The sequence below is a fragment of the Sapajus apella genome, unplaced genomic scaffold (genome assembly GCF_009761245.1).
Source record: "Sapajus apella isolate SASKATOON/1434 unplaced genomic scaffold, GSC_monkey_1.0 scaffold59, whole genome shotgun sequence".
NCBI classification, from domain to species: Eukaryota; Metazoa; Chordata; class Mammalia; order Primates; family Cebidae; genus Sapajus; species Sapajus apella.
Window position 1 is genome coordinate 13,879,656 of NW_022436999.1, and position 66,589 is coordinate 13,946,244.

A 66,589-nucleotide genomic window follows, 5' to 3' on the forward strand; every position below is an offset into this window, starting at 1 on the left:
AAAGAAAAAGAAAGAAAGAAAGAAAGAAAGAAAGAAAGAAAGAAAGAAAGAAAGAAAGAAAGAAAGAAAGAAAGAAAGAAAGAAAAGAAAGAAGAAAGAAAGAAAGAAAGAGAAAGAGAGAGAGAGAGGGAGGGAGGGAGGGAAGGAGGGAGGGAGGGAGGGAGGGAGGAAGGAAGGAAGGAAGGAAGGAAGGAAGGAAGGAAGGAAGGAAGGAAGGCACAAAAGAAGGAAAGAAAAAGAGAGAAGGAAGGAGGAAGGAGGGAGGGAAAGAAGTGGGAATTTCAACAGCAATTCTTAGAACCATTCCATGAAAAGGTTTCTCAGATAAATTATGCACAATTAGTTCCCTAAGTGTACATACACGGCACCTCTGTGAACTGTGCCTTTTCTACTTCTGTCCTACTTGCATGCATGCCTGCTAATGGAAATCAATATTGCAATTAAGTTGAGCAAGGGCACCTCCTCTCCAACCCTGTCAGCAATCATAGAACTTTGTTTATTTGCTAGTTTCTCTTCTTGATTTCTCTTTTGTATTCTTGTATAATGATGATTAAAGGGGCTTCTGCCTGCCCCTCTGAGGGTCACGCTTTACACTAGACTACCTTTCTTATAATTTATCCTTTAATATCCAGTTCACTCATTAACTTTTGCATCATGTTATTCGTCCAGCAGACAATATTTTGCTTGAACACTTCTGGTGATAGAAGAGCCCTAGTTCCTTATGGTGTCTTTGCATTATATTCTTAGAAAGGTTTCCATATGTTCAGCCATATTTAGACCTTCCTATATCTTACACATATTGATTCTGATTCCACTCTTCTTGTTTCATAGGTTTACTTGTTCTGGAACCAATAGCACAGCTTTGTCTTGATTATGGTTTTATATTTTCTTCCTTAGATTCAGCTATTTTGCACCTCAGAGGATTATAACCAAGAGTCACATGAATTGGCTGTTTGGTTTCTCCCTAATCCATGTCATTGGCAAGTTTGTTCAACCTAAATTCAACTTCTTTATTTCATCATGGATAAAAATGCTGATCAAAACAAGTCTGGGAGCTGAATTTGAGGTAGATTTGGAGTTGTTCAGCATTGCTGGAATCCAGTGAGAACGAATGTTCATTACATACAGATGCCTATTAATGATAGTTAAAGAAATATGCTAATCATAGTGGTATGGGGGGATCTAAGGGAATGATACTTTTGAATGGAAGACCCTGGAATAATGGAAAGAAATCCTTTTTTCCATGATTTCATAGGAGGTTAAGTGTAAATTATTCAAAATTGGCAGCAAAACAATTAGCTTCTAGAAGGCATTTGTTTGATGATTCTTAGAGCCATATTAACATAACTGAAACCTAGCACTTTCCAGAGTATACTTAATGGATTTCAATACAATTTCCTTGCAAAAAACAAAAACAAAAAAAAGGTTTTTTTGCATTGGGTTAGAACTCTGTTACCCAAGCTGAAGTGCAGTGGCACAATCTCAGCTCACTGCAGCCTCTGCCTTCCAGGCTCAAGCGATCCTCCCACCTCAGCCTCCCAAGTAGCTGGGACCACAGGTGCATGCCACCATGCCCAGCTAATTTTTTTGTATTTTGTATAGAGATGTGGTTTCACTATTTGCCCAGGCTGCTTTTGAACCCCTTTGCTCAAGCCATCCTCCTGCCGCGGCCCCCCACAATGCTGAGATTACAGGTGTGAGCCACTTCACCCAGCCAGTTTTTCACTATCTTTTCCACCACCCACTGAATGGAAATAAATCTGTAAACCTTTTTTCTATATCTTTACATATCGTGAATTCTTTCCATAATATTAAATGTTTTCTTTATAACACTTTTTTTAGTGATGGAGTCTTGCTGGGTTGCCCAGGCTGGAGAGCAGTGGTGCAACCATAGTTCACTGCAACCTCGAACTCCTGGATCAAGCAATCCTCCTGTCTCAGTCCCCGGAGTAGTCAGGACTACAGTATGTACCACCACACCCAGATATGACATTGTTTTATTAATGGCTTACTATGTCATCATTGTACATGATAATTATAATTCCTGTCTATTTGTTACTATTATTTATTTATTTACTGTGACATTGTAAACAATGATGTGACAAATTTTATAATACCTATATACAGGATGACCATACATTCCAGTCTGCTCAGGAAAGACCCAGTTTATAGCTATTGTCCTACTGTAAGTATTTAGAGAAAATCCTTTTCCCTGCAAAAGTGTCCTAGTTCAGTTAATATCTGCAGGGAAACACCACGTTAGCCTTTGAGGAGAGAGGTAAGTTGTTAGGATTAGGATTCTCTAGAGTGACAGGACTAATAGCACAGAATGTACATATAAAAGGGAGTTTATTAAGGGGTATTGACCCACATGATCATAAGGTGAAGTCCCACAATAGGCTGTCTAAAAGCTGAAAAACAAGGAAGCCAGTCCAAGTCCCAAAACCTCAAAAGTAGGGAAGCCAACAGTGCCGCCTTCAGTTTGTGGCCAAAGGCCTGAAGGCCCCTGGGAAATCACTGGTATAAGTCCAAGACTCCAAAAGCTGAAGAACTTGAAGTCTGATTGATGTTTCAGGGCGAAGCATCCAACACGGAGAAAGGATTTTCTCTAAATATTTAGATCTACAGAGTTGGGAACTAAGATATTCCTTTTCTCCATAACTGCCTCCCCGTAAACACACACAGAATATTTTGTGTACAAAACACATGTACACAAAATATTCAGTATACCGTGGTGTAACCAGAATAGGATAACTGTAGTGAACACTCCCATTTTAAACAGGGAATGTGATGGAGACGGCAGCAATCACATCACCGGTCATAGCAATTGTACCGGGAGCACTGTGAAGTGTTCATTCCCTAAGGTGAAGGAAGATTCTAGAGGAAGGCATGATTCTACTCCTGGAAGGGCTCATTTGACATTTCTTCTATATTCCCTGGCTCTACTGCCTAGAAACTTTTTCCGAGGGTTTTAGAATTGTTTCAGTAAAAGATATTTTTAAATTCTGAGCTTGTGGCTTCTTAGGTTATTCATTATCTCAAAAAGTTAATCAGATTCTGATGTACACTCTCCCTCAGTTCCATGTGCCAGTAACCACACCTAGATATCTGAAGAGACATAGGTTTTAGAGCCACTATATTACTTTTCATTTTTTCCCTCACACCTGTCTCTCTCAACTTAATTAGAACATCTTAAGACTCAATCTGATCTTTGCCTGAAATCACTTCATCTTACTGAGCATTTGTCATTCAAAGCCTTTTCTAATCCCTTCTCTTACAGTGTAGGCTTTAGAAACAGTCAGTTTTTCCAACCCTACAAGGCCTAAATTTTCTGGTCTCTCTATTTCATTCCAGTTCATTTCCGCTTATAAGGAGGCTAATGAATTATCGAGTTTGTGTCTTTCTTGTAATACCTTCTCAATCCACCAGTAGTTGCTAATACCTCACCTAGTAACAACTGCTTTTTAAATTTTGTATTCTTTTCTTCTGGCATTGCAGGCATATTGCACCTGTTCTCACTGTAAAAAAATGAATCACCATCTTCCTAGCCTCACTGTTTGCTGCTCAACTCCTTATTCAATGCCACATAAATTAGGTTTTTGTAAAGTCATTACTCCACTTTTGAACCAAGATTCCTATTGGTCAGGATAGTTAATGATTGTCATTACAGTACAAAATTCTAAAATCTCAGGTACTTAAAATAATTTAAGGATTATTTCTCAGTTAACCTAAGTCTGCCTCTCCCAGTCCAATGGCTCAAATGTTAATCTCCTTTGGCAATACCCTCACAGACACACCCAGGAACAATACTTCACACCTTCAATCCAATCAAGTTGACACTCGGTATTAACCATCACACAGGCTATGCAGGGATCTAAATAAGAAAATGCGTAACAATTTCAGAAGTGGCAAGAAGAAACAACAGGATGGAAAAAGATGTGAAGGATGTGACAGTGAACGTGGGTCACCCCCAAGGCTCCTTGTAGCAAGACAACACTGGAGATCCTCTTTTGCATGAAACTGATTTATGCTGCAAGGTCCTGAAGGAAGACAGATGTTTTTTGTGTTGTTTTGTTTTAGTGCAGTTCTCCAGTAAAAACAAAACCCAGGTGGTAAAGAAATTCAGTCTTCTCCTTTGGGTCAGTTTACTTCCACTGGGGCCATAATCTGCCTTTACATGCCCTGAACTAGATGGTTAGAGTATCCTCAAAAGGCTTTCTTGGCACTTCAACTCTGATATCCATCCATCCTTAGAACTATGGCTGCTGCTTCAAAACCTCATACCTTGCTTTCTCCAACCCCATAGAGAGTGATACTGGCTTGGGATAGTCTCAATTTTGTTATGTGTCCTGTACTAGGTGCTTGGAATGGCTAAGTGTCCCTCCAAGCAGACGGAACAGCCCCATGCCCTTCTGCCATATTAGTTAGAAATACGTTCAGCTGCCTGAATTAGAAAATCTGATGATAGGGCCTTTAACGAATAATGCTTTGTTTTTCTCTAAAACAAGAGCAGGGAGGTAGGCAACTATGATTAGTTTAGTGGGTCTACCACATTAGATCCGAGGTCTCTTTCATTTTTGTGGCCTTCCTCTCCTAGTCACATAGAGGTTGCTGCCACTCAAGCCATCATATCTGTGTCCTGTACAAGATGGGAAGACTATGGAATAGAAAGAGGTTCTTGGAGGACATTCTATTTTCCATAATCAGGAAAGCAAATATTTTCATAGATCATCTGTTCACTCCCCCTTCCCAGCAGACTTCCATGGGTGGCAAGTCGTCCCACAGAAGCAAGGGAAGCTGGAAAATTAGGAACCAAGTTTATCAGAGGTGTTTTTGCACAATCATGCTTTGGAATGGAATGGGTGTTGCTGCACCCCCAAAAAGTAGTGTGTCTCAAAACAAGAAACAATAAGAGACTAAACACTTGATGGGCAACCACCTATATTGGGCATTTCTTCTATTTATTTATTTATTTATTTTTTAACAAATCCTCCCTCATGTTTATTTGTACAAATAGCACAGGAGGACCCCAGCCCCATGCAGATGGCAGCCCCGCGGGGTCGCACCAGTCCTTCTGTCCTCATGTTGGCAGACAGAGATATCTACTCTGAAGCCTTTGTAGGGGCCTGGGCACCTTTGGGAGCCTGAGCTGGAACTGAAGCTGGAGCTGCAGCCTGGGCCTTGTTTTGATCCTTGGACTTGGCCTTGACTTTTGGCCGGCAGAGCCTGAGCCCCTTGGCAATGCGTGCACGAGCCCGCTTCCCAAGCTTGGGGTGGGCAATGTAAGCAAGTCGATCAAGCTTGCGGCTGACACCCCCCTTTGGGATCTTGGGCTTAACCTCCTTGGGCTTTACGAGAGCCTTGATGGCCTCGGCACGTGCACTCATGGCCTTGGCATTGTTGGCCTGGATCTTCTTTAGGCCCTTCTTGTTGTGCTTCTTGGCAAAGCGCATGTTCCTCAGGAACTTGGGGTCCACCCCCTTAAGAGATTCGTATCTTTGTGATCGGGGTTTCTTGATACCATTTCTGTGCCATTTTCGGGACTGGTTGTGTGTTGTGTGGTTCTTGGACTTGGCCATGTCTGCACCTAAGCCGTGGTTCCCGAAGCGCCTAGCTCTTCTATTTAATTTAATACATCAGACCTTACTCTGCTTTCCTTAGCTGTGTGGTTTCACCTCTTGCAATTTTACTTTGAGGTCCCTGCATGCTTTATGTTTGTGACCAGGCTCTAGGAGGATTCAGCCCACTGAGGCTGTACAACAGGATAGTACATAGCATGTGATATTTTTCAGGTCAAAAGAAGCTTTTTTTAAACTTTTATTTTTTCAGAGGTACAGTGAGTGTCACATAGGTAAACACATGTCATGGGGGTTCATTTTACAGATGATTTCATCACCCAGGTGTCAAGCCCAGGACCCAATAGTTATCTTTTCTGCTCCTCTCCTTCCTTCAACCGTGCTCCTCTTTGCTCCACTGTTCCTCTCCCTCCTTCTACTCTCCATCCTCAAGTAGACCTCAGTGTCTATTGTTTCCTTCTTTGTGTTCATAAGTTCTCATCATTTAGCTCCCACTTATAACTGTGAACATGTGGTATTTGGTTTTCTGTTCCTGCTTCGGTTTGCTGTGGATAATGGCCTCCAGCTCTGTCCGTGTTCCTGTAAAAGACATTACTTCTTTCTTTTTCATAGCTGCATAGTATTCCATGGTGTATATGTATCACATTTATCCAGTCTACCATTGATGAGCATTTAAGTTGATTCCATGTCTTTGCTATTGTGACTAGTGCTGCAGTGAACATTTGCCATAAAGATTGCATCTTTATGGTAAAATGATTTATATTCCTGTGGGTATATGCCCAGTAATGGGATTGATTGCTGGGTCAAATGGTAGTTCCGCTTTTAGCAATTTGGGGAATCACTATACTGCTTTCCACAATGGTTGAACTAATTTACACTCCCACTAATAGTAATAAGTGTTCTCTTTTCTCCACAACCTTACCAGTATCTGTTACTTTTATAATTTTTCGTAACAGCCATTCTTACAGGTGTGAGATGATATCTCATTGTGGTTTCTCTAATGATCAGTGATATTGAGCTCTTCTTCATATGCTTGTTGGCTGCATGTATGTCTTCTTTTTAAAGGTGTATGTTCATGTCCTTTGCCCACTTTTTAATGGGGTTGTATGTTTTTCTTTTGTAAATTTATTTAAGTTTCTTACAGATGCTGGATATTAGACCTTTGTCAGATACATAGTTTACAAATATTTTCTCCCATTTTGTAGGTTGTCTGTTTACTGTGTTGATACTTTCTTTTTCTGCACAGAAGCTCTTAAGTTTAATTAGATCCAGCTTGCCAATTTTTGCTTTTACTGCAATTGCTTTTAGCGTCTGTTATGAAATCTTGGTCTGTTCTTATGTCTAGCATGTTATTGCCTAGGTCGTCTTCCAGGGCTTTTTACAGTTTGGGGTTTTACAGTTAAGTCTTTAACTCATCTTGAGTTAATTTTTGTATAAGGTGTAAGGAAGAGGTCCAGCTTCAATCTTCTACATATGACTTGCCAGTTATCCCAGCACCATTTATTGAATAGGGAGGCTTTTCTGCATTACTTGTATTTGTCAGAAAAGAAACATTTTAAAAGTTCTGGTAACACTTCCCTATCCTATCCACAAAGCATAGCACCTGGGGTGATGTTGAGTCTGATTTTCTTGGATGTGTTCATATACACCAGATAATGGCCAGTTTTCCACAAGAATATAGATGGCTTCTTGAGACAATGCCTGTCACAGTGAGTAATTTACTTTTGCTTTTACTCTTGTTTTATCTGTTGTTTGCTCTCTTTCTCTCTCTGTCACACACACACACACACACACACACACACACACACACACACACACTGCTGTTTACAATTTAGCAATGCATTTTTTGTCCTTTCAAAAGCACTCATTGACAAAGCTGGGCTCCCTCGAATGTGACTAAGATGCTGTGCACTTAGTGGCACCACAGAACCCTAAGGCCTGGGCACCAGGGCTGCACCCGCCGAGCCTCCCACCTGTGAGACCTGTCCTCACCTGCTCTGTGGCTCAGTGGCCACCCCTCCTTCACCTGCCGGAGCAGGGCTCTTCAGCCGGAAAGGGCAGGGCAGGTCATTCAAGTCTTTCCCTGAGTTCCCAGAGCTGCAGTTGGGAATCTTTTGTTTATGTTTGTAAACTAACTGAATTTGACATGGAAGTCACCAAAGGGGAATACATTTGGAACATTGAAATGCCATTTTTACAGTCACATTTCTAATCATAGCTGCCTTTAAAACCCAAATAAAATTGTCGCCTTGAGTTCCCCTGTTTTCCAGCCTCAGTGTGGCTCTCTTTGCAATCCCACAGCATGATAAGAACAAGGTTTCATTTTTCTCCATGTTATCAGTTTGTTTACTGATGCTGGTAGTCAGGGACAATATCTCTTCATTTTAGTTTGAATTCATTTGTTCAAGAAATGTTTGAGTAGCTGCCTGGTTGCAGCAGGCACGTTGGGGTATAGCTTTATGCATAAACCCAGAATTCTCTACCTGGCTAGCCTGTGCCATGGCCCATGGGTTAGAGCTAGGTTTGGGAATAGCACAAGGCAAATGAAGCACCCAGAGTGTGCAATTTAAGGAGGCACTTCCTCTCACATGGTGCAAAGCTAGTGTCTCAACTTGCCTAACTCTACTCCCACCCTGACTAGTATAAAATTTTCCAAGAGAACAACAACGCTTCAAGTCACTCCAAGAAAAAAAAAATCTTCTCAGCAAATAAAATTTTTAAAATGTTACATAACTTATACTCCATGAAGAAACTTACTTGTCAAAACTATTTAAACTTTGAGAAGCCTAATAAGAAATCTGCTTAACTTTGCTTAAAAAAAGGGTAAAAAGGAATGAACAAAGTCTCCAAGAAATAGGGGACTATGTGAAAAGACCTAATCTACGTTTAATCGGTGTACCTGAATGTGACGGAGAGAATGAATCCAAGCTGGAAAATACTTTTCAGGATATTATCCAGGAAAACTTCCCCAACCTAGCAAGGCAGGCCAATGTTCAAGTCCAGGAAATACACAGAACACCACAAAGAAGAGCAACACCAAGGCACACAATAATCAGATTCACCAGGGTTGAAATGAAGGAGAAAATGCTAAGGGCAGCCAGAGAGAAAGGCCGAGTTACCCACAAAGGGAAGCCCATCAGAATCACAGCAGATCTCTCAGCAGAAACCCTACAAGCCGGAAGAGAGTGGGGGCCAATATTCAACATCCTTAAAGAAAAGAACTTTTAACCCAGAATTTCCTATCCAGCCAAACTAAGCTTCATAAGTGAAGGAAAAATAGAATCCTTTGCAAACAAGCAAGTACTCATAGATATCATCACTACCAGGCCTGCTTTATAAGAGCTCCTGAAAGAGGCACTAAACATAGAAAGGAACAACCAGTACCAGCCACTCCAAAAACATACCAAATGGTAAAGAGCATCAACACAATGAAGAAACTGCATCAACTAATGGGCAAAACAACCAGCTAGCATCAAAATGGCAGGACCAAATTCACACATAACAATATTAACCCTAAATGTAAATGGGCTAAACGCCCCAATCAAAAGACACAGACTGGCAAATTGGACAAAAAGCCAAAACCCATCGGTGTGCTGTATCCAGGAAACCCATCTCACATTCAAGGATACACAAAGGCTCAAAATAAAGGGATGGAGGAAGATTTACCAAGCAAATGGAGAGCAAAAAAAACCAGGAGTTGCAATTCTCATCTCTGATAAAATAGACTTTAAACCAACAAAGATCAAAAGAGACAAAGAAGGACATTACATAATGGTAAAAGAATCAATGCAACAAGAAGAGCTAACGATCCTAAATATATATGCACCCAATACAGGAGCACCCAGATACATAAGGCAAGTTCTTAATGACTTACAAAGAGACTTAGACTCCCACACAATAATAGTGGGAGACTTTAACACCCCATTGTCAATATTAGACAGATCAATGAGACAGAAAATTAACAAGGATATCCAGGACTTGAACTCAGACCTAGACCAACCAAACCTAATAGACATTTACAGAACTCTCCACCACAAATCCACAGAATATACATTCTTCTTAGCACCACATCACACCTACTCTAAAATTGACCACATAATTGGAAGTAAATCACTCCTGAGCAAATGCAAAAGAATGGAAATCCTCACTAACGGTCTCTCAGACCACAGTGCAATCAAGTTAGAACTCAGAATTGAGAAACTAACTCAGAACCGCACAGCTTCACGGAAACTGAACAACTGGCTCTTGAATGTTGACTGGATAAACAATGAAATGAAGGCAGAAATAAAGCAGTCTCTTCGAAATCAACGAGAACAAAAGACACAACATACCAGAATCTCTGGGACACATTTAAAGCACTGTCTAGAGGAAAATATATAGCAATAAATGCCCACATGAGAAGCAAGGAAAAATCTAAAATTGACACCCTATCATCAAAATTGAAAGAGCTAGAGGAGCAGGACCAAAAAAAAACTCAAAACCCGGGGATGCAAGGCTGGTTCAACATACGCAAGTCTATAAACGTAATTCACCACATAAACAGAACCAAAGACAAAAACCACGATTATCTCAATTGATGCAGAGAAGGCCTTTGACAAAATTCAACAGCACTTTATGCTAAAAACCCTCAATAAACTAGGTATTGACGGAACATATCTCAAAATAATAAAAGCTATTTATGACAAACCAACAGCCAATATCATACTGAATGGGCAAAAACTGGAAGCATTCCCTTTGAAATCTGGCACTAGACAAGGATGCCCTCTCTCATCACTGCTATTCAATATAGTACTGGAAGTCTAGCCAGAGCAATCAGGCAAGAAAAAGAAATAAAGGGTATTCAAATAGGAAAGGAGGAAGTCAAATTGTCTCTATTTGCAGACAACATGATTGTATATCTAGAAGACCCCATCGTCTCAGCCCAAAATCTCCTGAAACTGATAAGCAACTTCAGCAAAGTCTCAGGATACAAAATCAATGTGCAAAAATCACAAGCATTCCTATACACCAATAACAGACTTAAAGACAGCCAAGTCAAGAACGAACTGCCATTCACAATTGCTACAAAGAGAATAAAATACCTAGGAATACAACTAACAAGGAATGTAAAGGACCTCTTCAAGGAGAACTATAAGCCACTGCTCAACGAAATAAGAGAGGACACAAACAGATGGAGAAACATTCCATGTTCATGGTTAGGAAGAATCAATATCACGAAAATGGCCATACTGCCCAAAGTAATTTACAGATTCAACGCTATTCCCATCAAGCTACCAATGACCTTCTTCACAGAACTGGAAAAAACCACCTTAAACTTCATATGGAACCAAAAGAGAGCCCGCATAGCCATGTCAATTCTAAGCAAAAAGAACATAGCAAGAGGCATCACACTACCAGACTTCAAACTATACTACAAGGCTACAGTAATCAAAACAGCATGGTACTGGTACCAAAACAGAGATATAGACCAATGGAACAGAACAGAGGCCTCAAAGGCAACATAACATATCTACAACCATCCGATCTTTGACAAACCTGAAAAAAACAAGCAATGGGGAAAGGATTCCCTGTTTAATAAATGGTGTTGGGAAAACTGGCTAGCCATGTGCAGAAAGCAGAAACTGGACCCCTTCCTGATGCCTTACACTAAAATTAACTCCAGATGAATTAAAGACTTAAACATAAAACCTAACACCGTAAAAACCCTAGAAGAAAATCTAGGCAAAACCATTCAGGACATAGGCGTAGGCAAGGACTTCATGACAAAAACACCAAAAGCATTGGAAACAAAAGCCAAAATAGACAAGTGGGACCTAATCAAACTCCACAGCTTCTGCACGGCAAAAGAAATAGTAATTAGAGTGAATTGGCAACCAACAGAATGGGAAAAAATTTTTGCAGTCTACCCATCTGTTAAAGGGCTGATATCCAGAATTTACAAAGAACTAAAACAGATTTACAAGAAAAAAACAAACAAGCCCATTCAAAAGCGGGCGAAGGATATGAACAGACACTTTACAAAAGAAGACATACATGAGGCCAACAAACATATGAAAAAATGCTCATCATCACTGGTCATCAGAGAAATGCAAATCAAAACTACATTGAGATACCATCTCACGCCAGTTAGAATGACGATCATTAAAAAATCTGGAGACAACATATGCTGGAGAGGATGTGGAGAAATAGGAACACTTTTACACTGTTGGTGGGAGTGTAAATTAGTTCAACCATTGTGGAAGACAGTGGGGCGATTCCTCAAGGACCTAGACACAGAAATTCCATTTGACCCAGCAATCCCATTACTGGGTATATATCCAAAGGATTATAAATCATTCTACTATAAGGACACATGCACACGAATGTTCATTGCAGCACTGTTTACAATAGCAAAGACCTGGAACCAACCCAAATGCCCATCGATGATAGACTGGACAGGGAAAATGTGGTACATATGCACCATGGAATATTATGGAACCATAAAAAATGATGAGTTCGTGTCCTTTGTAGAGGCATGGATGAACCTGGAACCCATCATTCTCAGCAAACTGACACAAGAGCAAAAAATCAAACACCACATGTTCTCACTCATAGGCTGGTGTTGAACAATGAGAACGCATGGACAAAAGGAGGGGAGCACTACACACTGGGGTCAGTTGGGGGAAATGGGGGAGGGATGGGGGGGTGGGGAGCGGGGGAGAGATAGCATGGGGAGAAATGCCAGATATAGGTGAAGGGGAGGAAGGCAGCAAATCACACTGCCATGTGTGTACCTATGCAACAATCTTGCATGTTCTTCACATGTACCCCAAAACCTAAATGCAATTAAAAAAAGACTAGTCAAAAGAATAATAATAGCAATGTTGAAGAATTCACAATACCCAATTTCAAAACTACAGTAATTAAAATGGTGTACTGCTGATAAAAAAAAAATGCAGACACATAAATCAGAGACAGTCCAGATGTAGACCCAAAAATTTTAATATAATGAAATGGAGAAACGAGTTTTTTTTTTTTTTACAAATACTGCTGGAATAATTGTAAATCCATATATTTAAAAAGCTAATCTTGATCCATGTATCACACCATATAGAAAGTAATTTGACACTGTCTCATAAAGTTAGACATATACTTACAATACAACACAGCAACCTAGGTAATTACCCAAACAAATGGAAGATTGTGACAAACACAAAAGACTATATACTATATTATTTCACTAATACTAAATTCTGGAAAAGGTAAAACTATAGTGACTGAAACTAGATAGATGGTTGCCTAGAACTGGGAATTGGAGGAAGGCACTCACTGCAAAGGGCCATAAGGAACTTCTGGCAATGATCTATATCTTGATCATGGTCATGGATACATGACTATGTGTAAATTCCAAAGCTTACTAAACATTGCACTTAAAATAGGTAAATTTTATTGCATGTAAATTATTCCTCAATCTAACTAGGGAAAAGTGAATTGGCTAAATTATTCCTCAAACTTCCTTGAATTCAGTTTGACTTTTTTGAGTCATTTTTTGACTAAGAGTCATCCATGTCCACCCTTCTTCATACAGTACTGTTTCCTGTATCATCAACTGTTGTTCAGCCTTTATTAAGAGTGCACCACTATTTTCTCCAGAATTTTCTTCCATGCCTCTAACACCCATTCTACAAGTTTTGATGTTAATGTTCAAGCAATAATGATCATACTACTTTTGCTGCTTACCTGACAATAAGATGCCATCTGACTTCAGATATATTAAAATGTGAAAAAAATGTACATCTTAGAATGGAAATGTGATAGAAGGAAACAAGGTTTAAATACTGGTGAAATGAAATTTTTAATTATTATGTAATAATCTCTTTATCTTCAGCCATGCTTTTTGGTTGTCAGTGTTACCTGATATAAATATAACTAACATGGTATTCTTTTGATTTTGCTGGTATATCTTTTCCTCATCTTTTTACTTTGAGAGATCCACCTTGCCTTTACAATTAAAGGACTCTAGAGAGCTAGTGCTGGTGTTCAGCAGTGTCTATGATGTCTGGTGGAGGTAGATATTTGACAGAGCAGTAACAGTACCTTTAAGATAAGACTTGTTTGTAAGTAAACAAGATAAACCTCCAGGGATCCCAAGAAATACTTGAGGAACATTGCAGAAGTGGCTAATGTCCTCTGCAAGCACGTGGAGCAGAAGCCACTGACATCTGAGTATTAATGTAATAATGATTCCTGTCTCTGTCTTCAATTGACTTTATTTAGAATACATATACAACATATAAAAATGTACTTAAAAGCCAGGAAAAATTCTACTAACATGTTATCCTGGATTATCACAAATAATCAAAATTATTTACTAAAAGTAAAATGAGAGAAATATAAGATAATCTACCTAAAATATAATGGAAAGATTGGGCAACAGGCAGACTGGAAAAAAAGGCCTCTAAATTTGGCAAGAAAGAAATCACTGATGGGCTCAGGAAAGATATTTATAGTAAAGTACAAGAACTAGGAGCCACATTAAAGGGAAATGAGTGAAAATCAATTACTCTCAACAATATGTTTGAGGAATTTGGGGCCAAAGGGTAGTTTCATATTTCTTTTGAATCAGTCCATATCCAAAAATCTAGTTAGGCCTGCCTAACTAAACTGCCTCATGCTGATTTCTTTCTGTGTATCACTTTAAATCTTTACCTTGTCATCTCTTTTTATCAGATTGTGAAAACAATCTGATAAAAGGTCAACAGAGTCCTGTCACACAACATGGCCCAGATACTCACTTTGACACCCACTGACCATGTGGCTTAACTGCTCTGACCATACACTTTCCCTGTTCTGGCTCCTGTCACCTCTCCAGCAACCTCAACACCCCACTCTGAGTTCTTCCAGGAACATCATTCAGGCATTCACTCACTCATTCATTTTTTTCAATCACTGAATATAATTGAGCACCTGCTGTGAACTTGAGGTTGGAAAAACAGCAGTGAACACTTTATAAAGTTATCTCTGTTTCTCCTGGCAGCCTTGCTCAAGCAGTTCCTTCTGTCTGGAATGCACTTTTCTGTCTAACTCCCACCAATCCTCAGGTACCATATCTCCCAGAAAGGACACCTTCCCAACACTATCCCCCAGATGTGGCCAATAACTGAAGGCAGAGCTGTAGAAGTTTAACCACAGGCCTGTAAGCAAGAAAAACTGTTAGTGTAAGCTGCTGAGAGTTGGGGGGCTATTTGTTACACAGCATCATTGCAGCAAAAGCCGACCAATACAAACAGGCAACAACTTAGTGTGAATCAACATTGTTGATTCAGGACTAGGACATTGTGAATCAACACTTAGTGTTTTTAGCCACAGTGGGCCAATGCTAAGCAGACGTTCTCAGAAGAGACAATACCTGAGATTGAGGGAGACCTGGGTGTGAGTCCTTGCTTTGTCATGCAGGGATAGTAGAAAGCCTAGTGATTAAAAAACACATTCTCTGGAATCAAGTTGCTTGGGTGCAGTAACTTCACATGCCTCTGAGGATATGGTGAGAATCAAATGAAATAGTGTATTTTTTACAGAAGCACTTAGCACAGCCCCTGGCTCATAGATGGTGTTATTGGCTCCTCTTGGAGAGAGGTGACCTATTGGAGAGCTGTCTGCTTCTGGGCATAAGCCTGCAGGGAAGGTATGACCAGAGCAATCCACTCTTGCCAGTAGGACCCTTTGAACCTTTTTCCCCAAGGGTAGCAAGAGCCAGGCATGGAGAATCAGCAAAGCTCACCCAGTATCACCTTCTCCTCTATCTCCTAGCTGTCTGACTTGATCCAGGAGACTCATGAGGGCCCCCTTCTTGTGCAGAAGCTCCTGGTTGGAACCCATTTCTATAATGGCCCTATCTGCCAGCACCACGATCCAATCAGCCTGGGGCAGGATATGGAGTGTGTGGCTCACGAGAATCTGTGTCTGCGCAGGGAAGGGTCAGAAGTTAACACACATGTGGCCACGTTCCATGGCTCATGCCTGTAATCCCAGCACTTTGGGAGGCCAAGGCATGTGAGTCACTTGTGGCCAGGAGTTCAAGACCAGCCAGGCCACCATAGCTAAGCCCTGTCTCTACTAAAAATACTAAAATGAGCTTGGCATGGTGGCACACACCTGTAGTCACAGCTACTTGGGAAACTGAGGCATAAGAATCACTTGAGACTGGGAGGCGGAGGTTGCAGTGAGCTGAAATTGCACCACTGCATTCCATCCTAGGTAATGGAGCAAGACTATATCAAAAAGAAGAAAGGAAGGAAGGGAGGGAGAGAGGAGAGAGGGAGAGAGAGAAAGAGGGAGGGAGGGGAAAGGAAAGAGGAATGAAGGGAAGGGAAAGAAAGTAAGAAAAGAAAAGTTATACACGTGCTTGGCCAGCCTCCTGGAGCAGGAGGTAGGGGTGGGAGTATTGTCCCTGGACTCAGAGTCGGGAGAGCTCCCCTTCTTGTGCTCCTGTCATCTTTCTTGAAAACAGCATTTCCAAACAGAGAAACAGAGGGGACTCCTTCAGCCTATCTCAAGAAGACAAGGAGTCCATCTGACCCAGGCCAATCATCCAAGGCAGAGCTATAGTAGTTAAACCACAGACGCATAAGCAAGAAACAGCTGCTGTTGTAAGCTGATGGAATCTGAGGGGTTGTTTTTTATGTAGCATCATCACAGCAAAAACTGACCAACACAAAGAGGAAAACTGGACTGAATTGGAAGAGGGTGGTGACAGAAACTTGGGTTAGGACTGGATGCTAAGGCATCCACTGCCTTTGCCTTGTGCCCTCTGACACATGTTCCTAAACTTACTGTTCCCTGGAGTAGCCCACCAGGCCCGATGACATGGTTAAAGATGTGCTGGCGGATGTGGGTGTCCAAAGCCACCAGGGGATCATCCAGCAAGTACACAGCTGCCTTTCTGTACACAGCCCAGGCAAGGCTCAGCTGCTGCTTCTGGTCCCTGAGAGATTCATGCCCTGTGGCCACAAAAGGGACAGTGTCCTGAGTCTGCATCTACAGGGTGAAACTGGGGAGCCCAGGCAGGAGCAGGTTGGGGTACGTCTGCCCATCAGGGTGAGGTGTAGCTCCCCATGTCTGTCCCCTGGGCACATGCTCAGCTTCAAAGGCACTCAATCCCAAGCCAGCATCCCCTTCATCCTTACCAGCCTCACTTCTCCCCATCCCAGCATGCTTCCTGGAGGAGTTACCTGTGCTTCCCAAGCTACTCTGCCTCCTACTCACTCTCTGTATCCATTTGAGTCCAACTTCTGTTCCCTTTCTCCACTGAGACCACCTTTAATGAGGACACCATTCGTTTCCCTATTCCATGATCCAGTGGTAAATTTTCAGTCCTACTTATTTTTATTTTAAATTTTAATTGATTTATTTTAGTTTTTATTGATATGTAATAGTTGTACCTATTTGAGGGGCCTAGGTGATATTTTGAGACCTGTAGAGCAGTAGTCCCCAACCTTTTTGGCACCAGGGATCGGTTTGGTAGAAGACAACTTTTCCATGGATCTGGGGGCAGGGGGGTGCTTTCAGGATGAGTCAAGCACATTACATTTATTGTGCACTTTACTTCTATTATTATTACTAATTGAGATGGAATTTTGCTCTTGTCACCCAGGCTGGAGTGGAATGGCATGATCTTGGCTCACTGCAACGTCTGCCTGCTGGGTTCAAGCAATTCTCCTGCCTCAGCCTCCCAAGTAGCTGGGATTACAAGTGCCTGCCACCACACCTAGCTGATTTTTTGTATTTTTAGTAGAAATGGCATCTCACCATGTTGGCCAGGCTGGTCTTGAACCCCTGACCTCAGGTTATCTGCCTGCCTCACCCTCCCAAAATGCTGGGATGATAGGCATGAGCCATTGTGGCTGGCCTGCTTCTATTATTATTACATTATAAAATATGACGAAATACTTACACAACTCACCATAATGTAGAATCAGTGAGAGCCTCAGCTAGTTTTGCTGAAACTAGATGGTCCCTCTGGGGGCAATGGGAGACTGTGATAGATCATCAGGCATTAGATTTTTATAAGAAGCACACAGCTGCAGGGCATGGTAGCTCATGCCTGTAATCCCAGCACTTTGGGAGGCCAAAGCGGGTGGATCACGAGGTCAGGAGTTTGATACCAGCCTGGCCAACATGGTGAAACCCTGTCTCTACTAAAAAAATACAAAAATTAGCCATGCGTGGTGGTATGTATCTGTAATCCCAGCTACTCAGGAGACTGAGGCAGGAGAATGGCTTGAACCCGAAAAGCAGAGGTTGCAGTGAGCCACGCATGTGCCACTGTACTCCAGCCTGGCAAAGAGCGAGACTGCATCTCAAAATAAAAAGAAGAAGCATGCAGCCGAGATCCCTAGCATGTGCCCTTTACGGTAGGCTTTGAGCTCCTATGAGAATCTAACACTGCCACTGATCTAGAGGTGGAGCGTAAGTGGTGATGCAAACAATAAGGAGTGGCTGTAAACACAGATGAAGCCTCACACACCTGCCGCTGCTCACCTGCTGTGCTGCCTGTCCAGTTCCTAACCGGCCTCAGACTGGTACTAATTTGTGGCCAGAGGGTGTGGGGACCCCTGATGTAGACAGTATGTAATGATCATATCAGGGTAACTGAGATAGTCATCACCTCAAATATTTATCTTTTGTATTGAGTACACGATAATCCTTGCCCTCTAGCTATCTTGAAATTTACAAATAAATTCTCATTCACTATTATTTCCCTTGTGTACTATTGATTATTATCACTTATTCCTTCTATCTAGGCCTTCTTGTCTTTCATGCTTTCCTCTTTAAAATTATTTTTATTTATTTTTGAGACAGAGTCTCGCTCTTCCATCCATGCTAGAGTGCAGTGGCATGATCTCAACTCACTCCAACCTCCACCTCCTGGGTTCAATCGATTCTCCTGCCTCAGCCTCCCGTGTAGCTGGGATTACAGGTGTGCCACCATGCCTGGCTAATTTTTGTATTTTTAGTAGAGATGGAGTTTCACCATGTTGGCCAGGCTGGTCTTGAACTCCTGACTTCAAGCAATCTGCCCGCCTCGGTATCCCCAAGTGCTGGGACTACAGGCATGAGCCACTGCACCCAGCCATTCATTCATTCTTTTTCTTTCTCTGTAATCTAGACTCAGATGACACATTCATTCATTCTTACATTAATTCATTCCATTAAGAACTACTGCCTGGTTATCATATCCCCGTCAGGTTCTAGTCTTTGGGGAAACAGCAGTGAACGAAACAAGGTTTCTGCTATCTGAATGGATCCGTCACTCTAATGAGAGGGAGAGAGACAGGCAATCCACAAACAAACCAGTAACACAGACAGCACATTAGGTGGAAAGCGCTATGAAGAATAAATACTAAAGTAGGTGCAGCCAGGTGCGGTGGCTCACACCTGTAATCTCAGCACCTTGGGAGGCCAAGGTGAGTGCATCGCTTGAGATTAGGAATTTGAGATCAGCCTGACCAACACGGTGAAACCCCATTTTTACTAAAAGTACAAAAATGGTGGCACCTGCCTTTAATCCTAGCTACTCAGGAGGCTGAGGTGGGAGTATTGCTTGAACTTGAGAGGTGGAGGTTGCAGTGAGCCACAACTGCACAACCGCACTTCAGCCTGGGGAACACAGCAAGACTCTGTCTCAAGAAAAAAAAAGGAAAGGAAAGGAAAGGAAAGGAGAAGGAAAGGAAGGGGAGGGGAGGGGAGGGAAGGGGAAGGGAAAGGGAAAGGAAGGGAAGGGGAAAGGAAAGAGGAAAGGAAAGAAAGGAAAATGAAAGGAAAGGAAAAGCAGGTGTGGGTGTAAGGCGCACTAGCATAAGCAGGGTTGCGGTGGTGGTGGTGGATAAGGTAATCTGGGAAGGCTTCTCTGTGAATGTGATAGAAGTAAGGGATGAGTCCTGGGGACTCCTGGGGAGAGATTTCCCACAGTGGGAACAGCAGTTGTAAAGGCCCTGGGGACAGAGTGTGCTGCAGGGGATCAGGGAACATCACAGAGACTCTGGAGGCTGGAGTGAGGCCAGGAGATGACGATGGGAGATGGGGGTGATGGATACCAGAGCAAGGTGACAGGGACCTTGCCAGGGATCATCACGACTTGGGCTTTGACTCTGAGGGAAATGGGGAGATGACCTGAGGTCAGGAGTTTGACATGAGCGTGGCCAACATGGTGAAACACTGTTTCTACCAAAAATATAAAAATTAGCCAGGTGTGGTGGCATGTGCCTATAATCACAGCTACTCAGGAGGCTGAAGCAGGAGAATTTCTTGAATGTGGGAGGGGGAGGTTGCAGTGAGCCAAGATTGCACCACTGCACTCCAGCCTGTGCAACAGAATGAGACTCCATCTCAAACACACACACACACACACACACACACACACACACACACACACACACAAGTGGAAGACTGGATTTGGCCTGGGGGGTCACAGTTTGGCAGCTCCTGCCCAAGCCATAGCTCCAGATGCATGTATCCTGTGTCTTGGACATCTCTGTCCAGACCCTTTGGTGAGGCCCAGAGAGGGGAAGCAATTAGATCAACGTCACACAGCAAGGCATGGCAGAGTAAGACAGGAGTCCAGTCATCTCACTCTCAGCTGTCAGACAGACCCTCACAGCCAATCCCTACCACAACTCCTTGAGTCTCTCTTTGTATGCATTTCTATTTATTTATTAATAAATATTTATTGAGCACCCAGTATGTGCTTGACCATGAGCTGAGCCCTTCTTCTTCCCCACTTACCTGACCACTCCCTGAATTTCTCCATCATACTGCCCATGATGAGTCAGAGACCCAAATGACTCCCAACTGCAATGCCTCCCTGACCCAAAAGACCCTGAGACTCTTACCTTCTCCCTAATTGAAGTGTGGACTCCCCCAGGGAAGCTATCCACATCTGGCCCGTAGGGCACAGGTCTCTAGGACTCTCCCTAGCCAGGCTGGGTCCAACTCCTGCCTGAGGCACACTTTCTCCACCACAGAGGTGTTCTGCACCCAGGCCTCCTGGAGCATGTAGGCCACTGAACACTAAAACACAACTTACTTTGGTCACAGAAGGATGATGGGGATAGAGGTATGACAGGTTTTGAGGAGCAGTGGGAGCTGGGCTCTTGGTGGGTAGGGGTTGAGAGAATGAATGGAAGTGAGCTTGGCTGAGATGGGGCGGGGTGGAAAGGCAGCGAGGAAGGGGGACTTTCAGGATGATGGGGACATCCTAGCAGGCAAGCAGGGGGTAGACTCACTTTGATGCTCACGAACCCCTCCACCTTTGACAGCTCCCCAAAGCGGATGGACAGCAGGGAGGACTTCCCTGTCCCCACTGGACTGACTATAGCCAGGAAACAGCCCTGGGGCATGGTGAGGTTTATTCTTTGAATGCAAGAAAGGAGACATGACATCAGTTAGGGCCCAGCCCTCATCTTTGAGGAAGGGCGAACCCCACATGGAGCTGAGCTTTCCTGCTCCAGGAGTCTAAGAGCACCTGTAGGGCTGTTCCTTTCCCATTCCTTGCCTGGCTATTTGAGCAACCATCCTGTGCATATCTGTGCATGTGCACACACATACACACCCACAAAGTGTGCACACATGCATGCACATTTGCACACTCATACAAGCATGTTAGCACGCACAGCAACACACACAATGTAGGCACACATCCACGCACACAAGCGCATGCGCATACCCAAGCAATCCATGTTCACATGCATACATGTGTACACACACTCACACCATGCACACACATGCATGCACATCCACCCACGTGCACACAGAGTTGGCAGTAGCCTGAGGGTTTCAGCAACCTGGCCTCCTGCCTTGGTTCCTGCAATAAATAGGCCCTTTCCTCCCCTCCCTGCCCCTGCTCTTGGTCCTGCCCCACTCCTGTCCATGTCCCACAGCCCATCCTCCACCCCGTGACCAGAGGGATCTGTTAAAACCCAAGTCAGCAGTGGCTCACACCTGTAATCCCAGCACTTTGGGAGGCTGTGGTGGGTGGATCACCTGAGGTTGGGAGTCCAAGATCAACCTGACCAATATGGAGGAATTTCATCTCTACTAAAAATACAAAAATTAGCTGGGTGTGGTGGCAGATGCCTGTAGTCCCAGCTACTTGGCAGGCTGAGGCAGGAGAATTGCTTGAACTGGGAGGTGGAGGTTGCAGTGAGCTGAGATCACACCACTTCACTCCAGCCTGGCAACAGAGCGAGACTCCATCTCAAAAAACAAACAAAAAACCCAAGTCAGCTCTTAACACTTCCCAGCTAAACCCGTCAGCACTCTCATTTCACTCAGGGTCAAAGCTAAAGTCCTGATGATCATGAACAATGTCCCTGCTCCTTCCACTCTGTGCCTCAGCTGCTCTTTCTTGGCCACGCTGACCTCCTTGCTGTTTCTTGAACACAATAGGTCAGTGGTTCTCAACTGGGGATGACTGCATCCCCCAAGGGTCATTTGGCAACATCTAGAGATATTTTTGGATGTCACAACTGGTAGGGGGTGCTGCTGGCATCTAGTGGGTGGAGACTGGGGGTCCGCTAAACATCCCATAATGCACAGGACAGAACCCAACAATGAAGTTTCAACCCAAAATATCAACCATGCTGAGGTTGGAAAACCCAAGTCCAGGCATAGTCCTGACCCAGGACCTTTGCATATGCCATTCCCACTGACTAGAAGGCTCTTCTCCCAAGCCAGCCATGGTGGCTTATGCCTGTAATCCCAGCACTTTGGGAGATGAGGCAGGTGGATCACTTGAGGTTGGGAGTTGGAGACCAGCACAGCCAACATAGTGAAACCCCGTCTCTACTAAAAATACAAAAATGAGCTGGGTGTGGTGGGGCGCACCTGTAATCCCAGCTACTAGAGAGGCTGAGGCAGGATAATCGCTTAAACCCCGAAGGTGGAAGTTGCAGTGAGCCAAGATCGTGCCATTGCACCCCAGCCTGGGTGACAGAGCAAGACTCTGTTTCCAAAAAAAAAAAAACAAAACTGTTCTCCCAGACACCTGCATGGCTCACTGTCTTTCCTTATGATCTCAGCTTGAATGCCAAGCCTTCCCTCACTAGGCATGCCATTGTGCTCTGTCCCCCTGCCCCGGATTCCTGTTTGGGCCTCACCTCTATCAGCACATCACCCCAAGAGAGTAGGGCCCTTGTCTGTTTCTTTCACCTAATCCCCAGTACCTAGTACAGAGCATGGCCCATAGCTAGTGCTCCATCAATGAAGTGAGTGAATGACAACCAAAACAAATACTGCCCAGGATATACTCTCTCCCTTCTTATGGAGTTTCAGGGCTGACTGAGATTTTTTGGCCACAAAGACCAAGCCATGGAATTGGGGGCTGTAGATGATAATGATCTGGGACTGATATATGTGGCACAGAATTGAGCAAAGCCGATGAGGCTGAACTGTGGAAATGCTGTTGTCCCCATTTGCAGGAAGTGCAGGTCTATGCTGTCCAGGTCCCCACCTGCAGGAGGTATAGGAGCATCCTGGGAACCTTCCTGGCAGAGGCCCAGCCCAACCTAACCCACCCTCCCAGCCTAGGCTGGAAACCTGCACCACCCCTCAGGTGGAAGTTGGCTGGAGCCCCACGCAGCTTCTCCCTAAAAATATGAGGCTGGTTTCCATGGGTGTCATTCTGTACCCGTGGAGGCAGGGAGGGCTTTCCTGGAACCAGGCGGAGGTGGCACCGTGTATCGTGATGCAATCACTCCTGGTAGCTGCAGAGCACAAGAGGCCAGTTCCAGGAGACCCCTGACCTGGCCAGCCTCTGCATCGGGAAGGCCGGTGGCAGAAGCTGCAGCAGGAAACCCCTCCCACTGAACAAACCATCCTGCTACTCGCTGGCTTGTGTGTGACCCTGCAGAGGTCTTGTTCTTTCCATGTCCCATGGCTAAGAATCCAGGGGAAGGCAAACCATGGCCCAGAGACTAAATCCTGCCTACTTCCTACTCTTATCAGTAAAGTTTTATTGGAACACAGCCAAATCCATTTATTTCTATATTTCACGTTTTGAGCAGTTGTGACAGAAACTGTCTGGCCCACTAGACTAAAATATTCACAACTGGTCATTTATGAAAAAGTTAATGAACTTCTGATATAAATTATCATCTACCTCAGTCTTCCTGGAGAGTGAAGGGGGTGTTATTAATTTCACTGTGGCCAGGCGCAGTGTCTCATGCCTGTAATCCCAGCACTTTGGGAAGCAGAGGTGGGTGGATCACTTGAGGTCAGGAGTTTCAGACCAGCCTGGCCAACTTGGCAAAACCCCATCTCTACCAAAAAGTATGAAAAGCAGCCAGGTGTGGTGATGGGTGCCTGTAATCACAGCTACTCAAGAAGCTAAGGCAGGAGAATTGCTTGAACCTGGGAGGTTGCAGTGAGCCGAGATTGCACCATTCACTGCACTCCAGCCTGGAAGACAGAGCGAGACTCCATCTCAAATAATAGCAAATACTTATCAGAATATATATTATATATTTATTTTTAATTATATAACTACAATAATTATCATAACCATTATAATCAGTAATAAATATGTCACTGTGACAAGTGTAATTAGATTAGTGGTTCTTGATCCTTAACACAGTTAGAATCTCCTGAAAGATGTTCTAAAAATCAAAGCTCTCATGGCTCAGCCCAGATCCACTAAATCCATTCTGACAATCAGCTGCTGTGATGATTGATAGGCTCACTTTGCAGATGGAAACACAGAGGCTGAGAGAGATGATCTACTTGTCAGGATCAACCAGCTAGTCAGTGCTGGGGCTGGGATTTGGACCTCGGCAGTCCAATGCCATAGGCTAGGCTTTTTACCACTTGGTGAGTGTTTTTCAGGTACACAGTTTGCCCAGGTTCTTCAGTACAAGGGGGAGGGTGGCTTCATCCGTGGGGTGACAAAAGGATGGGGTGGAGGCGCAAGCCCAAGTAACTTGAGTTTGGAGAATCTCATCATGTAATAATGCTTGCAATGATGCTATTATTTTTTCTCCTTTCTTTCTTTCTTTTTTTTTTTTCTAAGATGGAATCTCACTCTGTAGCACAGGCTGGAGTGCACTGGCATGGTCTTGGCTTACTGCAACCTGTGCCTCCTGGGTTCAAGTGATTCTCCTGCCTCAGCCTCCTGAGTAGCTGGGATTATAGTGCACGCTATCACACCTGGCTAATACTTGTATTTTAGTTTGGCCAGGCTGGTCTGGAACTCCTGACCTCATGATCCGCCCACCTCGGCCTCCCAAAGTGCTGGGATTACAAGCATGTGTCACCGCGCTCGGCTTGCAATGATGCTTTTTTCTAGCTTGACCAAAATGTTGCCATGCTTATCATCTTGGACTTTCTGCATGAGGACAAGGACCTGGTCTGTTAGAGGAGAAGTCCCCAACCCCCAGCTCACAGACTAGTACCAGTCTGCAGCCTCTGAGGAACTGGACCACACAGCAGGAGGTGAGAGGAGGAAACGCAAGCATTGTGTCACCTGTGTTTATAGCCACTCCCCATCACGTGCATCACCGCTTGATCTCCGCCTCCTAACAGATCAGCAGGGGCATTAGATTCTCATAGAAACATGAACCCTATTGTGAACTGCACATGTGGGGTATCTGGGCTGCATGCTCCTTATGAGAATCTCATGTCGGATGATCACTGTCTCCCATCACCCCCAGATGGGACCGTCCAGTTGCAAGAAGACAATCTGAAATCATTATTTCATTACATGTTACAGTGTAATAATAAATGTACAATAAACATAATGTGTTTGAATCATCCCAAATCCATGCACCCCATCCTGGGCCATAGAAAAACTGTCTTCCAGAAAACTAGTCCCTGGTGCCAAAAAACTTGTGGACCACTGTGTTAGTGTGTTCCCAACAGTGCCTTTAGGTATTCAACTCAACTATCAGCACCTCTAACTTTCACAGAGATGGGAGGGAGGCTGAAATTTCAAATCCTCTAATGGCAAGGTTGGTTTCTTTGGCAACCAGCCCCACTGAGGCTGTCCAGGTGCCCCCAGCCATCAGTCATCTCATTAGCACACAGAGACACATCATTTCATACATTACAAAGGCTTAGCGCTCTGCCTCAGGACACTGGGGCAGAGACCTCACACAAACTCTTACATTCCAGTAACCCACAGAATGGAAGAAAAAATCTGCATAGTAGATTCTTCATAAATGTCTGTTATCCAGAATGTATAAATAACTTTTACAATTCAACAACAAAGACAATCCAATCTAAAAACTAACAAAGCACTTTAATACACACTTGACCAGCAAGCACTTGCGAGATGCTTAACATCATTAGTCATAATTAAAACCATAAAGAGATACCTCTTAACTCACACTAGAATAGTCATACTAAAAAAAACAAGTGTTGACAAAGATGTGCGGAAACTTGAACTATTAAACACTGCTTGTGACAATATGAAATGGTGCAGCATATGTGTCAAATAATTTGGAGTTTCTTCAAACAGTTACAAGAAGATTTACCATATGGCTCAGTGATTCCATTCCTAGCTATATACCCCAAAGACCTGAAAACAGGTGTTCAAACAAAAACTTGTATGCTCTTTAAATGTGTCAAGATCATAAATATGCAGGAAAGTCTTGGGAACAGTGTCAGGAAAACTGGATCAAAATGAAAAAACACATTATACTCCCAAGTGGGGCAGGAGGTAAAAGTAAAATGAGTTTGTGAACTGAATTATCACATAGGAACCATGCTGATTTCCTGATCTAGGGGTGATGTGGTGGTAACTTAGGAGAGTTTCCATGCTTTGGGTAAAATATACCGAAGTATTTTGTGGGACGCTGCAAATCTGGTACAGCAATAACTGCTGGGGACTCTAAGAAAAGAAACAGGTTATATTTTGCACTGCTACTGGAGGTTTCCTAGAAGTATGACATTATTAAAAAGTAAATTACTTTTTAAAACAACCTAAAAACTAACAAAGCACTTTAATACACACTTGACCGGCAAGCACTTGCGAGATGCTTAACATCATTAGTCATAATTAAAACCATAAAGAGATACCTCTTAACTCACACTAGAATAAAACTAACAAAAAATAAATACTATGCCAGAAAAGCAGAGACATCACCAAAATCTACTATGAGGCTACACTTCATCCAAAGCTGTGAACCCTTATAAAAGCCTCAATGACAACAGACTCCACTTAGTAGATATCATTATACTTATTAGTATTAGAGGCTGCTGTGTGGATACATTAGTGTTACAGCACAGTGTGGATATTAGTGTTAGGGCATGGTGTACATATTATATTGGTGTTGGAGAACAGTGCAGATATTACGTTAACATCAGGAAACCATGCGGATAGTATTACATTAGTATTAGAAGCAACGGTGTGGATATTAGATTAGCGTTAGAGTATGGTGTGGATATTATATTGGTGTTAGGGCACGGTATGGATATCATAGTAATGTTAAGGCACAGTGTGATTATTATATTATAGGCCACTGTGAGAACCTATCTTAGCAGCCACTGTGTCTGGATGTTGACAATGATATCAGGGTGTAGTCGTAATGATGGGATTTGGGGATTTCATTTTTCTAGATGAATTTCTTCCTTTCATGAGTACTCTAAAGACTCTCTTCTCTGCACCCAGGGCCGTGGAAAGGAAGCTTTTTACTCACCAATGAACAAGACTTAGTTGACACAACCCTCATGCTGCCCGGCACCTCAGAGGGAAGTTGGTCAGGGGTGGGTTCACGCGCCCTCTGGTGGCACCAGAGCTCAGCACAGACACTCTTGTTCAGTTTCTCAGCAGACGTGCACCCCCGCCTGGCTGTTCTGAAATACCTATAAAATTCAATATTCAGTTTATTCAATGTAATAATTTTGGAAACTCAAGCCAAAATGAAGCCCACTGTAGCCATATCCTTCCCAAAAATGGTGATGGAAGACTCTGGAAGCCATGTAGAATGAAATGAATATATACACAAAATAAGAAAAACAAAAACCTACTCAAAATAGTCCAGAGACTGTAATATGAAATGCAAAACTATAAAAAATCAAAAAGAAAATCTAAATGACATTGGGTTTGGTGTTGAGTTTTAACACACAACATCAAATGCCAATTCATGAAAATATTGATAACAGACTTTATAAAACTAAATATTCTACTGTGAAAAACTGTATTCAGAGAACAAGACAAGACAGACGTGAGAAGATATTTACACAATACATACGTGATTTTAAAACTGGGTAAATATCTGAACAGATAACCACAGCAAATATACCGATAGTAGGCTGAGCATGGTGGATGCCCATCTCTACTAAAAATACACAAATTACCCAAGCATGGTGGTGCATGCCTGTAATCCCAGCTGTTCGGGAGGCTGAGGCAAGACAATCGCTTGAACCTGGGAGGCAGAGGTTGTGGTGGGCCAAGATCACACCATTCCTCTGCCCTACTGTGTATGTAAAAATGCAGATTCACTGCACCAGACTAAATTGTATTCAGTGGAAGGCTGATCAAGGATTCAAAAGAATGCAATCTTTTATCTACTTCTGACCTAGAAGCACCCCCACTTCCTACTTCCAGTTGTTCCACCTTACTGAACCAAACGACTGTACATCTTACGCATATTGATTGGTGTCTCCTGTCTCTGTAAAATGTATAAAAGCAAGCTCCACCCTGACCACTTCAGGCCCATGTTGTCAGGACCTCCTGAGGCTGTGTCACGGGCATGTCCTTAACCTTGGCAAAATAAGCATTCTAAATTGACTGAGACCTGACTCAGATATTTTGGGATCACAATCCACAGTCACCATGGTGTGACAGTTGACTACAGCATTCAGTACAGAGACATGCTATACAGGTTTGTAGCATGGGAGCAATAGGCTATACCATATGACTTATGTGTGGAGTGGGCTACACCACCTAGGATTTAAAAGGACACTCTATGGTGTTCGGACAAGGATGAAATCACCAAGGACAAATTTCTCAGAATTCACATCATTAGGAGATGCTTGAGTGTATTTTAAATGGTTAAAGCCTAGGAGAAAAAAAAAAAAAAAAAGAAACTCAATTCCTGTTTGGTTTAATAACAAAGCTTAATAGAGTTAACATATTTCATCTAATCTAAGATGCTAATGATTAACGACATTATTTCATGCACCATCACAAATAGGTTGCCAATTAAACTGACTTTCTGAATAACAACAAAAATGTGAATTTACTTCTATTAATGCCAGTAAAGTAAAATGAAAACGAATTATGGTTTTGACATGTTAAAGCAAAACAGGAGGAAGCCGTTAGCCTTAGGTCTTGCAAAGCAAACAGAAACCGAATTGGAGGCATTAAAACTGACTTAAAAACATTAGCAAACCAACCAGTCAGTGACAATAAGCCCAGCCGCCAGTTGGCTGTATGAGTAGGGACGCTGAGGGAACCACCCCCACAACAGGCGGTCGCCTAGCTGGAGCCAAGGTCAAACCTCACTTAGCTGCCACCACTAAGAGCTCGGAAGTCCCGAGCCCTGTTTTCCGTTCTGGTGCTTCAGGTGTGATTCACAAATCATTCCTTTGCTTACATAAACTGTTTATTTTGCCTAAAATTCTTCTAACCCCTAAATCCTAACGTCTAACTGGTAACCCCCAACTCTAACCCTAACCCCTAGCCCTAATCCTCACCCTAAGCCCTAACCTTACATTATTTTCTGCGTTTGCACTGATATGTCAGTGTTGATGATTCAAACTGCTGTAATGGCCCGGCCGCATGAGCAGTGCGGATTTTATAGTAACGTTGTGGACTGAGGCCTTGCATTAGCATCACAGCTGTTTTCTACATGAGCACTGCAGGTGTTGTATTCGCATTTTTGGATGTCATATCTGCCTTAGGAATGCTCTATTTGTGTTCTGAGGCTGCGGTGTGCACCTCACACTGCAGCCGCGTGGCCTTGGCTCGGGAGCACCTTGGCGCACAGGATTCAGAGGGGCTTTTGGTGTCCAGGTTTCCACACCGAGATCTTCTTACTAGTCTCTGACCCTAAGCAGTCAGGCTGCAAACAGGAAGGATTTTACTCACTGCAGACGTGGCCCAGAGTTGTCCCAAAGTGAGGCTGTGCCCGCTAGGTCTATGCTGTGGAGAACACAGCTCTGCCCTCGCAGTGGCCCGTAGGTCTGCAATGAGGACAATGAAACGGCAGACCGCCGAGACGCAATGCACGCCGGTACCGTGACGCCATCTGAAAAGGCTGGCTCGGGCGCCCCCTGCTGGCGGCCCGGCAGTGCAGGGCCCTCTTGCTCCCGGTGATGTGCCCCCGCCCTCTTCTGGCAACTACCGCCACTGCAAGGCCCTCTCACAGTAAGACCCAAGCCCCAGGGTCTGTGCTGAAGAGGACGCAGCTCCACCCTCGAAGTGCCCCCCAGGTCAATACTAAGGAGAACAGACGCTGTGACGTGACAAAGGGCGGTGCTGTGACGCGATGCACATCAGCGGAGTCTCAGGAATCTGAAAAGGCAGGCTTGGGTGCCCTCTCCTGGTGGCGGACCACTGCAGGGCCCTCTTGCTCACATTGTAGTGGCAACATGCCCCCTGCTGGCAACTAGAGCAATGCAAAGTCCTCTTGCTCACTGGGTAGGGGGCTGTGCATATGTACATAATGAGCACCTATACGTACATGTGCACATACTGTACATCTGTACATAATGTAAACATTGTGTACATTATGTATACGTGAACATAATGTGTACATTACGTATACATGTACATATTGTACATCTGTACATAATGTGTACATGTACACGTGTATATATTGTACGGCTGTACATAATGTACATAATGTGCACACATGTACACGTGTATATATAGTACATATGTACATAATGTGTACATTATGTACTCATTTACATATTGTAATAGCAAAATAAATTATATGTACATAATGTGTACAATCTGTGCATTTACATATATCATTGTGATATTACAATAAATGTATATATCATACACATGTGCATATAAATGTACATATTGTACAGATTATGTACATTTATTGTACATATGTATTGTGTACACATATGTACATTGCAGTAAATGTACATATGGTACATATTATATACATTTATTGTAACATCCCAATAAATGTACACATTATGAGTATATTCTGGGATATTATTTTTAGTATATTAGATAAAAATTACTCCTAATATCAGGGTGGTTATACACCCATGTGTGTGTATTTTGTGATACTATCCATAATATCCTAAGTAGGTATTATTCTCATTGTGAAAGCAAGTGTACACTCCGTGATTGCTCCAATATCACACGCGATGTACAACGCTTCTGTGATGTAGTTCCTAATATCCTGGGGAGAGAGGATGATTATACCCTGAATATTGCAGCAAGTGTACACCACCACTGTAATATTGTTTCTAATATCCAAAAATGGAGAGGATATTACTCCAAATATCTGAGGAAGAGCACAAACCCCCAGTGATATTGTTCCTAATAATTGGGGATTACAGATGATATTACTCACGATGTGACTGCGGCTGTACACCTGTCCTGTGATATTGTTCCTAATATCCAGGGAAGGAGAGGATGATGTTACTGCCCATATAGCAATACCCTCAATATGGCAAGAGGGGTACACCACTCTCTGATATGGTCACTAATGTCCACAAAGAAAACAATCATATTGAATTAAACATTGCAAGAGGTGAAACCCCCCTGTGCTTTCAATCCTAATGTCAAGGTGAAAGAAGATGACATTTTTGTCAATATCGCAGAGGTGTAACTAGAACTAGTGTTATTGTGCCTAATATTAAAAAAAAACAAACAGAATAACATTACCATCTCCCTATGGTATGGTTCCCAGAATCATATTACAGCACATTTTCAAAATACCCAGTCCCACAGCCCCCTAGCCAGGGGGTCCCTAGCAGCCATGGTGGGCCGGGGGGCTGCTACGCCCTAATTTTAGAAAGTACAGGGTGAAACCCCCCTGTACTTTCAATCCTAACGTCAAGGGGGGTGACGATGACATTTTTGTCAATATCGCAGAGGTGTAACTAAAACTAGTGTTATTGTGCCTAATGTAAAAAAAAAAAAAACAGAATAACATGGGCACACCCCCCCAGCCAGGGGGGGGGGGGGGGGGGCTGCTCCTAGCCAGGGGGTCGCTAACTGCCAGGGTGGGTCAGGGGCTGCTACACCCTAATTTTAGACTTCAGAACTATAAGAAATAAATTTCTATTATTTATAAACTACCCTGTCTCGGGTATTTTGTTACAGTAGCACAAAGGGACTAAAACAAAAATTAAAAATGAATTTAGTGAAGTTGCAAGATACAAGATAAATATTAAAAATTAAATTGTGTGGGCCGGGCGCAGTGGCTCACGCCTGCAATCCCAGTACTTTGGGAGGCCGAAGTGGGCGGATCACAAGGTCAAGAGATCGAGACCATCCTGGCCAACATGGTGAAACCCCATCTACTAAAAATACAAAAAATTAGCTGGGCATGGTGGCCCGTGCCTGTAGTCCCAGCTCCTCAGGAGGCTGAGGCAGGAAAATTGCTTGAACCTGAGAGGTGGAGGTTACAGTGACCTGAGATCGCGGCACTGCACTCCAGCCTGGCGCCTGGTGACAGAGTGAGACTCTGTCTCAAAAAAAAAAAAAATTAATTGTGTGCATATGTGTGGGTGCGTATATATATTTTTTCTTTTCTTTTTTTTCTTTTAGAGACAGATTCTCATTTTGTTTCCTGAGCTGGAGTGTAGTGGTGTAGTCTTAACTCCTGCCTCAGCCTCCTGAGTAGCTAGGAATACAGGCACTCACCACCACACCTGGATAATTTATTTTTATTTTATTTATTTATTTATTTTGAGATGGAGTTTTGCTTTTGTTGCCCAGGCTGGAGTGCAATGGTGCAATTTCAACTCACTGCAACTTCCGCCTCCCAGGTTCAAGGAATTCTCTTGCCTTAGCCTCCCAGGTGGTTAGGATTACAGGCATATGCCACCATGCCCAGGTAATTTTTTGTATTATTAGTAGAGATGGGGTTTTACCATGTTGGCCAAGCTGGTCTCGAACTCCTGACCTCCGGTGATCCACCCACCTCAGCCTCCCAAAGTGCTGGGATTACAGGCGTGAGCCACCTCACCCAGCCTCACCTGGATAATTTTTTAAAAACATTTTTTGTAGAAATGGAGCTTTGCTCTGTTGGCCAGGCTTGGCATATATTATTTTATAAATTGTATATACATATGTATAATTGTATGTACTAGCAATGAACTATCAGAAATTGATATTTTAAAAAGCAAGACACCCTCCCAATATTAAGTTGGGACTTCAAAGAGATATTCCCCTAAGGTAAGGCCAAACAAGAAGTAGACCTATATCTGTTCTCCTACTTCTAGTAATTGTTGTGGAGTTCAACAGAAATAAGTTGAGCTTAGCAAAGGAAAACAGAAAATGTGATGAGTTTTTCTGAGAAACTGTGACCACAGTTCAGTATTCTGATTTGCAGCTTGCGTTTACATATCTTGGAGGTCCAGAGAATGCCTGGCCATGAACGTTGTTTTGGGTCCTCTTGGGCTGATACGGCACCAAGTGCCTGGGAGAAAAAAAGTAATATATATTTTTTAAAGGAAGATAACCTTCATCTTGTCCTCAAAAATTCATTGCATGTAATTTTGCAAAGATATCAAGCAGTACACATTCAAAGATGACAAATTTTATAAGAAAACAAAAGAACATGAATTGACAAAACAACATGGCATAAAATTCAGATATTAGGAGTATCAGTAATATATAGTAAAATGACTATAATTACTGTGCTTAAGGAAATAAAAGACAAGCGGGAAAATATCTGCAAAAAATAGGAAATAAAAAAAAATTTGGCCTAGTAGTTTTGAAAAACAACTGGACCTTCTAGAATGGGAAATTACATTTTAACCAAAATAAATGACTTAATGGGGATATCTAACAGCTAATTAAGCAGAGATGTAGAGAGAATTACTGATTAGTGGTTTTGTTTTGTTTTGTCTTTTGTTTGAGACTGAGTTTCACCCTGTCATCCAGGCTATAGTGCAGTGGCATGATCTCAGCTCACTGCAATCTCTGCCTCCTGAGTTCAAGCAATTCTCCTGCCTCAGCCTCCCAAGTAGCTGGGATTACAGGCGGCTAATTTCTGTATTTTTAGTAGAGATGGGGTTTCACCATGTTGGCCAGGCTGGTCTTGAACTCATGACCTCGTGATCCACTCACAGCCTCCCAAGGTGCTGGGATTACAGGCATGAGCCACTATGCCCGGCCACTGATTGGTATTACAGGTAAGAAAACGTTATCCAGAATGCAATATAGGGAAAAAGACAAAAAAATATGGATGAGAGGTTAAAAGAAATGGAAGACAAGGTATGAAGCTCTAATAGATGTTTAATCTCAGTTCCAAAAAGAGAGAAAAAATAGAGTAAAAACAATATAAGAGGCTGACTGGTCTGAGTGCAGTGGTGTTTACAACTAATTGATCACAACCAGTTACAGATCTTTTTGTTCCTTCCAGTTCCACTGCTTCACTTGACTAGCCTAAAAACAAACACTATAGGAGAAAATAACGGCTACTGTTAGCTAAAATGTATCCCCCCTAAATTCATATGTTGAAGCCCTGAACCTTAGTACCTCACAATGTAACTGTATTTGGAGATAGGGGGTTTAAATAGGTGATTACGTTAAAATGAGGCCTTCAGGATGGGTCCTAATCCAACCTGACTAGTGTCCCTATAAGGGGAGTAAATTTGGACACAGAGAGAGGCCCTGGGGTGTGGACAACAGAGGGACAGCCATGTGCGGAGGACAGCCATCTCTAAGTGAAGGAGAGAGGCCTCAGAAGGAACAAAACCTGCCAACAGCTTGATCTTGGATTTTTGACCTCCAGCACTATGAGAAAGTGAATTTCAGTTAAGTCAGCTAGTCTGTAGTATTTTATTGTGGCAGCCCTAGCAAACTAATACAATGTCTGAGAATTTTCCAGAACTAAAGAAAAACAGCAGTATGTGGATTTAAGAAAACCCATACTCAAAAACTTGACACTGATACCATATTTGGAAAAACATGGGTTTTCCCTATGGTATCATGTACTCCTGTTTTGTTTCTAAATGTCAAGCTTGGATGGGTGAGACATCTGATTGGTGGAGGCTAGATCCCATGCCTATTCCCAGCTGCAAGCTGGGAAAGCAAGTGTCCTAGGACAGACTTACTTATGTGAAATAGCCACATGTAAGGAGAATTTTTAAAATATGTTGGAAACACACTAATATAACAAACGCCTACAACAGGGCTATTCAAAGCTTATATTCTAGTCTCGGCTGTTTTCTCTATATTCTTTTGCTTCAGGAGTGCATAACCCATAGAACTCCTAACTTGATGAGTTATGCAATTTGATCAATTCATCTATCAATTCATGGAACTCTAGACACAAGAGTATTTTGGCTGTCACACAATTCACATCAACCGCTCCATCTTCATCTTACCTAAATCCTAGCATCACCCCTCTGCCTCTCCAGATACCCTGAAGAGGTAGGCTTCTTTTTTCTGCAAGTATTATCTTGTTTCTTCAAGACACCTTTGAGGGTCCCCTGTCTTTCCTTTTGATTGTACTTCATATTTACGTTCAGCAGAATCTCCCTTAGCTGTATCGCTCTCATTCATCCCTTCCTTTCCAGTACCATAACGATTACCCTTTTGCAGCTTTACGTTGGAGCGTCTGCCCCATGCCAATCAATCACTGGTGTTTCTGACTCTGGTTGCTCCTCCCTTCAATTCATTCCGCAAACTCAACAATGTTTGGTTAATTTCTATTTTCTTCTCACCTACTGCCCCAGCCAGCTTCCCTTGAATGCCTCAGTCTTTCTCTCGGACTTTGCCCGTAATTTTATTCTACCAGGGACCACCCTGCTCCCATTTTTGTCTGTCTTAACCTCCCTTCGTAGTGCAGCTCAGGCCAATGCTCTCTTCAAGACCCCTCCGGATGGCTCACTTTGTAAGTGTGCGGACCTTGGCATGGCCACTGCTCCTTTACACCTGGCACAGCTACTTTACATTGTTTTCCTTCATGAAAACTAAAGTTCTTTTGTTCCACAAGACTGTGACAGTGACTTCAGGATAAAGATCATACCTGGATCCCTAGTTCTTAGTGCAGAGCCTAGCACAGAATTGGAATGCAGTATTTGTTGAATGAAGGAATGAATTAAACTGAGAATTAACGAATGCCTGCTCTGGCTCTGAGACTCATTGCTGTGAGAAAGGTCTCTTGCGTCCAGGGAACTTGGAAGAGGCCGGCAGCTGCTGGTACGAAGTCCTGAGTCAAGCAGGAAACAAAATGCGGATGTCAGCAATTACAAGTGAGGCCTGTGGTGGGCTTCTTCCTCTGCTGGTTTTCCGTTCTTAATTTTCAGTCTGAAGCTGGGGAGTGGAGAATCTTTCTGTGTGTTAGACTGTGTCGCGTTGGGCAAACTTCTCCAGTCTTAGAATAGTACTGGTCGCTGTCACTGGCCTTCACTTTGCACCATCCCCAGCAAAAACACTGAGTCTGCGAACTGAATTCTAGTGGTTGGGAAATGGATTGAAACATCAAGGTTTTGCTTAGTTTCCACACTCAGATATTAGCAGAGGCCCTGCAAATCTTTTCCTTTTCTATCAATGGAAGAGAAAAAATTACCGTGAGGCCCTATAGCTCAGGGGTTAGAGCACTGGTCTTGTAAACCAGGGGTCGCGAGTTCAAATCTCGCTGGGGCCTTATAAGTTTACTTTCTTGAATCAGGTTTTTCTTTAAAAAATTCCCCTGCCGGTCATTCTGAACTGAGGAAATGTGGCAAACTATAGCTTCTTGCCTCAGGCCAGAGCTTCCAAACACCATTACCTTTAGGTTCCAGTAGTAACGCTGCTCTGTCGCCTGGAATGCGGCGGAATCCATTACACCAGCGGTGGGAACCGCCGTCAGCTTCTGCGACGCCCTGGCTTGCGGACTGGTGGCGAGAGCCTGGCTGGCTGCCGGAACCAGTGCCCTGAGCGGGAAATGGGGGCGGCCAGGGGAGAGAATAGCCCCTTAAACTATTCTTAAGCCCCGGGTCTGGGGATATTTGGAATGGAGATCAACGTTCCCCTTCTGAAACGGGAAAAGCCAGCGGTGGCTGCTCGGATTAGGCGTCCAAAAGACAGATGCCCGCTGCGCGGCAAGGTTTCATGTGCCAGTGGGGTTTTGGGAAATTAAGGGCCCGACTTTAGGGGCGAGACTTGGGTCACTAAATTTGATTCTGACGCAGAGAAATGTGGCCATCCTTTTGAATGAGCTAAAATTTTCTCCAAAAGCGAATTCTCACAGAAACATTGGGTTTGCCCACACGTCCTCTATTTCAGGGGTTCCAGACCCTCTGGCCGCGGACCTGTACCGGTCCACGGCCTGTTAGGCACTGGGCAGAACAGCAGGAGGCGAGCTGGGGCGCGACCAGTACCCCTAGCCTGAGCTCCGCCTCCTGCCAGATCTGCCGTGACCTTAGCATCTCACAGGAGCGAACTCTATTGTGAACTGCGCATGCCAGGGATCGAAACTGCACGCTTAAGAGAATCTAAGTGATGCCTGACGATCTGAGGTGGAATAGTTCAACCCAAGACCATCCCGCAACTCCCCTCCCGCCCCAACTACTGTGGGTGGAAAACTGGTTTCCACGAAACCGGTTCCTGGCGCCAAAAGAGTCGGGGGGGACCACCGCTCCATTCCACACCCTCTCCCTCCCGGGTCTGTGGACTTGTAAGCGGAAGAGCCGAGATTCGGAGGGGAGCGCAGGAAGTGACGACACCAGGGAGCCAAGGCCTGAGCCTGGAGGCCCGCCCTCTCCGGAACTCACAGCTGCGCAGTCAGAATTGTGTGCGTCCCACTGCCGCAGCCCCTAGTTCTCCGAAGTCCAGGTGCTGGTCCCCACCTTACACACAAACACACATACCCATGCCCGCGAGGCCCCTGGGTCCCCGCCCAGCGAGGCCAGCAACCCTCGGGCGTCCAGAGGATGTGCAGCCTCGGGATGCCCAGGTTCCGGGGACGACTGCTCTGCTTGGGAGCCCCTCAGTGGAGCAGGGGAATCCAGAAAGGTTGTCCTCAGAACCTCGGACTCAGGACGTTCTTACAAGCTGGCTTTGCGACGCTGCAGTAATCACTTTCCAGATATTAAGAGATTTCTTTCTTTCCCGTCTCTGGTTAAGGATGTCTTGAATAGGGATTTTTAGAAACCCTTTCGCTGTGTTCCCTTCGATAGCTCAGCTGGTAGAGCGGAGGACTGTAGTACTTACCGTGATGTTATCCTTAGGTCGCTGGTTCGATTCCGGCTCGAAGGAGAAGCTGCTGTTTTGGGGTTTACAGTTGCTCTCCGTTTGTTCAATAAATCTCTGTATGTTGACATGATGAAATGTCTTTCTATCCCTTACCCTTGTCCCAAGGAAATAGCCACGAGTTGAGCTGCGTTAGTCATGCCTTGAAAAGTCGGATACCTTTCTGTAAGATAGTAGACCCGAATGGTCCAACCGTTGCGGGGGAGGCACTATTATCTTACTGAAGTGTGTTATGTTTTGGCTTCTGGATTATACACAGCGCGCGCCTGTCCTCAGGCTCAGAACCCTACTGAGAGCTCCGCTCTGGCCCTCGATCTCCATCTCAGTCCCCTCCAGGTTCCCTCCAGGCTCTAGCGGGGCTTAAGTCTCTACCCCGGGCTCGGTGAGACTCAAACATGTGACCTAAAGTCTAAAAAGCTGCCTCTACTCACCCCATTCTGCGTCTGTATCAAGGAGAATAAGCGGGGGTAAAGCCAGAGCCACACGTGAAACTTGGTAAAGGTGGAAGGAATAACTAAATAAGGCCAAAGGAAAATGTCACAACAGAGGAAAAAAAAAAAAAAAACTTCGTAACAGGAGGCGGCCAGTTGCTGGCGGAAAAGAGAAATTCAGCACGATAAGAAGTGGCAGTAAACCACAATGGCTCGTTGGTCTAGGGGTATGATTCTCGCTTTGGGTGCGAGAGGTCCCGGGTTCAAATCCCGGACGAGCCCGAAGTGGTGCCATTTTTCCACACCATTTTGGCAAGTACAGAAAAAAGTTTCAGTTAGAGTTGAAACACAAACTGTCTCGCGTTGGGCTGTCCTGCCAAAGAAAGCAGCACTAAATACGTGGCAGATGGGCTACCAACCAGTGTCATGACCAAGTTTCATGGGTTCCTGGACGCTCAGCCAGGGGTCGTCTCCGAAGGGCCGCCTGGCTCTTGGAAACAGAAGCCAGTTTCCCGCCATCTGCTGTCCGTGGAGGCTGTGCCCTCGCGGCTGCTGCCCTCTGGGTTCCAGCTGAGGAAGGGGCAAGTGGGTCTCAGTTTCGTTTTTTGCTCGGGCTGCCCCTCTGCGGCCTTGGGGCGGGGGCTTCTGCGGCGCCAGCTCCAAAGGCGGATCCAGGAGGGAGGGACCTCCTCGGAGAAGCGGGGCGCGGTCCCAACTACGCAGAGGCTCACAGGCCGACCCTCCTCTCCTCACGCCACACCCATCTGCGTCCGGGTCCACACATTCACCCTACAGACGCACGCCAACCCCACCCAGATGCAAAGCAGGTTTTCCAAAGAACATCTTTGCGTTTTCTTACCAGCTTCCCAGAATCGAACTAGGGAGGAAGAAGCAGTTGAGAAACACAACTTCTTTCCATTGTGCTGCCCGTTTCTGCCGACTTGTTCTGAGGCCGAGGTGGGTTCACCCTCCTACTCTTCCTCCTCTTTGATAGCTTCATCAGGGGCGTTTGGCCGGGGAGTCCCTTCCTGGTAGAGGGAGGAGTGGGGAGGGAGGTGAAAGTCCGTTATTTGTATGAGTTAACGACTTTACATTCCCACTCCGATTTTTACTTTGCGCAGCTGGGCAGAGATACCGCTTCTGTTGGTTAGTAGGCTCGGAGGGGGACCTAAGGGAGGCGCTGGGAGGCCTGCACTTGCCACAACTAAGGAAGCTTTGCTTCTTATTCAGGTTAATCACCCGATTTTTGAAGCAGGCTTTAGTTTTTGCAAGCGTAACTAACATTTGGGAATTGTTGTTTTCTGTTTACTCTCCTCTGCCTCCCCACCCTTAACCCACCCTCAGCCAGTGGTGTGCAATTCTTAGAGACACTTGCCAACAGCCTCTTCTCCAAGCCTTCCTACAGGAAGATTGGGATCCTCCTTTTTCTCGTTCTGAGACAGCACATCAAGTGCTAACGGCAGCACATGGGTAAAGCGCAATATCTTTATTAAGGAAGGACAGTAAAAACAATTTCATCACCACTCAGGGGGCTAGGGAAATCTCAAATGAGCCAAGACCCTCCCTCGTGACAGTAAGACTCTTAGAATCAAGTCATAAGGTAATCACTAGAAACCCAAGTGACATAATTATCTGCAGCACAGGACCACCTTCCAAGAAGCAGCCTCAGGTCTTCATTGAGTTATTAACCACAGAGCCATTAACTAGTTTTGCAAGAGGATAAGTTTATTACATACACTTCAATTCAAGCAATTCTTTTACTGATGACAAGCAGAGTAAAATATGTTTTGAATTTATGATAATAGTCAATGTAGGTTTCCTTTAAACAGCAACTTTTAGTGGCACCTTGAAAGTTAGCTTTGATTTTCTAGAAAGTACTAGTATGGAATATAAAAGTTGTGTGGGCCTGGTGTGGTGGCTCATGCCTGTAATCCTAGCACTTTGGGAGGCCAAGGTGGGTGGATCAGGAGGTCAGGAGTTTGAGACCAGCCTGGCCAAGATGGTGAAACCCTGTCTTTACTGAAAATACAAAATTTAGATAGGCACTCTAGCCTGGGTGACAGCGCAAGACTCCTAAAAAAACAAAAGTTGTATGGCGCATGTAAAGGTTCTCGTCCCACAAATGCTATGAGTCCCACAAATGCTTGAGCAATACATGTCTCTTTCTCTGTTCCTCAGTTGCCTCTTCTTTAATATGAGGGTTGGATGGACAGCCTCAGAGGTCCCTCCCACTCTTGTTCTATGACTGCATGGAGTGGTGCAATGTTAGTAACAGGACACAAGGCACTCCAGCAATGTGGAGATGAACTATAGTTTGGCAGACAGGATGGGAAAAAACCATTCCAGGAAAAGAGGAATGGCTTTAGCTATTGTTCAAAGCAGATAATCAGGTTATAAGCAGGCAAGAGTAAGAGGTGTGTCAAGTTGTTGTTGGAAGCATTTGCCACTGTGACTCAAATTAAAGTAGACAGATGAAAAAATGGACCAATGCAGGCCAATGAAACCCTTCTTTAGAAGTTTTTATTTAATCTGTATTTAAGCAGATTCTCTGTAATTCTCCGTAAACAGTTATTCTCAGAAGAATGTCCTGAAATACTTGGGAAAGAAGGAATGGGGACAAAGAGGGAATGGGCACAAAGCCTGGAGTTGGCTAAAAAGTAAATGTTTAATTTTTGCCTTTGATGGAAATACAGGCATGTCAGCAGGACTTTGTCCCCACTCTCTTTCAATCAGTAGTGTTGTCACTTCCTGGAGCCATGATTCTGCTTTTCACCTGGGCTTTTCCTTCTTTACCTGTGACTTCTGTTATTGAATAAGTTTCATGCTTATAGACGTAAAATGTTAGAGTAATGAAGAAATTTAGAAATTATTTAGTCCATTCCTCCAATCATCTAATTTTATAATTAATCCTAAGACAGAATGAAACGTATATACTCTGTATGAAGAAGGAAAGTGCTTCAACACTAGAGTCCTTGGGAAGAGTACCCATGCATCCCGTGTCTGTGTGTAGGGACATTATTGGCTTGAGGGAGAGAGAGAAAAAAATCTCCAGAAAAGGGGATGACTTTCAAATTAAAGTGGTCTCAATTTTTTTTTTTTTTTTTTTTTTGGAAATGGAGTTTCCCCTTTTCCCCCGGGTGGAGCACAGTGATGTGATCTTGGCTCACTGCAACCTCCACCTCCTGGGTTCAAGCTATTCTCCAGCCTCAGCCTCCCGAGTAGTTGGGACTACAGGTGCCTGCTACCACGCCCAGCTAATTTTTGTTTTTAGTGCAGATGGGGTTTCACCATTTTGGCCAGGCTGGTCTCGAACTCTCGACTTTGTGTTCTGCCCTCTTTTGCCTCCCAAAGTGCTGGGATTACAGGTATGAGCCACCATGCCTGGCCTGAACATTTTTAAAATAGATTTTTTTTTTTTTGGCAATTGTCAATTCCTTCATATGGATTAAAAATATTGACAAAGATGCAATATTCCTTAATCATAGAATATAATTCCTTGTTGTATTTTAAAACACAAATGACTATGTGCATAGATGCATTCTAATGAAATAGTAATTTTTCCCCCAAACCCTACTTTTTGTTTTAATAAAACTTCTTTGTGCCAAGTTTAAAAGAAAAACAAAAATCTGTCTTTGCATTGTGGGCAGATTGTGAATCCTCCAAAAGTTGTCCGGTGAAGGCCCAGAGGCACAGAATAGACCTGACTATATTCAGAGGCTGCTGGTTGCGCCACCCCAGCACTACTGCAGAACTCTAAAATCAGAGGATACTCTGTTTATGTGAGTTGGTGCTTGAATTGGTGCTTCAAGCCATGGGTGCATTGGATTGCATATTGCAGGCGCATTGGATTGTATATGGCAGCAGTCTTCTTCTGGTAAATCACTCGAAAGCAGGTGTTTTTGTTGACCAAGTTGTCTGAGGCTGTAGGAGTTGGCTGCTGCATGCATCCAGGACTGCTGAGGCAGTTGGGTGTTGCAATGAGCCTGTCAGCTCTCCTCCCTAACAAATGAGTGGTTGGTAACTTTTCAGAGCTCAGCTCTTCAAAGTCTGTTTAAAAAGTGATGTGTAATTAATTTAAAATAGTTACCACTCACAGATGCTATGTTTGCTCACAGAAGGAAACTGAGCATTTGAGTACTCTGTCAGATGCCAGGAGGAGACCCACTCTGGGCCCCACTTCCCATTGCTTTTCTTTGTTCCGGAAACACTTTGGACTTTGGCATTTGGCAAAACAACCTCTAGTGTTTACAGTACTGGTCAGAGACATGCTTATTCCTTCCCAGAAGACTCCAGTACCCCTGAGGCACTGGGGACTGAGGGAAGGCAGTTTAAGGCCATTCGCTTAGTCCTCTTCTCACTGCTAACCTTTTTCTTTTTAGCTCAACATTTGCTTGGGGCTGCAGAGAGAAAGAAAGAGGACAAGGGAAAAAGTGAAGCTCAGGCAGGATGGTGCCCTAACAAAGCTGAAAAACAAGTGAAGTTCATCCCTCCCTAGTTTCCCCATGCTGCCCACTTTTCTTTCTCCTCAAATCCTCAGTGCCTTTCAGTTACCAAAACCTGTTCTTAAGGATGAGCTCTAAAGCACATGCCTAAAGATGTGTAAATTACAGACAGCTGCTGAAAGAGTTTACCCTCCTAAGGACTTTTGCATTGGAGTGAGGACCAATATCTCAAGAATGAAAGCATATCAGTTGGATTCCATAAAAGTAGCACTTTGCTGGGAACCTGGGAAGCTCTCTGCTCTGCCTGGGAATCATGATGGCCTTATTTTGTAACTACTACCAAACTCAATTATGTCTGTAAGCCTTTAGGAGGAGCCAGGAGACTTTGCATGGGCGAGGTTTCCAAAGTGAGATCAGATGGTGCATCCTAGAAACAAGGGATCACAAAAACAGTTTGAGTGTGGGGTGTGGTGATGTGTGCTTGTAATCTCAGCTACTCAGGAGGCTGAGGCAGGAGGATCGCTTGAGCCCAGGAGTTCCAGATGAGCCCTGGCAACATATTGAAACCTCAAAAAACAAGTTCGGGATGAAGTGTTAGTCACTGTTTTAAATTCTGAGAATAGAGTCAGTGAGATCAATTAACAAAGGAGTATTGGTTAATGGCTAGTTTCTCTGGTTACAGCAAGGTGAAGTAAAAAGTAGATCCATCCCAGCCATGCTATGAGAACTCCACATCAGCTCACACTCTTCTCTGAACACTCTTGAAGTTCCCACAGGATGTAGAAGTACCTGCAAATTAGCCCGTTTAGCCTACACAGTGAAACTGCCTTTTTACTCCTTTTCTGCTCCAGCTCCCTGTGGGAGATCTGTCCCTGCCATACAGAAGGACCAGTGCTGCTGAGAACGTCTGAAGATGCCCATGTCCTCTTCCTTTCTGGGAGAGCAGATGGTCTGGCCTCATGCTGTAGCTCTTGTGTCCAGACTTGCCTCATCCCAAGAGGACCCTCATGTGGGGGAAAGTACTTTACTCTGCCCCGCCCCTACATCCTCCCCTGTCAACCTTGTGGTCTGTTTCTTTACACTGACTTCCTATGTGTTTTCTGAATCTTACAGAGATTTCAGGAAACAACCTTTTTATTTATTCCAGTTTTTATTGGAATAAAATAAAAACTCTTAGGACCCAGGAAGCTGCATAAGAAGGGGATGTGAATGGCACACACTGAACCCCTTTCCCAACGCTGCTCTCTGGCCTTCGTATCTTTCTCCTGCCCTTCATTGTGTTTTTCCATTAGGACGAATCCTTTCCCAGGGGCATCACAGACTCTTATGCAAATAGGCTTCCCTCAGGTGGACTCACCAGCTTTTCAAACACACACTTTGACACACCTGAAACCAAGTCAATACAGTCACCTTGGGACCCATGCTCCATGCTTGTCTCATTGGGGATATGTACTGGGTACAGTGAATCTGCAAGAAAGAAGTGAGCAACCCCTCTGAGAATTGGATGGGATGGAGGAGAGTCATTTGGGACTCAGAGGTGGTGTTGCCTGAGCTGAGTCTGGAAAGACGGGTCAGTTTTCTCCTTGCATATGAAGGGTTCAAAGTCTGACTCTACCATTCATCTGTTATTTGATCTTGGAGTTTCCTCATGAGCAAAACATATTTACATAATGCCTGGCTCACACAGTCCTGGTGCTAGTTAAAAGTAGTTATGTAGGTGACAGCTTCACAAAATGAAAGATCGCACTGAATATTATAATTATTGTGATTTCAAGTGCATTTGTTTTACAGGCAGGCAGGCTGTCTTTTCTTGACAGCTTCTCAAGAGCAACCAGACTGAATACTTGGAGGTAGGTGGATGACTACAGAGGATTGAGGATTTTTAAAAAGGTAACACCGTCCTAGAGCCAACACCACAGTGGGTGAACGCTGGGGATCTGTGAAACAGTTGGTATCCTGCTGTTGTCTGATATCGGGAACTATAAGATTTATAAAGTGATCCTGGTGACCTTTGGCCCATTGTTTTTACACAAGCAATGAATCTACAGCCCTGCTGTGATGGTGGAGATAAGCCATTTTGAAATTACATTACAAGGATCAGAAGATTAAATGTTCAGGGTTAGTCTCTCGTGGACAGGTAAAAATGGAAGAAGCAGCCCAGGAAACATGGCGAGCCTACTTCTGGAGGTTTGAAGCTCAGCGGTTGAGTGGGTACAACCTCAGCCACAGTCAGTGTACCAATAGCCGTCACACGACCTTCTCTAGAAGTGCTTTCCTGGCTCTTTGAAATCGATAGAATAACCTGTTTAGCATCCTTTCTTGAAACCAAATGATGTGATATGATAAATGATAAATAGAAAGCACAGTGGAAAAGTATCCTATTGGAAGACCATATCTTACTCTGTGACATCTTCCAAAGCAGTTCTTGGAGTTGGCCCAAGAAGATCAGAGACGCTTTTTTTTTTTTTTTTTCTTTTTTTTTTTTTTGAGACAGAGTCTTGCTCTGTCACCAGGCTGGAGTGCAGTGGCATGATCTTGATTCACCGCAACCTCCACCTCCCGGGGTCAAGTGATTCTCCTGCCTCAGCTTCCTGAGTAGCTGGGACTACAGGTGTGTACCACCATGCCCAGCTAATTTTTGTATTTTTAGCAGAGACGGGGTTTCACCATGTTGGCCAGGATGGTCTTGATCTCTTGACCTTGTGATCCACCCACCTCAGCCTCCGTAAGTACCTGTAAGTACTGGGATTTACAGGTGTCTGCCACTGCGCCTGGCCAGAGATGCTATATTATTAATCCAGACTATTACGTGTGAATAGTGAAACCTCAGTCCTGCCATGGACAAGAGTAAGCACCACAGACAGCAGAAAAAGGCAACTTTTAAACAGAAGGCCATGTTTCTCAAACTTTTCCTTCCAGACAAATCTCTAGTCCATTCAGGTTGGTTAATATCTAACCCAATCATGCCCAGGGAAAAGGTGAATGACCCTCCTTGTTTGTTCAAGGACAGTGTCCTGAGTTTTCATGTCCCTGCTAGGATTGGGAGTCCTTAGCTTTATTCTCTCCACCCCCTTATTATGAACACTATATAATCAGAACCTGGAGAGGCCTCCAGGTTCACACAGCTGGAACTCATCTCAAGGAACAAACAGCTGGAACCCATCTCCCATTGAAGGGAAACTGCCAGATTTTCGTCAGATTCTTCCTCCTGGGTAATCTATTGTTCTATTTGTTTTACGTATTATTTCTAGTCATCCATCCATTTCAGTGAAACCATTTTCCTCCCTTTAAAGCCTCTGGGCTCAAGCTCATGAATTAAAAAGAAAATGGGTCAGATTCTAAAGTTTAAAACGAAAACAGTTTCCTTTGGGATGGCCCATATGTGGATAACGGGAAATTAGTGAGACAGGGAGCAAGTGGAAGTTTAGGAGGGATTTCTAAATTGTGATAAAATCCCCAAAGGTCTGGGGGAGCCATTTGCCAAAGGGCATCTGGAGTCCTCCCCCATCCTCCGTCCTTTACCCCTGCTACAGTCATTATATGTGGCTTAACAAGGAAAGAAACAGAAAGTGTGTTTTTAGCACTGTTTCCTTCTAACTTTCCTGCTGATTTCTTTTCTCAGAAAAGTTTTGGATCCTTTTTTTTTTTTTGAGACAGAATCTTGCTCTGTCACCCAGCTGGAGTGCAGTGGCAACATCTTGGCTCACTGCAATCTCCGCCTCCCGGGTTCAAGCGATTGCTCTGCCTCAGCTTCCTGAGTAGCTGGGATTACAGGCATGTGCCACCACGCCCAGTAAATTTTTTTTATTTTAGTAGAGATGGGATTTCACACCATGTTGGCCAGGATGGCCTTGATCTCCTGACTTCGTGATTCACCTGCCTTGACCTCCCAAAGTGCTGGTATTACAGGCCTGAGCCACTGTGCCTGGCTTGGATGCTCTTTGAAAACAAAGTGGAACATGTCCCAAGATCAAAAGAAGGCTCACTGGCAGGTTGAAGGGAAGAAAGAAGGAAAAGTGATAAAAGGATGAATATGGCTTTGGTGTTAGGCTCTCACTTTGGGAGATTTTTCCCTGGGATATATAAAAGCGTGAAGCCACATTTATTAAAATGATAACCATAGTTACTCATCATAAACTATCAAGTTAACTCCCTGGTGTGTAAAATTTGATGAATCTCTTGAATACTGAACCTCGCCTGTGGGGAGTGGGAGATAATATTAATTCTTGTGAAAACTAGCAGATTAGTTTGAGACAGAAGATAAAGTTACTCTAAAGAACAGTTGGGGCCAGGCACAATGGCTCATGCCTGTAATCCCAGACTTCTTTTGACCTTAGGATGTGTTTCCACTTTGGGAGGCTGAGGCAGGCAGATGACCTGAGGTCAGGAGTTCAAGACCAGCCTGGCCAACATGGCAAAACTCCATCTCTACCAAAAATACAAAAATTAGCAGAGTGTGGTGGCGGGAACCTGTAATCCCAGCTACTTGGGAGGCTGAAGCAGGAGAATTGCCTTAACCTGGGAGGCAGAGTTTTATCATGAGCCGAGATTGCACCACTGCACTCCAGCCTGGGCAACAGAACAAGAAAACTCTGTCTCTCAAAAACACAACAAAACAAAAACTAGCTGGGACTAATTCCACTGACAAAAAGCTGAGCTGACAGACAGTTACATGTTTGGGTATAGAAGGATGTATCTAGAAGGATATGTCTAGAGGACTCTGTACCGTTGGCTTAGGCAGGTTCACGTTTACACCACAAATAATCTGTCTCTTACTGGTTTTCTCCCAATTCCATTTTACCTTGCTTTTGAACAATTTAGAATTGAATATATTGAGAAAGTTTTGAGTGAGGGAGCAGATGTTAGATATTGGTGGTTTTGGTGTCCGCTTGCTGGGATTTTGTTCCCGGATGTCTTAGGAAATCAAGATTACAGTAAGCCCGAGCAAAACTTAGTTGACTTCTTGCAAAATGAATGTGCATATTCTGCAAATCAGAAGTAAAGATACTCTTTTACCGCTGCAGACTGGAACGTGAGAGATTTCATACTCAAAAAGCAAGCGGTTTTTTAGGAGCCAAAGCCCCTGTGATGTCCAGTGCCTTATTTAGAAGTGCTATGTAAGCTTGGCTTACACATTGAGCCTTATGGAATGATGTATCTTAGTGAGATTGGGCTACAGGTCACCCTGTCTTCTACTTGTTCCAGTTGATGCCTTGCGCCCCCAACTAAACTTATACAAAATTTGTCTCTGTAACTGAGAGTCATGGGACCTTTGCTATTGAAACTAGCAAGGCCTCAATTATTATTAATGAGAACCATGAAACTTCAGATTTTTAAAGCTAGCAACTCTCTTATTTTCTTGATGAACAAACCTAGTCCTGGAGAGAAAAATGAAGTCAATTATTTAAAAAATATTATTGAGGATTTATTATGAAGCAAGCATGTTGACTCAAGGTGAATAATATGAGTTCTGTAGAATATACACCAGTAAGAAACACTAACAAGTGAATAATCTGTTGTTTGCCCAGCGTCACATGGGTAGTGGCATGTTTGGAAATGGCACCGTGAAACCTGACAACAGGTCGGTCTTTATTTTGTGATATCCTTAGGTAGATCCTGAACTTTGTGGCTTTTGCTTTAGCCCTTATATCTGGTAAGGTGTTCTTGGTCTTAATATCTAGCACAGAGAGTTTGGATGGAGATTCTAAACAGGTTCACTGGCTCATACTCCTTTCTGTGAACAGCAGTATCCCCACAACTTGTACAGCATTGGCACCTCCTGCAAGTACCATCTGCCCTAGAGAAGACATTAGTAACATTCCTATCCACCACTGCCACCTAATGACTCTTTTAGGTACTGGCAGCCCTGGTTCTGCTTCCTGATTTTTGAATTCTGGGATTCTGGCACCAGACAGAAGGATGTTGAGTATGTAAGGGAGACCTTTAACATTAGAAGTCAGTATTTGTTTATTACAGAGCAAAAGGCTTAGTTGATTACCAATTAATAAAACTTTGATATGATCTTCCAAAAAACTAGAAACAGGAAACACACGCAGGAGACTGAAAAGCATGATGTAAATGTGAAGAACGTGGCAAATGGGTGGCATGGCAGCCCAGTAACTGTATTTGGAGCAGCTGCATGAATGAATACTTGTTACACCTTTAGGGCTGGCTCTCCATTCTGCAATCATGTACCACTTTCTTGATAAACTCCCAAGAACACACTTTCACCATGGAATTTCAGACTTTTAGAGGTAGCAACTCTCTCAAGTACAGACAAATGTCAGTGCAGGCAAATTTGATACGTTGCTGAAGAATAGCAAATTATATGCTAAGGAATTTTTTCATTCTACAATACTGAAGTAAATAGCAGCTGGAAATGTTTCCATTAAGTTTATAGATTATCATTTGTAATGAAATCAATACCAAATGCAAATTAGAAAGAGAGCCCACTTTGCTCACCCAGTCACATGCCTTCCCATGTAACCACAGAAGACTGGAGTCCCGGGTCTTTCTAGATCCATGGTCATGCTCTCAGAAGAAGCTAGCCACACCACAGGCCTAGTGCTAGGACTTTTTAAACTCAGATTCCCTTCTGTGAACAGCAATATTTTCACAACTTGTATAACTTGGCACTTCCTGCTAGGGCTACAGAACTATTTGATATGAAGATGTTCATTGACTTACACACAAGAGAAGCACAAAATAAAAAGTTAACAATTAATTTAATGTCTGTGAAATGTACCATTTATTTTTACATTAGGGGTCATAAGAATTGTATTACATTCTTAAATGTAATTTAATGTAATTATGCAATTAAATGTAATTTCCTCCCTTTGTGAGAAATTCTCAGTATGTGTGATGACTACCAAGAAATCATAGCCAATCACAAATTCAATGAGTTACTCATAAACAATTTAAAAAGCAAAATTCTAAAAATCAGGTAAAATTTTACAGTGAAAAGTTATTTTTATTGTCAATGTATAGGGACATTCACATATATTAGATATAATGTGGATTAGATCTGTAATGGCTTTTAAAGACTCTGAATGGTCTTTAAAATTTTGTACAGCCAGGTACAGCAGCTCATGCCTGTAATCCCAGCATGGGAGGCCGAGGCCAGTAGATCATGAGGTCAGGAGTTCGAAACCAGTCTGACCAACATGGTGAAACCCCATCTCTATCCAAAATACAAAAATTAGCCAGGTGTGGTGGTGCATACCTGTAATCCCAGCTACTCAGGAGGCTGAGGCAGGAGAATCACTTGAACCCAGGAGGCAGAGGTTGCAGTGAGCCTAGGTCACATCACTGTTCTCCAGCCTGGGCTACAGAGACTTTATCTCAAAAAAAAAAAAAATTGTCTAAAGAATTAAAAATATATGCAGATGGAGTTGAAAAAAAATGCAGATGTAGTTGAAAAAAAAAAGCTATATATATAGTCAGAAACTACTTGTCACAAATACCAACTACCTTTGAATTCTCTAATCTTGAAATTTCATAAGCAATAGAATATTTAAAGTTCATAAGAAATTTGCTTTCTGTTTTGTTATAATTCATATTTGTTTAGTTCTATTTTCAATGATCAGTCATTGAAATAAAATTATGCTCCATGAAGAAGCACTGTATTTATCTAAAGGTGTGTTTGATGCACCATTCCTAGGATGTGTGCATTCTACAGTTTGAGACTGACAGCTCTTGAAAGGTGATGACAGGAATCCTCTTTTTCTCATTCTTCTTTTGAAAAGATGTTAAGAAATCATTAGAGCAAATTGTAAGGCCTTTTAGTTGATGAAAAAGTCTAAGGCACTTTTTTTTTATCACATGGTGGCACCATTTGCCTGTTGTGTAACAGCGTATGTACAAATGTAGGAGAAACTAGAAAATATTCTCTAGAATAACCTCAATTGCTTCCAATGTGAGAAGCTCCTAAGAATAAGCATGAATTCCTCTTTCTTCTCTGTAAGAGTTGATTTCAGACTGGGCACAGTGGCCGACACCTGTAATCCCAGCACTTTGGGAGGCCAAGGCAAGCAGATCATAAGGTCAGGAGTTCAAGACCAGCCTGGCCAACATGGTGAAACTCTGCCTCTACTTAAAAAAAATAAAAAATTAGCCAGGCATGGTGGTGTGTGCCTGTAATCCCAGCTACTTGGGAGGCTGAGGCAGGAGAATTGCTTAAACCTGGGAGGTGGAGGTTGCAGTGAGCCGAGATAGCACCACTGCACTACAGCCTGGGTGACAGAGCAAGACCCGTCTCAAAAAAAAAAAAAAAAAAAAAAAGTTGATCCAGACCCATCTTCCAAACATTGTGTGCCTTCTTCTATTTCTTCTATGCTCCTCCCTCTTCTTTCTAAATAGTACATAAGAAATTTACCTTTGGCCATGAACCACCTACTTCTTGGGGAAGTGGATCTGCTTCCTTTCAACTCAGGATAAAACTGCTTTCAACTGCTTTCTTTACATTAGCTGACTAATTAACGAGAATCCTGTTGTAAACAATTCTGTGGTTGACCCTTCCCTGGGCTCAGGGTTCCCTAAAACAGGGGTCCCCAAATTCCTATCTGTGGCCTGTCCGCCTGAGCTCTGCCTCCTGTCAGATCAACAGGCAGCATTAGATTCTCATAGGAGCTGGAAGCCTATTGTGAACTGCACATGTGAGGGATCTAGATTGTGCATTCTTTAAGAGAATCTAATGCCTGATCATGTGAGCTAGAACAATTTCATCCTGAAACCATCTCCCACCCTTCCATGGAAATACTATCTTCCATGAAAATGGTCCCTGGTGCCAAAAATGTTGGGGACCACTCCCTTAAAATTCTCTCTTCTTAGCTCTTATCTCCTGTGTTACTATCTCATCTCAGTACATTGAAGCCCCCATCCTTTCCCTATGGATGCGTCATTTCCTATTAAGGAGGCATTTGGTATGTCTTAATGGTCATTGTGTCTCAGGACCTAGAACAGTCCCTGGTACCAGTAGAGACTTATGTAAGGTTTGTTATTCAATTAATTAATAAATGAATTAAAGACAGAGTGGATTTTGTAATGTCATGACTGATAGAGAAATACTCAGTGATTCTAAGGGATAGGAAAGAATGGTCGGAGCTAGAGGTTGTACTCAGGACTCTCTTAAATTTCCAGAGGAATGGATTGATAAGAGGTGTGAGGTTAATGAGGAAGGGAAAAGAAAAGATATCATTTGGTGGCAGAAAAGATCTGATTCATCATGCCATGTCAGAGAGCAAAGCTCCTGTCCCTTTAGCCTAATTTGGCAATGCTGTTCTTGCCCCTACCACGTCTCCTTTTGCCCTTGGCAGGAGCCTGTGTTGGAAGAGATGGTGATGGGCCTGCACCTTTTGTTGTTGGTCTTCATTCTGGGTCTGGGTCTGACCCCACCGACTCTGGCTCAAAATGACATCAGGTACATCAAGTTCCTGAACCAGCACTATGATCCCAAAACAAAGAACGGGAATGACAAATACTGTGAAAAAATGATGAAGTTAAGGGACATGATCTCACCCTGCAAAGGAATCAACACCTTTATTCATGGCAACAAGGCCAGCATCAAGGCCATCTGTGGAAATCAGAATGGAGAGCCTTACAACGGAAACCAAAGAATAAGCAAGTCTGCTTTCCAGGTCACCATTTGCAAGCATATAGGAGAGTCCCCCCGGCCTCCATGCCGGTACCGAGCCACAGCGGGGTTCAGAAACATTGTTATTGCCTGTGAAAATGGCTTACCTGTCCACTTAGATGAGTCCATTTTCCGTCCGTAACCAGTGGGCCACTGGTCCAGTACTGGCTCTACTGTCCTTGCCTTACATTTCTCCTCTGCACCCCATAACAGGGGTGGCAACATTCGCTGCCAGGGGCCCAAAGAAAGAGCCACCTTGACCTTTTGTTTTCTGTTTGATAACATGTTTAATAAATTAAAATGTCTCTGAAATCAATAAGAATCAGAGTCTTCTCACTGATTCTGGGTATATTGATCTTTCCCACATTTTCTCTTCTTGGTTGCTCCCTGTGAGGACTGCATAGAATAGAAATGCCTTTTTCTTTTCTTTTCTTTTTTTTTTTTTTGAGATGGAGTCTCACTCTGTCGCCAGGCTGGAGTGCAATGGCACAATCTCAGCTCACCGCAACCTCTACCTCCTGGGTTCAAGTGATTCTCCTGCCTCAGCCTCCTGAGTGGCTGGGATTACAGGTATGCACTGCCACACCTGGTTAATTTTTGTATTTTTACTAGAGACAAGGTTTCACTGGTCTTGAACTCCTGACCTGAGGTGATCCACCCACCTTGACTTATCAAAGTGCTGGGATTACAAGCTTGAGCCACCATGCCTGGCCACCTTTTTCCTTATTAGTCAGTTTTTTACAAGTCATTAGGGAGGTAGACTTTACCTCTCTGTGAGGAAAAGAATGGTAAGTTGATCTACAGAGAGAGATGAAAAAAATCCAGGGCTCATAGCCACTAAGCAGAACTTTCAAGAGGCAAATTGTTTTTTTTCTGTCAAATAGTAAATTAATATTACTTCTACAAATATGAGACCTTGGGGAGGAGTTTCTAAGGACCAAGTACCTATATAGCAACAGATTATTACACTTTCTCTCTCTCTCTCTCTCTCTCTCTCTCACACACACACACACACACACACACACACACACAAGTAATCCAGCATGAATACCAAAATTCATTCAGGGTAGCAAGAGATAATTTCGATGTTTGAATGGAATGCTTCAGGGATATTCTCTTGTCATGGTTATTTTATATAAATTTCAAAAACCAATTACATTATTTTCTCTGTAATATTTTACTTTGTCGACTAATGTCAGGCAAGTGTGATGTTTTGGGGAAGTTATGAAAAGATTCCAGCTGGGCACAGTGGCTCACACCTGTAATCCCAGCACTTTGGGTGGCTGAGTTGGGCAGATTGCCTGAGGTCAGGAGTTCGAGACAAGCCTGGCTAACATGGTGAAACCCTGCCTCTACTAAAAATACAAAAATTAGCCGGTGTGATGCCAAGCACCTGTAATCCTAGCTACTCAGGAGGCTGAGGCAGGAGAATTGCTTGAATCCAGGAGGTAGAGGATTCAATGAGCCAAGATCACGCCATTGCACTTCAGCCTGGGGGACAAGAGCAAGACTTTGTATCAAAAAAAAAAAAAAGAAAACCCCTTATTCTCCTTCAAGATTTATTTTAAAGTAAACATAACTTAATACTCTTGTTGTAAAATACACTGTTCAATCGTGGTTAACTGCCTGTTACCTAATTTGTGACAATAAGTGCCTGGATATTTTATTTAGAAAGTGGTTGCCAATAAATTAGTTATAAATCACCAGTTTCACTGCCTTGTGAACACATAATTATTGTGATCTCATTATTCCCTGTGGTGGCCTCTCCTGCTCCCAATATTGCCCTGCAATGGGCCAAAAGTCCTGGCTCCCCAGTACTCAAGTTATAGAGCACGGTCCAGGTACCACCTCAGAGAGCCCAGCCTCACTGCAGGTATTTACATTTAGGAATGGGTTTGAGAAGTAGGTTGCTGGTGTGTGCTCAGCACAGGGATCTCTCCTCTTTGGGTTAGTCTGTTTCAAAATGGAAAACACTGTCATTTCCTAAGAAAACAGAAAAAATTATTCCAAACCTCTCTTACTAGAAAATTTGCCATATTACAAAATCTCAGAAGCCCCTCAGAAAATGAGAAAGTCACAGTTTTTAAATTTTTATTTTTATTTTTTTTAGAGCTGCCCCATGCGGGGCTCTCACTCAGCCTGGGGTAGCGAAAGTCACAGTTTTTGGCAAACTATGTGGGCCCTTTTCTCGAATTCTCCAACCAGTACTAGCTCCTTGAGGTGAGACAAAGTTACTCAAGATCATTGACCCCACTCAAGGCCTTCACAGAGCAAGTCAAAGGCATGGACCATTATTATACTGATCACACCATAAGCTGTGAAAACTCACATCTCCAAACATCTGCCTGGAGCACTGTCACTGCATAGTCTGCTCTGGTGTTAAGGGAAATGGCTGCTTCATAGGAAATCAGATGGCAGTGGGATGGGGGTGTTTCCTGACCTGCTGACGGTCCTGGCAGCTGGGTAAGCATTCCTAGTCCCTTTTGGTCTGGGCCTCTTGTTCTATCACAACCACAAGCTGTTTAAAATAAAATATCAAGTCACAGGCAGGTCATTTTATTGTAAGTAAATCATTTGAAGAATTGAAGTGCTGGTCAGCTGTGATTGTTGGCTTTGCAAGGAAAGCAAAGGAGAACTCCAAAATGCCAAGTCCTTTGAAGGATAGTGACATGCAAGGAAGAAAATTCTATGCAATTTGAAGAGGAAAAAATTCTCTAGGGATCTAGTAGCTGAGATATTTTATAGTTTAAAAACAGACTTCCAATTTATTGGGAATACAGTTAGCTCTATGAAATAAAAAGGGGTCAATAATATATGCAACTCAGTGTAGCCATTCATTATTTTATCCAGATTGACAGAAGCAGAGGGAATCAAGAAAAATGGAAATAGTAATTAATTAATACAGTAATTGCCAACATTTGCTGAGCATTTACCATGTGCTAGGCCTTTTTATAGGCACTTTACATTGACTTTCCCATTTGTTCTTCATAACATCCCTAAGAGGTAGGTATTATATGTCATTTTACTTATGAGGAAATGTGCTGAGAGAGGTTAAGCAATTTTCTCATGGTCACAGCCTCAGTGTTTTAGACCACAATGTCAAAAGATGTTCTTATTATGAGTCAGGGTGATGCTGTGGAGAAAGCGTTTGGGGAAAATCCTGATCCAAAACTATGTGTTGTGATGATGTGGAGATGATTCCATTTTCTCTTGTAGCTAGAGCTTTGCCATGCACCCCTTGGTGTCTACATTGGCCGCTGTCCTCAAATATTTTTCTATGTCTTGTTTACTTGGTTAATGTAGAAAAGTTGACGTCCTGGGTTTGCTCTTGCATGAATAGGTAAGGTTTTCTCTGTAGCCAGTTATCTTGCTAAACCATATTCTTGGTCACAAAGAATCAGGATAAGAGAAAGTAGATAAAACCATATAAACTGGAGGTGCCAATGGAAAAATAACCCAAAGTATATTGATCTGCTGAAGCTATAATCCAAGTACTAAGTATACCTTCAGAAGTTGCATGCATTGTTCTTGAGGCAAAGAGGAAATCAGTCAAACATCTGCCCTTCCTCCCACAACCTCTTTATTTCTTTCTCTTCCTAACACCATATCTCACATCTACAGCCATAGGCACACGAATATGACATAGAGCTTTATATCTCTCTGTGCAAAGGTAAAAGGTGGCTGTGGATATAGGAGGTGATATTTAAAAGAACAATAGTCATGTTTGATACTGCTTTCATTATCAGTAATCAAAAGATAGGCTCTCAGTAGAACAAAGTAAAGTACAGGTCCCTTGGAAGCCATTTCAGTCATTCACACAATGCAATCCACCATTATGAAGCAGAATTTGAAATCAAAAGACAATAGTACCCATATACATCAAACTAGGAGTTCAGCTGGGTCCAGTCCTTGGACTGCACATGTAGAGCTGGGCTGCTTGACTCTCAAAACATTGCCCTTACTAATTTGGGTTGCTCACTTCCTGTTGAATCAGGGATGATTCTTCTGTGCTTTAGTGAATCAACCCTGCTTCACTGCAAAAGTGCAGCAGATTCACAATTCATGTCAGTTCCAGGAGTGACGGCCAGATGGCAGCATCTGGCTAGTCAGTTGGCGAGTGATTTCGCCTCTAATCTTGATTATACTCTGCTGCTGAGAAGTAGCAATTCTGAACATAAATGTCTTTGACATCCTGCATATTTGGGGCATGGAATGAGTGAGCCAATAGAGGATAGTCTACACAAGGTGTAGACTAAGATAGGCCTGGATTCCTTTCTTTAATCTGTTAGTGAAAGCAATGAATGTTCTGAAGCTATATAACAATACTGTTTTTGTTGCTGCTGTAGATTTTTTTTAATGCTATAAAATATAGGCTTATTTTTCATTGCCAAGAGATGACAACACAGTGAGGCTGCAACCGAAGAAGACAGACAGCTGCTGACAACTACTGACAAGACAGGAGGAACATCAAGAATAGATGCAAGACAAAGCAGTGTATCTCTGGGCCTGGAGTATTTATGTTACACATAGAAACAGCAGGAGAAGATACAATCCAAGTTTTCTTTGGAGGATACTGTGCTGTTTATTTTTTAAATATTTATTAGCTTTTCATATTAGTCAATTTCATAAGCCTGGGAAAAACCTTTATCCATTTAATTGCATTTGTTTATTAGCGCACTCATTTCATTTATTAGTTCATTCAAACAGTTGCTATTATCAACTGTTTCTAAGTACTGTATCTGGGTACTCTGTTTTTTTTCCTTTTAAATAGAATTAAAAGGAATTCCAAAAGAACCTGATTTTACATTAGAATTAGATTTTAGAATACTAGAATACTAGAATTAGATTTTAGATACTAGAATACATTTTAGATTAATGTATTACATATATTATTCTAAAATTATACTAATAGATTTTAAATCACATTAGAATAGTCACATGATAAAAAAAGAAAAATAATAAAATTAGCCAAAAAGAATAAGAATAGTCATATGAGAGGAAAGGCAAAGCCTAAATGTTCCTCTATCCTCTTCCTCTACCTAGATTCCCAGATGTAAGGTATTAAAAGTAGTTTATAAACTTTCTTTGACATATCCTAAGTCTATCCAAACTGTCGAGAATTGGAGCCTCCCAGGAACCAAACATTCCCCAAAGATCATACACCTGCAGAATTCCCCCAAGAGACACACAACTACAATTTCATGTAGGTTCACCTTTTCTCTCTTTTTATACTCTGACTGTACAAGCCTGGCAGCCACCCACTCAGTTCCCTACCCTGTGTCATTATACTGCCTATAGCAACTTCTCTTTGTAAAAGAGAAAGGTTTTGCTTTCAGAAGAGATGATGTTTACAAACTCTTGGGGAAGCAGGGATGGGAAAGGTAGCAGAGATGAGTGGGAAGATGGTCCATACAAGAAGGTGGAAAGAGGAGACCATGAAGTCAAGATGTCAGCTTGCTATTCTCAACACCTCTTTCCAGTGCCCAGTTCTTACCTTATTTCTCCTGCCTTTGCTTTCTTTTCTAGGCACCTCTAAGGTACTGATGGCTCTGCAGAGGACCCATTCATTGCTTCTGCTTTTGCTGCTGACCCTGGTGGGGCTGGGGCTGGTCCAGCCCTCCTATGGCCAGGATCGCATGTACCAGAGATTCCTGCGGCAACATGTGCACCCTGAGGAGACAGGTGGCAATGATGGCTACTGCAACTTGATGATGCAAAGACGGAAGATGACTTCGAATCATTGCAAGCGCTTCAACACCTTCATCCATGAAGATATCTGGAACATTCGTAGTATCTGCAGCACCACCAATATCCAATGCAAGAATGGCAGGATGAACTGCCATGAGGGTGTAGTGAAGGTCACAGATTGCAGGGAGACAGGAAGTTCTAGGGTACCCAACTGCAGATATCGAGCCACGGCCAGCACTAGACGTGTTGTCATTGCTTGTGAGGGTAACCCAGGGGTGCCTGTGCACTTTGACAGTTAGATGCCACCCTGTAGGGATTATCGCCAGTGGTTGGCCTTACACTTATTCCTTGAATCGCTGTTAGTAATGCATTTGAGCTGGCCCAGGCTCTGTCTCCACAGCTCATTTCTTATTCTTTTTCCCTATATAACTCATTCTATTAAATACATCGCATCAAAGAGAAATGGAGACATAAACCTATAGTGGATGAGGCTGGGCTTTTCTGTAATAAATTTCCTTTTATAATATTGGTCAGTATAAAAAGCTTCCTTTTATAATACTGGTCAGCTTAGCTCTCTTATATCCTTTCCTCTGGAATTTAGTTATTGTGTGTATTTATGTAGTATTTCAAACATTTCAAAATGCTTTTGTCTATATTATCACATTTTAGTACCACAGCAGTTAAAATGATATCATTACATATAGAAGCTCAAAGTTAAGGGTTTTGCTGAAGACTATAAAGTTAATGGAATAATTGAGACAGAAATCCAGTTTAGCTGGACACCTATCCAGGGCTTTTTCTGTTAGGGACAAGCAGTCCCAGAAAATCCCCTTAGCTGACTGCCCCCCCTCCCCCAGGTTGCTCTGCAGCTGCATTCCTAAACTCTTACCTAGGCACTGCAGCAAGGCTACCAGACAGGCTGCAATGAGCAAAGCCTGCTTACAGCCATCTGGGCAGCTCGGGGGAGGTCATAAGAAACAAACTTTTATAACACATACTTGTAAATTCCTGTCTTACACATACCTGTAAAATCCTGGGTTTTTTTTAACTGCTGCCACAAAAGTCACGGGTGATATATTTTATGAGTCTGTCACAAGCTGGTAAACTATCTTCGTGCTTGTTACAAGCTGATAGATTATCTTGGCCCAAAGACTCCCTTATGCCCCTCTCATCCCATATAAACTTCTCGCTTTGTAAGCTTGGGGCTGCCTCCTCTGATTGTTGCCCCGCAGGTCAATAAACTTGCTTGTCTGACCTTGGGTCTACTTGTCTTTCTCTTAGCTGACCTTACATTTTCTACTTCATCACAAGGAATGTTTTGTAAGTGTCTGCTTTTTGTTATCCTTAAAATTCATCTGTCGGGGGAAGCATTAAAAATTTGGAAATGTATGCCAGCAAAATGTGAACTCTGTATTTTTTGGCATTGCTGTTATGTTTGGGTCTAATAAGATTAAGAGGGTGATATTGGGAATTTTCCCAACCTTTGAATCACACTAGTAAGTCAAGGTATTAAAAAATGTACTAGATCATTAAGACTCATGTGCTCTTACTGACTGAAAGATTGTTTATGTTTTCCTTGTAATGAAGAACTTAAACTGCAGGTACCTGAGAAGACTGTGCTACGGTATTATTTCCTTTTCTCCAATTTTTTAATTCTCCAGTTTATAAGCATGCATGTACCTTAATAACCTCATAAACTCTGGTCAAAGACTAATGCCCAGCATATCCATGACCACAACACAGAAGATTTGTCTTATTTTCTCCAGAGAGAATGATTCATCTCAAATACAATTCCCACAGCCCTTCCTTCTCCCTTTGAATGTTTAGAAGGAAATTAGGGAGCACAGATATATGAAGATGCTAGCTGCTTAAGAATGGAAGTGTGTGTGTGCGTGTGTATGCATGTGTAAGGACAAAACTGAAAACATTTGAATTACAGCAGATACAGAAAAAAATCTTATCTGAACTTCTGTCACCTGACTATAGCAGAGCCTCCCAGAAATGCCTCCACCATTAGCTCCCTCCAAAGGAGTCCTCATGTAACTGTAATTGGTCTTTTGCCTGATGTGCATAGCATGTCATTATGCCAAGAGACCAGGTTGCAGCAGAGGAAGAGGTTTAATTGCAGGGCTGTCAAACCAAAAGATGGAAGGACACCTCAAATCCATTTCCCCAAAGAGTTTGAGGCCAAAGATTTTAAGGGTTTTGGAGTGGGTGGAAGTGATGAGATCACTGATTGGTTGAAGAATGCAAAGTGAAGTCATGGGACAAGGAGATGAAAAAATCGTATTCTCATGCTGATTCGGTTAATCTGTGGGGCTCTTTTTTGTTTTGTTTTGTTTTGAGACAGAGTCTCACTCTGTCACCCAGGCTGGAGTGCAGTGGCGCAATCTTGGCTGGCTGCAAACTCCGCCTCCCAGGTTCAAATGATTCTCCGGCCTCTGGCTCCCTAGTAGCTGGGACTACAGGCGTGCCACCATGCCCAGCTAATTTTTTGTTTTTTGTAGAGACGGGGTTTCACCACGTTGGTCAGGCTGGTCTTGAACTCCTGACCTCAGGTGATCTGCCCGTCTTGGCCTCCCAAAGTGCTGGGATTACAGGCATGAGCCACCGTGCCCCGCTAATCTGTGGGGCTGTTTAAACTGAGTGGTGTCAGCTGTTCTGCTGGAATTCAGAATCTGCATAAAGCCTTATGATTCAAATGTCAGAGATCTGCACTATGGGAACAATGGGAATGCAAATGGTCAGTATCTAGTGTTTGTGACTTTTGGTTACAAGGAAGTGGGTCAAAGTGTAGCTTGATTAATGCTTACTTATAATTGTATTTCTGTTCAGGATTCTTGTTAACCCTGTGAGGACGGCTTCACCCAGACAGGAGATATTCCAAGAAAATTGTGTAAAGCTTTATCCAAAGCTTCCATTTGTCTTTCTCAAAAGTCATTTGTTTTCCTATACAAGCCATTTCTCCCTCCTTTTCGCCTGTGAGTTGATAAGTAAACTTTTATCTCTAGCTCTTCATCAAGCCTCTTCATCTGAATGCTTCCACAGGTTATGAATACAACTTGTTTACTTTCCTCCTACTAACCTGTCTATAGTTGATTCACAAGCTCCCACCCACTGAACCAAAGTTGGTAGAGGGAAAGCTTTCCCTCCTAATAGCATGTCTGTGTAGGTATATTTAGAGTGAAAAAGAAGGATGAGGAGAATTCTGTCCTTGTCACCATCCAGGTAGTCATGGGAGTTGGTACCTGTGGTATGATATAAAATAAATTTGAACTTTGTTCCTGGTTCCTGCCACAGAGCTCCTAAAACCCTTGAAATTTCCTAAGTGATAGTGTAACCAAATTAAGGGTCAGCTGCTCATTGCTCAAAAGCAAGACTTTTGAGATAAGAGTTAGTGGAAGGAAAAGCAGGTTTATTCAAGAGCCAGCAACCTGAGGAGATGGTGGACTAGTGCCTCAAAGACTGTTTCAAATGTTTTAGGCTAGCTAAAGGGATTTTAAGAAGAAGGAGGCATGGAAACTATGAGCAGGAGTGGTGCAGGGTGCAGGTTTGCATGTCTGATTCTGATGGTCATCTTCAGTAATGGATCACCTGGAGGTCTGGCTGGCATCACCATGACTGCAACCAGGTTATGGATTAACACCCCCCACCCCCACCCCCGCCGCCCAGTGATTTTTCTGAGAATGTAGGATTCCAGAATCTCAAATTCATGCCTGGTTTATTTCAAGATTAGCTCCTGGCTTTCTTAAGCAAGGATACGGTTAGATAGCGAATAAAGCAAAGAATAAGGCTATTCATTTTTGAAGCAGGCTTATTATTCTGGTTACAAACTCTCCACTGCCAATTCCTATTTCTTTCTTTTTTTTAAAAAATGGAGTCTCACTGTGTCACCCAGGCTGGGTGCAGTGGTGTGATCTCGGCTCACTGCAACCTCTGCCTCCTGGTTTCAAACAATTCTCCTGCCTCAGCCTCCTGAGTAGCTGGGACTACAGGCATGTGCCACCACTTCTGGCTAATTTTTGTATTTTTGTAATAGAGATGGGTTTTCACCATGGTGGCCAGGCTGATCTTGAACTCCTAACCTTGTGATCCTCCTGCCTCGGCCTCCCAAAGTGCTGGGTTTACAGGCATAAGCCACTACGCCCGGCCTCCTATTTCATGTCTATGGGAGACATGGTTAGCTATTGTTGGTCCAGTCTTGTTTTTACCAAGATTTTAGCAGCACTTTATCCCTGGATGGAAAGGGTGAAGGGCTTGTTTGTAAGACACAAAAAACACTGGAAAGAACAAAAAGAACAAACTGGTGCAGGGTTAATGATGTATGTCTTAGTTGTTGTAGATACTGTTTAATTCTTGATTCATTTATTAAGTCCAAGGGTTGGGTCCCTGGCCAAGAAGTTCAGAAGGGTCTCCCATACACAATTTCAACAAGGCTCAATTTAAGCCCACTTCAGGGTGTTACCCTAATCCGAGCAGGGCAATAGGTAAAACCCTGTACAATAGTGTTTTGCCAGGGTGTTTTTTTTTCTTTTCTTTCACTTTTTTTTTTTTTTTTTTTTTAGCATGTGGACCATGTTTTCAGTCTTTCCAGTTGATTGTGGCCTCCAAGAAGAGCATAATTTCCATTTGATCTGTAATACTTCCCTTATCCTTTGTGTGATCTCAGAAATAAAAGAAGGATTATTGTTGCTTGGTATAGAGCAAGGAAGTCCAAAAATAGAGGAATGATTTCTTTTAACAGAGGCTCAGCTACTTCTACAGCCTTCTCAGACTCGCTCGGGTAGGCTTCACCCTCTTGCTCGGGTAAGCTTCAACCTGCCTAGAAAATGTGCCTACAAACACTAGTAGGCATTTATCATTCCCAGTGTTTTGGGCATCTGGGTGAAATAAACTTGCCTGTCCTCCAATGGTCATATTCCCTTGTATTGTACTTTTAATTGTAACATAGCCAAGGCTTGTACATAGTGTCCTGATTGAGTCTGTAAAGGACATTTGAGCATTTTTGCTGGGTTCTTCAAGCTCTAGCAGAAAGTGGTTAATTGATCAGATACACATGTGTTTAATACGCCTGACCTAATCAGGTGAGCTTTGTTGTTTCCATCATTCTACCACGGCCATTCTTGGTATTCTGTCAATATTGAACTTACAGAGGAGGTCTGTGGTCATGTTCTTTCCTTAAATTCCTCCAAACTGTTTGACCTCTTGAGAGCAAGAGTGAGAACCAGGGCAAGAGAGGGAGATTGAGAATGAGAGGGAAAGAGAGAGAGAGAGAGAGAGACAGAGAGAGACAGAGAGGCAGTATTAGAGCTGGCCTTGGGGGTTAGAGAATTATGAGGGTACAAGTGCATACAAGTGCCTGAATGCAGCTTTACTGGTACTTTAGAAATTCACCCAAAGCATAACAAAAACAAACTAGTGCATTGTTTTATTTTTTAAGTTGAAATATTCATATTCAATTTCTGTTTAAAATAGTTAAGACAGAGTTGAATTTTAACATCATTAATAGTAAAAGAAAACATTTAACACTACTATCAAGACAATCACAATGGGTTTAGTTAGGATAAGGCTGAGCTGCAAACACAGCTCGGTAGTTCAAAAGCAAAATATTTTATTTTCCTCTCACTTGAGAGTTCCTCTCTAAGCAGTGCAAGTTGTTCGGGAATCCGGGTTTCTTTCATTGTGCTACTCTGCCATCCCCTATGAGAAGGGTGTTCAGCTTTTCTGTGTCACGCACCCCTTCAGCATTCTGATGAAGCCAAACAGTAATTGAGAACAATAACAACTGAGAAAAAGAGAACAATAATACTTGTTCTCTGAAAAATATCATTAAATGCACAAAATAAAATACATGGGATTTCAAAGGAAATCAAATATCAAGCATTTAAAATGTATGATATAGTATTGTATGTGTTTATTAATACATTAAGTACTAAGACCTACATTTAGGTCTAATTACTCCTATAATTTTGAGGCAGTCATCAATATGAAGTAATATTTTGAGATATTGGCAGCAAATATAAGTGGATATAAAAAGTCTATGATTTCTATATTTTTTCTACATACATTGGTAAAGGAATTGCTAAATTTCCTTATGGGTGAATGAAAAGATATAATTTTCTGCACTGCACTACTGCATGGATCTTATGAATTCTACTCATGGAGCCTTTTGAACCTCATGGATTACAGGTTAAAACACCCATAGACATGTTCATTCTCTGCACAAAGAAACCTAAGTCACTATTACAGTTTTGTGAAACAGTAGTACACAAAAATTTAAGAATCGAATAGGGGTTAACACAATGAAATATCAAGGAATTAAGAGAAAGCAGTCAAAATCAAAGACCATGTTTAAAGAACAAATACGATTAACAAGTGATTTGAAATTTAAACTCAAAGAGGAGTATCTCCTTAAGAACTCAAATCAGAAGCCACTACCCAAGGAACTCCTAATGTAGAAACTAGTAGACAGCTCTAGGAAGTATACCCATTAAACAGTTTCCAGAAATACCAACTAGCTTACCTTTCTGGGCTGCATTGGTAGTGGCTAATTTCTGAAAATATAATAGAATACTGTTCCCCTCAGTAGTTTAGATTACTTCCTAATTGGTTTTATATCCAAAAGCCTTAGGACTTTGGGCTTAGCTCATAGGAGAGTTCATGGATGTATCCTTGGAGTCCATAATAAATTTTTTTCCACATTGAAAGTGGAATATCTGGCCAGGTGCAGTGGCTCACTCCCGTAATCCAATACTTTGGGAGGCTGAGATGGGTGGATCACTTTAGACAAGCCTGGGCAAAACCTCATCTCTACAAAAAAATAAATTAACTGAGTATGGTGGCATGCACTTGTAGTCCCAGCTACTCGGGGGGCTGAGGTGAGAGAATTGCTTAAGCCCAGGAGGTAGAGATTCCAGTGAGCCAAGATTGTGCTGCTGCACTGCATTCCAGCCTGGGTGACAGAGGAAGACCCTGGACCTTGTCTCAAAAAAAAAAAAAAAAAAAAAAAGGGGAAATCACTTACTTGAGAAACACTGGATTAACTAGTTGACATAGCTGAGGTAGTACAACTATGTAATGTCATCAGCAGTAGAGATCAGCATAATGCTATATTGCTTAAAAACTATTTTCACATAGATCTCTTTCTTAGCTTGCTTATTCACACATTGGCTTCTCTCTCCCACCTCTCCCTACATTCATTAAGTCATTGCTTGAATTTAAGTCTTCAATACATAGTGCACACTTGTTGAAAAGAGCTCTGGATGTGACATGACAAACAACTGATTTTCCCAAAGAATTGCCTCTCAAGTCATCCAAATTCAGATGCCCAGAATTGTTTCTTTTCTGCTCTCGCCTGTTGCCCAAAGACCTAGAGAGTGGGAGGATGCACAGAACCTGCTCTAGGACTATCCGCCTTCCCTCCAGTCTATCAGCATGATTCCCTGTTGTTTAAGGACTGCTTGTGTTGTATTTGACCGGAGAGTAGAAAGTTATCACCAAGACAAAAGTATGCCAGATTGCAGGGTCATTTATTATGCCAGCGACCACAGAGGACTCACGTCTCTCCAACCTGTGGTGCCAAAAGGAGGGTGCTATGATTTTTTATACCCGAGAAACCACCTTGGGAGTGGGGGTGAGGGGCAGGGATGGGGATGAAAAGGTTTCGGACATTTCAAGGGATAGGGGATTCTTGTCATTCTGTTTGTTATTTCAGTGGTTTACAGAAGTCAAGATATACATTTGTTTACACATCGTCTGGGTGGTGATAGAAGTCACAGATTTTAGCAGTTACTGATAAGAAAAGGTAAGCAGCTTTACATAGTTTTGCAGAACAAACTAGCAGTTCTATTTACAGAGGCCAAGGACAGTAGTTATTGTGAGGAGAATGGGGCAGCCACTTCAACTTATTTAAAAAACAGTTTTGCATTTTATAAAATAGTGTTGCTCAGGTTCTGGCTCTAGGCCAGCACAATATCACACTTGAGAGCTGCACTTTGAAGACAGGTTCTGGATGTAAACATTCTGACATTCCAACAACGAAGTGGCCCAGTGAGAAAATCAACCAAGATGGCGTGGCTAGGAGCAACCCTAGAGGATGTTGATAGAAAACACATGCAAGTGTGATATTGGACGCATGATCTCCTGAGGGTTGATCTGGTGAAAAGAAGCCGGCTGGAGGGTGATTGAGTGAGTCCAGGCACGGCAGTTTGGGTGGATGACAGAGTAGACAGAAGATGTTTGAGATTCTCAAAATGAACTTCATCTATTTGTTTCCAACCTTGCGTTTGGCTCACATAAGCTGAAGCATATTTTTAGTTCTTAGAAACTTTATTTTCTTATGAGAATTATCATTTTCAAATCAGAGAACCAAAGAGTAAAATTGGCAGGAAACAGAACTCTGAGATAAAGGTCAGCTCTCTGGACATTGTCTACATGATGCTCTTTCTTTTTTTTTTTTTTTT

At 42.9% G+C, this 66,589-nt stretch overlaps 3 protein-coding genes, 3 long non-coding RNA genes and 3 other non-coding genes across 11 annotated transcripts; 6 read left to right on the plus strand and 3 right to left on the minus strand.

Annotated features, from left to right (window-relative positions):
* Positions 1-2,237: 2,237 nt before the first annotated feature.
* LOC116528621 lies at positions 2,238-4,152 on the plus strand. The gene is made up of 2 exons (XR_004259118.1): positions 2,238-2,278; positions 3,862-4,152. It is a non-coding gene; the product is annotated as an uncharacterized LOC116528621 (long non-coding RNA).
* An 834-nt stretch (positions 4,153-4,986) lies between these two features.
* LOC116528617 (60S ribosomal protein L29-like) lies at positions 4,987-5,614 on the minus strand. Its single transcript, XM_032245953.1, has one exon. It carries the CDS (start codon positions 5,577-5,579, stop codon positions 5,103-5,105), a length of 477 nt encoding a protein of 158 aa, XP_032101844.1. The 5' UTR covers positions 5,580-5,614; the 3' UTR covers positions 4,987-5,102.
* Positions 5,615-28,109: 22,495 nt separating this feature from the next.
* On the minus strand, positions 28,110-30,196 carry LOC116528619. Its single transcript, XR_004259116.1, has 2 exons — positions 29,641-30,196; positions 28,110-28,609 (listed from the first exon to the last, which is right to left on the minus strand). It is a non-coding gene; the product is annotated as an uncharacterized LOC116528619 (long non-coding RNA).
* Positions 30,197-30,650: 454 nt separating this feature from the next.
* LOC116528620 lies at positions 30,651-44,733 on the minus strand. Its single transcript, XR_004259117.1, has 3 exons — positions 44,721-44,733; positions 43,698-43,702; positions 30,651-30,757 (listed from the first exon to the last, which is right to left on the minus strand). It is a non-coding gene; the product is annotated as an uncharacterized LOC116528620 (long non-coding RNA).
* Positions 36,277-36,349, plus strand: TRNAT-UGU. The gene has a single exon. It is a non-coding gene; the product is annotated as a tRNA-Thr (tRNA).
* On the plus strand, positions 37,853-37,941 carry TRNAY-GUA. Its single transcript is given in 2 exon segments — positions 37,853-37,889; positions 37,906-37,941. It is a non-coding gene; the product is annotated as a tRNA-Tyr (tRNA).
* On the plus strand, positions 38,577-38,648 carry TRNAP-UGG. Its single transcript has one exon. It is a non-coding gene; the product is annotated as a tRNA-Pro (tRNA).
* Positions 38,666-52,758, plus strand: ANG (angiogenin). 2 transcript variants are annotated; one of them, XM_032245949.1, is made up of 2 exons: positions 38,666-39,323; positions 52,123-52,758. In XM_032245949.1, the coding sequence occupies exons 1-2, from the start codon at positions 38,793-38,795 to the stop codon at positions 52,579-52,581; spliced, it is 990 nt and encodes a 329-aa protein (XP_032101840.1). In that variant the 5' UTR covers positions 38,666-38,792; the 3' UTR covers positions 52,582-52,758. The 2 variants fall into 2 exon arrangements, with proteins under 2 accessions (XP_032101840.1, XP_032101841.1); XM_032245950.1 differs by lacking the exon at positions 38,666-39,323 and adding an exon at positions 45,910-46,020.
* RNASE4 (ribonuclease A family member 4) lies at positions 38,980-59,736 on the plus strand. Of its 2 annotated transcripts, none has more exons than XM_032245951.1 (2): positions 38,980-39,323; positions 57,966-59,736. In XM_032245951.1, exon 2 carries the CDS (start codon positions 57,983-57,985, stop codon positions 58,424-58,426), a length of 444 nt encoding a protein of 147 aa, XP_032101842.1. In that variant the 5' UTR covers positions 38,980-39,323; positions 57,966-57,982; the 3' UTR covers positions 58,427-59,736. The 2 variants fall into 2 exon arrangements, with proteins under 2 accessions (XP_032101842.1, XP_032101843.1); XM_032245952.1 differs by lacking the exon at positions 38,980-39,323 and adding an exon at positions 45,929-46,020.
* The last annotated feature ends 6,853 nt before the right edge of the window (positions 59,737-66,589 follow it).

Bases quoted from the DNA above. Each gene is read 5' to 3' on its own strand.
- ANG (XM_032245949.1), top strand. From the start codon at position 38,793: ATGACCAAGTTTCATGGGTTCCTGGACGCTCAGCCAGGGGTCGTCTCC. The intron at 39,324-52,122 runs GTGGGTTCACCC...TGCCCTTGGCAG, and splicing joins CGACTTGTTCTGAGGCCGAG to GAGCCTGTGTTGGAAGAGAT.
- LOC116528617 (XM_032245953.1), bottom strand. From the start codon at position 5,579: ATGGCCAAGTCCAAGAACCACACAACACACAACCAGTCCCGAAAATGG.
- RNASE4 (XM_032245951.1), top strand. From the start codon at position 57,983: ATGGCTCTGCAGAGGACCCATTCATTGCTTCTGCTTTTGCTGCTGACC.